This window comes from Colius striatus, chromosome 4, assembly GCF_028858725.1.
Source record: "Colius striatus isolate bColStr4 chromosome 4, bColStr4.1.hap1, whole genome shotgun sequence".
Lineage (NCBI taxonomy): Eukaryota > Metazoa > Chordata > Aves > Coliiformes > Coliidae > Colius > Colius striatus.
In genome coordinates, this window is record NC_084762.1 from 51,812,297 (window position 1) to 51,873,850 (window position 61,554).

The window sequence follows — 61,554 nt, forward strand, 5'->3', positions numbered from 1 at the left end:
CATTTTAAAAGCCAGGATAATGGGTTCAAATATATGTAACGATCCATGTGTATCATAAACTGGAGTGAACTTAGTCTGTTATGGCTGCAATTGCTCAGTTCAAAGAAGCTGAAGAACAGTTTAGGATCTGTATCTGGAGACTCTCATATTTAATTTTAAAAGCATATTAAGAATATCTCAGCTTTTTGTTCAATCTGAAGTCCTCTAGCAAAAGCTGTCTGATATCTAAAGGCAGAATCAAAAACCAAAAATTTGCAATATAGTCAGAATTGTGACAATCTTTTTTTTTGTTTACAGTCAGATGTTTTGTCCTTAGTGTATCAGTTTCATTAGCCTTCTGTTGAAAGATTTCCTGAATTGAAAATCTTATCATTGTCTACAAAGGAAAAAAAAAGAGAAAGGGTAAATTGGAGTATTTGGTGCATCATGCCAGCAGTTTGGTTTGAGATTTTTTTTTTCTCTTTCTGCATAAATATTGCTTTTCAAGAAGAAAGTGCCGGTGAGGAACAACTGAGTCCCAGCTATACTGCTTTTTGGTTTTTAAAACATCAATGATGTTGTCCTTTGAAATCCACTTCCAGATATTTGAAATCCAGGTTTGTGTAATAATTTATGAAATAGCAATTTATAAATTTTACAATTTTATAGACAAATATAGTCAATTCAGTTATTTTGGCAGTGGACAACTTGGATCTGAAGAGAAAAATATTGATCTTTACTTTTTTGGCATTCTCTTGCACTACACTAAAACAATTTGCTCACTGCAAGATGAACTCTTATGTTACTGATAAATAAAAACAAAATTTCTGGTTAACTTATTGAAGAATACCTTTAGTGGAAATGCAGAGTAACAAATTTTTATATTATAATATACATATATATTATATATATATGTATAAAACATTAGTAGTCATCTCTCTATTCATCATCAACAAAGAAGAAATCTTATAGGGCACATATAATATCCAAGTGCCTCATCATGGAATTGAAAAGCAAAAATTGACTCATACAGAGTCGTTCATTGAATGACTTTCATTCTTGCTCCTCTGGTTTCTTTTGTTGAATTATTTTGTTGTTTCATTTGATGATGATCTCTTTTTCAGAGGTGGAGGCTGTTGCCTCTTTTAGCTACCCCTAACAGCCTTAAATTGTGATGCTATCAGGACTATTTCCAGTAATTAAAAAAGAAAACTTGGAAGAAAAATCAACACCTTCACTATAAGCACCTAGCTAATAAAAAGTCTCATCGATAGGGCATTAGCAAGCTAACTGTCAAAAGATATTGGCGTGCATCTTACAGTTTCTCAGCTTTAAACAGCAGATTGGAGTAGTCCATTAAAATACATGGTTTCTGTCTTCAAAAGAAGAATGAGAACCTTCTGGTCATGCAAGGCATACAAAGGTAGCAGAAGGCCTCAAATTAACCCCCTGAAAGAATGGCTATGAAAGAAAATTTGGAGAATGAATAAAACCTTAGGAGAAAAGTACTGCACATTTGTAATACCTTACAATACCTTCTTAGATTACTAGACTCTCTGTTAATTCCTATCAATTAATTCCATTCAAAGAAGCTGTAAGATATTAAAAAGCATAAATAAAGATAAAATAAAATGTATAAATCATAAAATATCAGGTGCATCCTCTTTCTTGTTGCTGATGTCTTCTTCAATCAACTCTCAATTTGCATAAACTTCAGTCTCAAGGACATCTATATTTTTTTTTAATATATATTTTACTTTTTAAGTGAACTGTTTGGACTGCTGGTTGTAAAGAGGAGACAATGTTGCTACGGGATGTAGAGTTTCTCACCTGAGGAAGTCCAGTACTTTTGTTTCTACTGCACAGGTTTCTCAGAAGCGTCATCTACCCAGGCAACCTGCTTCCTAGATGTATGAGTGATAATTTATACCAGGCTCAACTCCAAACGTCAAAAGTCTGTAGAAACTCAGAAATGCTTTTTCCTCCTTAGAGAAAGATTTGGACTTCCAAAATTGTTCACTACAGGAACGTTTTTCAGATTCTCAGAGCACACAGCAGACGTGCTTTTCTGCTTATCCCTATTACAACTAAAATGCGTCACAGCAACCAGAGCCTCTATTGATAGTTATACAATTCAGTAGTATGCAAAGACCAATGGTGAAAACAGAATGAAAATTTTGCTCATCTTTTGCAGCAAGAATGGCTTTTGACATTTTTCTTTGAAGAAACAGATAGGCCAAATTTCAAATGAAGAAATTTATTATCTAAACTGTGCTTTTCTAAGTAAAAAATAAGTAGCACATTCTTTTCAGTAGGATAATTATGTATGATGAATGTCACCAAAACCACAGATTTAAGGACAGCATTCTGATTGCTATTCAATATGTCAATCACATAATCACAGAATCTCAAAGGCTAGAAGGGACCTCAAAAGATCATGCAGTGTAATCCCCCTGCCAGAGTAGGACCACCTAGGGTAAGTCACATAGGAACTTGTCCAGGTGGATTTTGAATGTCTCCAGAGGAGACTCCACAACCCATCTGGGCAGCCTGTTGCAGTGCTTTATCACCCTTACAGTGAAACACCCTTTTGTTTCTTTGGAAACTCTTACGTTCCAGCTTATACCCATTGTCCCTTGTCCTATCATTGGCCATCAATCCTTCAGTTTTCTTTTTTTAAGTTCATATTCTGAATCTTATCCCTTTCTGTATGATTTGGGTGTTCATTATATAAGCAAAAAGTCCAACCATTAAAGTCATCTGTTATCAGAATAGTTGATTGAGCGTAAGGCTCAAATACTGAATTTTAATATAGAGGAAAATAAAACATACCAGCAGGTACTGATATAAATACAAGTTTAGCTTTGGTCACCACTGAGAAATGTTTTTAATAAACAAATATATTATTTGCCTGCAAGAAATTTTACTGTCACTGTTTAGAATGTGGCAAGTGTTCTTAAGCAAGAGAGTTTATTTTTATTCCAGAGCCTTGTGTTTGGTTTATTAGATAGTTTATTATTTCATTCTTTATCTTGTAACCTGCTAAAAGTAAGCGTATGATAGGTTCAAGAAAAGGATCAACATTTCACTTCCTATTCAACCACAGTATCACTGCCTGTATAGAGACCCTCAAGAGGGATTGTTCCACGGTTTCCTTGTTTCCAATTAACTTGTGGTTGTGCATCACATTAGTTTAATCAGTATATGTGCCAGTAAGCCAAACAACTGTAACGGGTAATTATGCAATTATACATAATTACTTCACTGAGATGAGTTACAATACAAGCATTCTTATTAAGCTTGAAAGTCAGAAGGAAAGCAGTGTGTATAAGCATTGGCCTGGTACTAGCCAGCCACGTCTCCATATCGATCCTTGATTCATCAATAGGTTGCAGCTCTACAGGGAGATTGAGTCAATGTCATTATTAATGTCATGATCTCAGATACTCAAAGGCTCTCTGGAATTTTTAGAGTCATGATAGTCATTTCAGTCTGTTAGAGCAGGCATTCAACTCAGTGCTTAGGGTAACTAAGAACTGCACTTCTGGGATAAAACGATATGTGCAAGGATCTTTTCCACATGTGTTTTTTCCTACTGACATGGAAGTTGAAAAAAAAAAAGTGAAATTATTTCTCCACTGTTTCACCTGGAAGATGTTCATGCTTGAGATAGACAGAGACAAAATGAAAACAGAAAGAATCCCCAGTTTGGTGCCTATTTTGATGAAAGAATGGACAGTGTAAAGAACTGATATCACCTTCTGTCAACAGAAAGCAAATTAAGATCGCACACTGCTGAATTCAAGTATTTCTCATGTGCATAAGTAATCTGGGACTGGCATAATAATTGTTCTACTTATCCCAGAAACCATGGTGGACCTATGAGAGACAGTGATAATCTCAGCATGTGTTGAGAGATTGTATTAAGTTATATAAAACTCTGCCATGGAACTAGTGATACAAAAGAGTCCTAAAAAATGTCTGGTTTTGTCATTTTAATAGGAAAATTAAGGTTTACTTTCCTAGATAAGTCTAATGACTCATTTAGGAAAATGAAAATCTCTCTCTGCATAGGAGACAGTTATGAAATACTCTCTACACAGAAGATGTTTTTGCAAGCAAGTTAATTTTTTGAAACATGAGTTTACCGCAGAAGCTCATTTTATTGGGTAATGGATTGAAAACAACCAGCCAGAAATTATTTTTACCTGTAGGTTTCTTTACCATAGGATGTTGCTTCTGGTGATGCAGTGTCCCAGAGAGACTTGAACAAATTCATGGAAAAAGAATTTATCAAGAGCTGTGAAACTCTATGTTATAAATCTGGCTTACGAAGTGCCTTAGAGATAGCCCACTGAAAAGAGACAAGGAAAAGCAGGAGTATATATTTGCCTTGCCTTGTCTTGCAGGCTGTTTTTTTCAGTTAGCTAATTGCTCAGGACTCAGAAAGTAGCTTTCCACAATGAGTTTGATCAATGCAGCCCCATCTGAAATATTACACTGAGAAGTTAGTTGACTTTTAAATGTGTAAATTAACAAGATGAACCACAAACCTCTGCAGTCTGCTCCACTGTGGAATCCCAATGGCTGCAGGGGCACAGCCTGTCTCACCATGGTCTTCAACACAGATCACAGGAGAATGTGTCTTTCAATGCCTAAGCACCTTCTCCCCCTCATTCTCCACTGACCTTGGTGTCTGCAGAGATGTTTTTCTCACATTCTCACTCCCTGCTGTTGCTGCAGTTTAGCAACTGCACATCAACTTCTTCCCTTCTCAAATCCATTAATCACAGAGGAGTTACCTCAGTCATTATTTGGCTGGGCCTTGGTCAGTGGTGAGTCCATCTTAGAACTGACTGGCATTAGCTCTATCAGCTACAGGGGAAGCTGCTGGTAGCTCCTTGTTTAAAGCAACTACCTCTGTAGCCACCAATACCAAAATCCTGCCCAGACAAAACCACTACAAGGGTCTGTGCTACAACAGCAGTTTGAGGTTGAGAAACCAGGGCACTGGACATGTTCCATTCTGTCAGCTCAGGTTGCAGGTGACAACCAAAGAGTGAGTTGAGAGTAGGGAATGGTGACTTCAGTTGTCTTAAGGCATTCTGGGAAAAATCATTTATTACTTGCAAGTAGTAGCTTGTATCTGACTGTGGATTTCAGAAGGCAGAAAAATGATGGATTTTTTCTTCACCTTTCACACCAAATTACAGTTCAATACAACATAATGCCTGTAAAATGCAGTCTCTTAAGGTCCTTTAGAAATATTATTGTGAGATTATTTTAGCTTAACCTATTTTACATCCACACAGGCCTAGTGTGCTTAGTTGTAAGCTTGTCATATCGAAAAGTACATGTAAAAGTCAGAAAAGTCCACTAAAGTATGCAGATTTCAAAATTAATCTCTTGGTTACTGTAACCTGTCATGCAATAACATAGCACAACTACTGAGTAGAGACATAAGCCACTCAGAAACAGAGGCAAGACCTTTGCTTAGAATAAGATCTAAGACAACTCCAAGAGCCTTGGATAGGAAAGCAAATAAGTCTTTCACAAGAGCTGTAAAAAATTTAGTATAAGTCTTGGGTACTTCTCTGGGAATTTCAACTTAGCATTACAGACTGTGATTCATGGTTTCTGGAGTAAATGGAAGCCATACATATCCAAATTTTATTAGCACTGGGGTCTGCTTCTTTCTCTCTTCACTTCCCTTTTATAACTACTTCCCTCCACCCTGTCCTTATGTAAATGAATGATATTTCTTGCCAGAAAGGCAAAAAGTATTTAATGCAATTTATAAAATATACATTGTATGTTTATCTTAAAATAAAATTTTTAAAAAAGCATGAAAAGATATGGGAAAAAGAGATTCCTTAGCTAGAAATTAATGCAGCTGTACTCGAATTGGCTTCACTGTGGCCAGTGTCTGACATTTTACTGAGAGTAATCATGGCAAGAAAAAGAAGCCTACTTTAGATGAGGAAGACACATAAAAATATTAGATAATTATTTCTCAGATGACTTTGTGTGTAGTCTACTGAAATCCGTTTAAATATTCATACTGACCTTTGGATAAGGTCCATTTGAGATGGTTCATTTTAGTATAACAGATGCATCAAGAAGAGTGTGGCCAGCAGGTCAAGGGAGGTTCTTCTCCCTCTCTACTCTGCCCTGGTGAGGACTCATCTGGAGTCCTGTGTCCAGTTCTGGGCTCCTCAGCTCAAGAGGGACAGGGAATGGCTGGAGAGAGTCCAGCGCAGGGCCACCAAGATAATCAGGGGACTGGAACATCTTTCACATGAGGAAAGGCTGCGGGAACTGGGGCTGTTTAGTCTGGAGAAGAGGAGACTGAGGGATGATCTTATTAACATTTATAAATATCTAAAGGGTGGGTGTCAGGAGGTTGGGGCATCCCTTTTTTCTATAGTAGATAGTAACAGGACAAGGGGTAATGGGATGAAGCTGGAACACAAAAAGTTCCACTTAAATATAAGAAAAAACTATTTCACTGTGAGGGTGACGGAGCCCTGGCACAGGCTGCCATGGGGGGTTGTGGAGTCTCCTTCCTTGGAAGTCTTCAAGACCCACCTGGACATGTTCCTATGTGACCTGATCTAGGTGAACCTGCTTCTGCAGGGGGGGGTTGGACTAGATGATCTCTAAAGTTCCCTTCCAACCCCTGCCATTCTATGATTCTATGATTCTATGAACAGAGTTCTGGATAAAAGAGCTCTATATCTTGTTGGTAACTAAACAGCAGAATCAAATTAATCCTTGTCTTTGGATGAAACTGAAAGTCATATTGATTTGTGGTTTGATCTCTATTCTCATTATGTACTTTGCTATTGAACTAAGACAAGCATAGCTGAACAATTTTCACTGGTGATCCTTTGAATGAGATACAACTTCTTGATGGAGTTTGCTTTCCACCTGTGTATGTGCAGAGTGTGTGAAGAATATGTGCATATCATAGCACAAGGCAAAGGTCACCAGGCAAGCTATGGCTAAAGCTGGAGACACGTTTTGCAGCACAGGTGGTAAAATCATGAGCCAAGTAGCCTAAATATACCACTTGTAGGATCAGTGATATTATCTCCATATGACATTTCACAGTGTGGTCATTTCCAGCAGACTCAGGCTCTTGGAGCTAGTTGTACAAATTTGCACTGTGCAAAGCACATCAGTGTTTAAAAATGATTAAAGTGATTAAAAGATTTCCTGGAAGATTAAATAGAAAGGGCAGAATTTCCAACTCTTTTTTTTTTTTCCTTCTAAACAGCTTCTACTGGAGTCTCCAGTTCTTTTCCATGTGTTACTTTCCAATGTAAGCTGTAGTTTCTGTACTAAAATACCAATACATTTGCATGTAGCAATGGCAAGTACAAAAGGGCAGTGAAAGAAAAGAATATTTACTAGTCTACATCATTAATGTTTGGAGAAAACAAGCAAGACAGTGGAAACATATCTGAAAAGAAAAGTGATTGCAAGAAGCTCTGTATGACTGATGGTTAAAAGTTGTTCCACTAGAACAGAGAAGCAGGATGATTACATTTCTAAAACATGTTGCCATTGAAATATACATCCTTAGGACTCCAGAAGACTCATTTTCTGAAACCTAATCTTTGACGTCAGTGACAAAGAATAGATATGTATGCTAAAGAAGTGTTAGTGAAAACTGAGACTTACTTCCAGGTACATTACCAATTACCCCCCATAAAGCCACAGTGGAATTGCAACTTAGACAAATCTTGTCTGAAAAGAGACATAGAAGCAGAAACAAGTAATTCTAAAAAGTAATATGGGTGAGAGAAGGACAGGGAGTAAAATAAACCTAAAACATTAGATATTGGCATCTAGTAAATGAAACTGAAGGGGGAAAAAAAACCTGGAATGAAAAAACCAAAAAAAACCTTAAAAAACCCAACAAACCACAAAAAAAAAAGCAAAACAAAAAACCCCAAGCCGGGAAATGCTAACCTGTGAATCTATTTGGGTCTTAAGTCAGGTAATGTAACAATAATTTAAGACTCTAAAAAAATAATTTAAACCTAAAAATATCATGTCTGCCAGTCAATAGGGTTTCCAGGAAACAAGATTTTGTGAACAATCACAGAATCTGCTTGCAAGCAGAAGGGCCCTCAGATTGGCCTTTTGACCTGGCACAATATCATACAACAATTAGCAACGTAGATGTGAACAGAAAATTTCTGCCAATGGCAATTTTCAGAAGATGCAGGCCAAAAGGGTCATAAAGGGGATGCTTCTGAAAGAAAACTTGATCTGGTGAAATGGCTACTGTCTAAATATATTTTTGTGTGTGTGCACCTATTTTTGTATATATATTTGTGTATATCAGAGAATTACAGAATGTTAGGGATTGGAAGGGACCTCTAGAGCTCATCTAGCCCAAACCCTTCCTAAAGGAGGTTCACCTCAATCAGATTGCTCAGGAACTCATCCAGGCAGCTTTGTAAAATGTTTGGAGAAGGAGACTCCACAGCCCTCCTGGGCAGCCTATTCCACACCAATCTACAGATATATTAGTCCGTTTATATGAAATCTAAAACATGCAGAACAAGAGCTACATTGTCAATGTATGGGACTGCCATACAAAGAGAGAGGAGAAAATACTAGAAAAAGTTTGGAGAAAATCCACAGAAATACGTAAGAGCTCTCAGAAGTCTGATCAGGTGAAGAAACTATTTTGATCCTCAAACAGAGAACATTTATTTATGCAGTAACTGCAATCACATAAATTACTATATGTAAAGCAAAACATTGACAGTAAATATCTATTCTGTAGCTATCAAAACAAAATTTGTTTCGATTTGTCACTCATGTTAGCAGTACTTGTCTTTGGTTATCATCTGCCTATGTAGCTTAGAAGGAAATAAATTTTGGTGCTTTTTCTTGAAAGGAGAGGTTATTAAATATAAGAAAAAAAACCCCAAAACTTTAAATTAACAAATCATCTTGAATCAGCCAGCTAATTAACTGCCAAAAACCTTATTAAGAGTCAACACGTATGTAAATAATGAGCACAATGTTAAGGAGTGAGATGTTTTATTTTGACTGAAAGTTAATCATAGATGGTGATATATTTAGAAGAATATATAACAACGGATTATAATCTGAAACCTTTACTAACATGAGTCTAGGATAAGAAAGTGTTGCAGGTAATTTCAGGCAAGTTTAACATGCTAGAGAAAGGTAATTTTAGTTTAAATGTTGAACATTCAGGTCAAACACAGAGAAAGTACCAGTCCTGTCACACATGAAGGTATTGCTACAAACACTCTAGCAAGGACTTTCAATCGTAAGGATTTTCTACACATATACAAAATCCATCAGGTAGTGGAGTGAGAGTGGTTGTTAAATACTCTTTCAGGAATGGTGGCTTCTGTATAGGATAAGAACTTTCTTACATTCTTAATCTGCCCAGGGAAGTGGTAGAGTCACCATCCCTGGAGATATTTAAAAGACATATAAATGAGGTTCTGAGAGAGATGGTTTAGTGGTGGGCTTGGCAATGTTAGGTTAGTGGTTTAACTCAATGATCTTAAAGGTCTTCCCAACCAAATTGATTCTATGATGCTAATGTGTGCTCATTGACCTTTGTTCTTTCATTGTACACTGCCAAGAAGAGCCTGTCTTCACTATAAGCCCTCCTTGGATCACTGAAGACTGTGCTTAAATCCAGCTCTCCCTAGTCTTCTTTACGATGAACAAACCTGTGGTGATAGTACAGCACCCATCTTGAGATTATAAACCTTGCATGGATTTAGCAGCTCAGACTCAATACCAGGGTATCATAGCCAATTGCATTACAGATTAGAGCGGGTTTGTGTCTTTGTGGTGCAGTCTGCAGGCAGAGTAGGCTTATTCCAGCCTCCAGTCTCTCAGGTCAGCAACGCTGTAAACATACTTCCGAGTTTCTAACAAATATTTAATCCGGTGGCATTGACTAGAACAGAGCACAGTAATAACTAGTTTTACCAGTTGAGCAGCATTAGCGGGGAGTTAGACCCTAAGCTGCTGGAACTGAGCCCAGACACTCAGCTCCGGTAACACTGCTTCAGTTTAAAAGGATCTGCCACGAATCTTGCTAACATTGGAGAAAATAAAGAACCCATTCTTATGGAGCTATATTCCTGTAGCAGTTAGATCCCTGCATCATTTTAGGTGAAGATCAAACATGCAAAGAACAAAAAAAATTGGTCCCCAGTTAAGACTCTTGCAAGTACTATATATCCAAAAAATGTTGCAATAAATTATATACAAAAATATGATTTAATCTTCCATGAAGAGGAAGATCAATACATAATAAAATACTGAAACTGATATGCCAAGAGTACCTTGACAACATTAGAAAACAAGTTACTGATTACCAAAGACACTAGTTAGTTTTTGTTATTGCTTAAGAAAAAGGTTATCCTTGCTACAGGAGAAAGCAGATAACATCCCTCCTGACTTGTAATTGTTTCTAATACAAGCTATTAAGCAGAATATGTGATTCATCACCTTTCATTCAATGAAGAACTAATTAGAGTCCATCAAATTTTAAAACTTCAGTAGCAACAAATTCTGTCACTTGAATTTACTGTCACCTCTTTAATCATATCACTGTTGTAGGCTTTTCTTGAGGTTATCATAGACTTGATTCTAATGATGCATCTTATTTCTAATTAATTTAGTTCAGTGGAAATACTCTGCTCATTCTTGATAGAGTTTCCATCACTCCAAGATTTTTTATGTCGAGACGTGCTAGTTTCCTAGAACTTTTTGTAGTGTTCAAGGTGGAACCAAAATGTAAGGAATGTAGAAAGGGAAAAGTACCAGACTGTTGGCTTTTGTAAGCACCATTTTCCATGAAGCTGTGGAAGTGAGCATGGAGTAGTGTGGAAACAACTCACTTTATTCAGACCTGAGTCTCATGTAGTAAAATGAAATGAGACATCATCGTTTCTACACATGCCCTCCTTCCTGAATCAGTCACTATAGCATTTGCCAAATGTGCCAGATAGGTTTGATGCTTAAGATAGCATGGTATCTCCAAGAGAAGGATCTCCCAAGATTTTCTGTGAGTCAAGTACAGGTCACTCGTAGCTCTGTGTATTTATAGACACTGTACAGTAGTAACATCGGTACATTCTGGCTAGACTAACTTGACTTGCTTGAAGTGTGCTTTTGCACAGACTTACATTTTTTATTAGCAGCAAGGCATTACAGACCATTCTGTCACCTTTAACTGAAACTAGGACTGCATTAGTGTCTCTGCAAGTTTGAAGAGCATACCTCAGGTTATCATCTCTGCCGGTTTCCAATTGAATGATTGTTGGATAGATTCTTTGTTTCAGGATGACTGACATTGTAGGAAGTCATTACATGCATGGAGGCTTGCTCTAGGAGTCTGTTTGGAGGCTTAGTCACAGTATGTTGGTTCTGGCAGGCATGGTTATTAATATCAACACATCATAAAAACCGGCCTACTACAATGACATAGTGACAAAATCAAGAAACAACTACGTCACACATATCTAAAACATGTTATCCACTCTTCAGCTACAGAGTATCAAACTCAGCATCAAATGAGAGGTATTTCACATTAATACATGAAGATATGGACCAAGTAATAAATGCTTCCTGTGCATCTTATCTCCCACATCTGTTTTTTCCTTCTCCTCACTGTTGTTCTAAATCAAGACAATAATTTCAGTTTCAAATACCAGAATTAAAATATTGTGATTTGATATTTCAAATGTACGTGCACAGAAACAGTAGTGGATACAAGTCTAAGAGCCAGGAAAGCATTTCCAGCATGCTTTCAGGTTTCTGGACAGCCATATGAATCTTCATTTTCATAAATAAACATTTGCTCACATATACAAAAGTTTATGTCTGTCCCAGTTAAAGTTCCTATATTATTTTCGTATTTATTGTATTATTACATTATTGCACCTGTGTGTTAAAATGACTAAAATTCTTATAAAGAAAGGCTAGAGCCAAGACCTCACTGTTCATATTTCTTTGAGAAAATATCCTTTTGTAAAGAGCTGGCATGCAGATTTCCATCCTCAGAGGACCAGTGTGTGCATTGGGCAGCTGAAGTCCATTGCTCATCCACTCAAGCTTCAGGCCTACAGAGATGCCATTTGTTTCCTGTCCTAAAACAGCAATCAGAAGTGCCATTCTTAAATGGTGTTCTTCCCTTCCTACCAATGTTATCTACAAAAGCAGTAGAATTTGAAATTAAAACTAGCAGGAAAGAAACACTGGAGAATACCACTACAGTTGCCTAAATATTCTCCAGTCTAGGTGGACCAACTTTTTACTAACTACTAAGAGATGCAGCTATAAAAGGACCTTAGGTATTTCTTTTGCTAATGCTGAAAGAATGCTTACCATAATCACAGACTTCAGACAGTTTGTACAAGTCTCCCTGCTGTAACAGATTTCCATGCATCATTTCCACATCTTTGCCAGAAGTTCCCACCAGGTAGGGAGAATAATGTCTCAGAGCAGCACAGTGAAACTTGACTGCTCATTACACCAGAGCACTTAAGCTGCTGCAAGTATTGTCGGGAAAATACCTTATTGCCACGCTTCTTGTGATGTATTAAACATCAAAAAAACTGACTGAAGGGCTGGATTCCTGTTTTGTGAAAGGACACCCCCATCGCATCTCAGACACCAACACCTCACTTGTCTGTGCCACCAGCCCTTCCTCTCACTGTTCACTTCCCTCAGCCTAAAGAAGCCTCCAAGGCCCTCAGGGGGATTGCTATTATGATAGCTAATGCCGTTACCTCCAGAAGCAACTCTCAGGATTAAATCTTTATGAACTTTACCATTCAAAATGTGTTGCTGTGTTCATAGGCTATAGGGCACTGGAGAAATCAGCCCTAATTACTCCATTTTGCAAATACAAACATGTTCTTTTCTATTGCTATGAAGTCATATTCCAGAGGTTCTGTGAAGCCTTGTACTTGATTAGAGACTAATGTTTCCCAAGTGATTCCTCAGTGGACTGTGCCCCACAAATTCTTTTTAACGTTTTTTAATTATTTCAAATTTTTTCAAGCTCCTGTAGAGTCTCTCTGCCTCCCAAAGTCATCAGCTGGCAAGGTGGGTAAAATTCACCTGGAAAATCCATTCAGAGCAGACATTGCAATGTCTTTGCTTCAAGAAAACTGGAAAAACAAAAACAAAAACAAAAACATGACAAAATTGTCATGCACTTTTGCTACCACAGATATCCTGACTTGGGACTGTGGCTTCTGTAAGAAAAAAGGAAGTGAGAAAATAATAAAATATTTTGGGAGGAGAAATCACCTACATCAAGCTGTGCAGACTGCTTCCTGATTCCTTGAGCGTGGACCAAACTTTCCATGCAAAAATGTTTAAATGAGGCTTTTTTTGTCTTTCAACTTGCTGGCTCTGACACTCTACTGGAGGTGCAGACAGGGCATATTGAAGGAATTCTTTCACCAGATATTTAGATGTAGAAAGATGCTTAAAATCCAACTGTGGTGAATTGCAGTAGGGGAACCATGAACGGCATACTGAATGAAGAGCAAAGCATTTTTAAGCTGTGGATTTAACCAGTATTTTAAAAGTATAGTCAGTTCTGTTGTACACTTCTGTACATCAAAGAGTATGCTGACTGCAGCCACAGGTCATAGAGAAGCTGTCTGTGTTCATGCATGTAGAACTGGAAAAATTGCTTGTAGAAAAAGTGACATTTTCCCTGAACAGCAGGTAATCAGCATTCAGCAACAGCCTTGTCTCAGTATGAAGCCTGGTAGGAAACAGAGTGTCATAGCAGAAAAATAAGATAATTGAAAAGGAAAATGTTTTAGCACTCAGGACAACTTCTGCCAGTCTCTCTGAACTAAATCTCAACAATTGACTGGCAGACAGTGTCTGCCAGTGTCTCCCTGTCAATGGAATAGGTTGGCCCTGACCCTCTTCAGAAAGTGAGACACATCAAACAAAAGACAACAAGACTCATCATCATTTCAGCTCACAGCTATTAATTTTACGGTGTGACTCCTCCAAATAACAGATGCATAGGCAGAGCTGTGCCTGTATTCCAAGTGATGGGAGACCAATTTCCAGCACCTTGACTCCTCTAATTACACTGACAAGTCTCCTGAAATTTCTGCTGTGGTTCTTCATCTGAAACAAAAATGCAGAGGATTCTCAATGGCGTCTGTTGAGCTGAGAGGAATGAGAGGATTAATTAGTTGCAGTTCATAAAACAATAAGATTAAAATCCTTGAGTAACTGCAAAGTGTAATTGGCAATAACGATGCAATCACCATAGTGTAAGAACAGGATTGGTCCCAGATATTTTACATCTGGAACAAAATATATGGATAGCACTAAGACCATGGACCAGAGAGAAGCCCAGATCACCAGCTGGTTCTTCAGCTCTGCTGCTCTGGGCAGCTGCTTGCTTCTTCCTGAGGCTGGCATGGCAGCAGAGGAGCATCACTTCTCTATCTCCAGGAGTCCAACAGTCTCCTCATAGGGAAGGTTATTGTTAGCTCTCGTCTTGGGGCCTGTAAGGTGTCCTGTGGAAGAGGAGGCATGCAGGAGGAAGTGCAGTCTTCACTCTTTCCCATGGGCAGTGGATGGTGGGGCCACTGTGCGGCTGCCCCTGCCACCCTCTCAGGTACCCTTGGCCAATAGGCATCACCCAACGACAAGGTTGTTCTGGTTTGACACCTTCTGAATGGTACCAAAACACCCATGTGATTTCAGATCAATAAAATCAAAGCCTTAAGCTTCAGAATAACTGTATTGAACAGTTCTGCCCTTCCTAGCAATGTTGCCCCACCATCACTCCCAAAAACTATTCAGTGCTCTCACTTATCTCACATTGTGCGATTCACTGAAAAACTTATCTCACACATTATGGTCTCTTTTTCTAATGGGTGAAGTGCCCTTCTGTAGTCCCCTTCAGTGATGTAAGAGATGTAATGCTTTGATTTTTTGGTCTCATTGGTGCACTGCTTACACTACCTGGGCACACAGAACTTGTCCAAAATACAGATCCTTCTTGCTTATGCAGATGATTGCATGTAAAGCCTTTTTCTAGCCTTTTTAGGGGCACTAAAGATGTAGCATGCCATCCATATCTTTCCTATCCAAAGAGCCTCTCATATTTTTTTTCAAGGTGTCCTTTACTCATGATGTGATAGGAAGGAACATTTCTGAGTTCTTTGTTAAAAGCCTATCTGTAGGAAAAGGCATATTTTTCTTACAGAGGTATGAGAATTGTGTACTGCAGTAATGCCTCTACCGCTTCTCTCTACAGATACTGTTTTTTCTAAAGGGGAAAAAATAATGGGGATATGCCAGTGTCCTTTCCAACTTCAATTCTGATTCAAAGCAAAAAACATTGGTCACAAAGGTTTGACACTATACACAGAAACTGTGCAGTTCACAGCTTTATACTGCACCATTGGGTATAATGAGACTTCCAGATGCCTACTGCATAGTGCAGAGTGGGAAGCAGTGAAAGAAGGATTGGGAAGACTGATAGATGAACAAAGCCAGAAAGTAGAAAGGAATGGGAGAGCACAACAAGAAAGGATACAACATAAGGGAGAAAAAGTGCCACAGGAGGTGAAAGAAGGTGGCAAGGAAGTTATAAAGAGCTATTTCCAACTCTTTTTGCTGCCATGGGATGTAGCCAGCTAGTTCATCTGCTTTCTATAACCTCTGACAGACACTCTTTCAAGAGCATCACTGTCCAGTACATGAAATGACTTCAACTGCAAACATAATGCTCCCAAAAATATGTTATATGAACTGCCTACAGCACACAAGGCCTGTCCACAGCAGATACACAACAAACTCAAAAGCAGCAAGAGTCTCTCCACACTGGCTCCAGGCAAGATCCTCAGCCCTTCTGTGACAATAAGAAAATACCCGTCATCTCCCACCTGGTTTGAAATCCCTGTGTGCACAGGCAAAAGCATTTCCCACCCTGAAACCTACCATCCTTTGTAAGACAATGCCATAAATGAATGCAAGAGGGTGAGTGAAGGTCCCGTGATCATGGAGTGTACACACTTTTCCAGTTCCTGTGATTTCTGACCTAAAGGTCAGAAAGCTAACTATCAGGACCTAAAGGTCAGGACCTAACTGTCCCCAGCCGAGAGGCACCAGCTCTGTTGTGGTCTCCTCACCTTACCGACCTGAACCCCTGCAGCCCAAGCAAAGAGGGATTTTTTTTGCATACTTTCAGTACTAGGTCTCTTCTAAGCTGCATGTGTGCAATGAAATCAAGTTATCTGTTAGGATGCGGGCTGTGCCTGTCTGCATCATCAACCCTCCCACCAGATGGGAATGACTTTCAGTCCTCTCTGGTCAGGAGCAGGCTTAGATCAGTGATCTTTATGAGCAACTGAGTTTTAGAAAAATACTGTTTTCCATTCAAAAAGCATAGCAGGCAGGCAGGGCCCACTACATCTTCCATGTCATGCTACACTAGCAACCTTGTCTTACCATTTCTGCCATTGACACCATAAATGTATTCCGTATACTCAAGTATCTTGTTAGCAATAAAAGTTCATTTGTCAAGTGAGAATAACAGTTATTGTTTTATCTTTAAAAACAATTATTTTCTTTAAATCTTTTTCTTTAATTTCAATAATCCTTTTAACCTTTCATCTGACCTTAATGCATAATAATAAAGAGCCTTTGGAATCAATGGCAATTGATTTAAACATACACTTGCTAGTAGTAACTTATGCCTAATCCTGATGAACAACAGATGGGGAAAATCCGAAAACTGGCAAGTTTGAAAAGTTTTTTGGAGACTGTTGTTGCTACAGAAACAAAGGTACCTGTGCAAGAGGGAAAACTTTCACGCCCACATAGTAGGTACATAGTCTGAGTGTACTGTCATTCTTAACGTCTATATATGGATAACTCTCTCCAAAGGCACAATGTTGCTCTCATTAACTTAGAAAAGGATCTGGCATGAATTCTACTGTCATTTTTAAAACATTACACGTTCTACTCAAAGTTGAATGTCACCTTCTACGTAAATGTTTTACTCTATACTCAGAGCTCACAGATAGGTTCAGACAATCCAATGGCAATTTGAAGGAACATAAAAAAAATCAGTACGTTTTTTTCTTCACATTCCCAAAAGGACATTAAGTAAATGTATGTTCACTTATTTTCCACTGAAAAAAAAAAAAAGTAGCATCTAGTGCAAGTCAGTCTTGGCTTCCATGTAGTTAATAATCTGAGCATAGTTAGCACAATGAACTTAAGTTCACATGGAGAGAGTCATGCAGCATTTATAGCATGTCCATGCCGTAGAATGTGTCCCATCAAAGAGTACAAGAAAAAACAGGAAATGGTCTAAAAATTGAGGTAGTAAAAGGATTCTTTAGAAAAAAGTTACATTCATAAATCCCATATAACAACTTTACTGTGAGAAGGATTCATACAAGCAGCTCTAGAAATCCGTTGACGTATTATGCCCAGGTACTGCTTCTCCAGTGACTTCAAAGGTATCAGTTTCATTACTTTTTTCTCCCTACTCAGACACCTTTATTGACTTCTTACTGCCCTGTCTCACTTTTACTTGGAGATTGCTCTCCAAGAATACAGTTTCTTGAAAGCATTCCATAGTGCTTAGCTTCTCCTGGCAGCATTTTGGACAGCTTTGAAAGCATTCAAAAGTATCACTGCACTTTTCTTGAAGGAAATAAGAACATTCTTCCACAACTGGCAGAGAATTACAGCTGGATTACTTTTTACCCAAATGTTCTCAGGCTGTTATTCAAAGTTGATGTGTAGTTCTGCAGGGCCATGACAAAAAAACTCCTAATTCATAACTTCTGAAGAACTGTGAAATCTTTGGTGATAGCATTCCAGAAACTGGGCTTCAGGAGGAGATTGATAACTGGATTGTACAGTGTAGATGACTTTGCAAAAACAGCTGGCACAGCAAAGGCTAATGGAGGAATCTTATCTATCAGTCCAAAAGCTGCCCACATGGCAGTGATGGCATAAGGCATCCAGGCAGCAAAAAATCCAATGCACACAGCAACATTCAGCTTGCAGAGAAAAAGTGAGTTAAAAAAAAAATCGTGTATGAGAAAAATAGTGACCAAAATAGTATATGCATAAGAATACCACCTGATTGAAGCCCCTCATTAAAAGCGTCCCCAAGTCTTCCATCATACCCCAGCTGCTCTCCAAACGCATACTTGTTTAGCAGCTTCATTCTGTCTGAAACTTAGTTCTGCCTGAAACTTCAGAGTTGGAATGTCATCTTCTACATTTCTCTTCCTCTTCACTGAAGTGCTACAAAAATTCTTTTTAGACCTAAAACAAAGTTAACGTAAAGAAAAAAGATGCTGTTCTGAGTAAAGGCTTGTCAGGGTTGCAAAGCCATTCCTATTTACTGTTCAATTCATAAGCAGTACTGATTTTCCTGGTTAAAGAATATTTTCCATAATTTTACTGTTGGTGTTCAACTGCAGTTACTCACAGGCATATGACAGCAGAAAACTAGATTAATCTTGAAGGTGAATCAAGTGCATTAACTCCCACCACACAATTGTTTGTCCTGATAAACTCTGTCAAGGCCTTTGAAAGGCCTTTAAAAAAAAAAAAAAAAAGGAAATAAAATTTATTGGTTAAGAGTTTTTTTAATAAATTATCACAGAGATACACAAAATGCAATAATAAATATCAGATCTTCAATAAACATAAACCTCAAGAAATCTAAAGCAAACTGTAAGCGTCAGTTTGTATAGGAAAATCAACCTGCTGGGCATCATTCAAAGCACTGCTTATAGCTGAAGTTCATATATGAAGAAAGAAAAAAGACTATTCATGATCTTGAAGGAGTTTCCAAAGTCCTTTTTTTTTTTTTTTTACAAAAGTGTATATTTCCAAGTAAGGAAAACAGTAAAGAATTAATTCAATTTAGAGCAGTATTGGATCCGAGGGAACAGAAGAAAATAGATAAGCTAAGTACTTGGGTTCTCTGCTGCTAATCATACCACCTGCCTGAGCTGCCCTCTTCAAGTAGGAGTACAGAGCTGCTAAAAATCCACCACTTCTCTCAGTGAGGCTCTGAGTATAGATTCAAGGTTGTAAAAACCATGTCAATTTTTTATTAAGAGAGTTTACAGTTTTGTGTTCAGACTGAAAATTAAAGCAGTAACACCAGAGGAACACACATTAGACTCTTTTAAGATATAGAGTCCAAGGCATCTTCCAAATGCTATTATTGTCTTCCTGAGTTTAATTGCTTCACAAATCTTATTTTGTAAGGAGAAATGCATGGTGATTGCCACCATGAGGCAATGACTTTTATGAGGAATGTCTGTGGCATTTAACTGGGTGTTTTATCAAATCTAAACTCTAGTTATGAATTTGCATATCTCTAGAAAGCCATCTATAATAATAGTGGCACGGGACAAATTTCCCGTTTATGGGTGATAAACAGTTAGAGCTCTAACCTGTTAGAGCTCACATGAAGTCCAAAGTTAAAGTGATTTAACAGAATTTGACCATCACAGGATACATGGCATCTCCTGTGTACCCAGCACCTCTTCTGAGTAGGATGTTTGACAGAAATTGTGTAGTTTGCCAAGTAAAAATCATTTCATAAAATGAAAAAAACTCATATAAAGGCAGGCATATAGCAATGTAATAATTTCCCAAGGAAAGGCAATAAATGATTCAACCCTGCTCTGCCTCTTAACCAAGAGAGGATTCTATCAGAGCTTGTGAACAATATGATTTAGTATGGAAGAGTTTTCAAAAATCTTTCTAAACTTTGACCTTGCATTTAGGCAAATTGTATATACAAAAACCTTCTCAGAAATACCTCCTGGAGAAGCAACTAAACACATTTACAAAAGAAGAAATATCTTTGTGTCTGCAAATAAAGCACAAAGATACTTTTCATGTTCTAAATATAGCAGTAGGTGTCACTGCTCAGAAATTTCACAGGCATAAATTTCTCTTGGGAAATTACAATAGAGCTGGAACAAAGGGAACACTTTATGATTTCTAAGAACTTTACAACAAAGAACACAAGTTACAGAGAATATTTTTACATTACAGAAAAGCAGAAAAAGAAAATATGTGTGCTACACTTGCAGCATTAATTCCTCTTTGTAGTTAGATTTTCAGTTGGTGTGTGTCAACTCACTCACATGGACTAAAACAAGCCCTGGCTGCTGGCACAAGCTAAAAATCCAATTTGACTATTTCAAACTAGTTTATTGGAGTATGTGTTGAATAAGATGAAATTAATTCAGCTTGTGGACACATTTAAGTTAGTGATGCTTTACAGGACTGAACCACTGGTGAGAATATCCCTGATGCAATGAGACTCGGCCAGTCACCCAGGCACAAAGCAGTAGCAGTACCCTGCTGTCAGCCTACCAGAACAAAGTTATATTACTTGTTCCCATGAAATACGCAGAAACTATACATGTGTACAAATCTTTCACAGCTTCTCTTTTAGGATTACCATAAATTTCTTTAGTAAGAAGGCACAATGCTTGGAAAAGATATGGCTTAAAGTAAGTGAAAAATAGATTTTATCAAATCATGCATTTTGAAAACTAATTGAAGAAGACAAACCACTTGATCACTATTATTTTGATTTAAAAAATCATTACAACAGAACAATCTTATTTGAATTCTTGTTGCCTAACTTCTGTTTCTGATTTCTAGGTGTCTAACTTGTGGAGCTATTTTGCCCCATGTTTTCAACAGAAAACTACTCATTTCTACATGCAAAAGCATATATGCACTTGTGTACATGCATACTAAAATTATGCATACATATCCTGTAATTGTATACACAAAATCATGTGGAGTGTCTCAACTCGTTAAAAAAAAAACAAAATGCCTTTTTCTCATGCACTTCTAGTCATGCTTGCCTGTTGTGTATTTTTTCATGTCCAGTCCCAATTTCTTAATCTGTCCATCAAGTTAGATTAGAACTAGAAACACAATACACTAATCACACCTAATACATTCAACAAGTCAAATTCTGAAACTACCCATGTTCTTCCATCCCCTATCAGGGAAAGTATTTGTCACTTCTAATCTGCTTCCAAAAACAATGGCTCCTGGCCTATGGAGAACTACCAACATCTAGAAACAGATTTCCAGATTTGCACTTCTACTGTACAGGAATAAGCACATAATGCACCAGCCATTCTCGTAATTTTTTTGCTCTCATTTTTCCCTTAATAGATGCATCACGGTAATTTCCATAAAACTACCTATATAGTAAAGCATTACTCATTATAAATAAGAGAAAGTAGAGAAAGAATAAGAAGACACGCATTATAAAAAGTCTGTTTGGTTATACATTTGATTACTGGTGTGAAGTCTTATTTCAAAGTTATGTTCCAGGCAGGTTTTTAGTAACTCTTTTTGGCTGAAGGGATTTTAAAAGCCTTGTAGGCAGTTGCAGTATAAATTGATCAACCATGTTCAAAGATCCCAAACATATCATATGCATCAACAGCACTTTCTAAATCTGGTCCTCACTGCTGCAAGTCTGAATCATTGATCACCTTTCCTATATGTTGGGTCTGGTTTTTTTCTGGCCAATATAAACAGATGTAAAGCATACTTACTGTAAACGTGGTAAGTATCACCCCAAGCTTCGCATATTTTCATATCCTGAGGAATTATCTTGGCAGACTGGATTTCTTGCATTAGGTAACATGTACTTGGCTTGCATGGACAGGTTTTGGAAGTGTAGGAAACTATAAGGGTGGCTTCTGTGAGAAGCTGCTGGAATCTTCCCCACGTCCAACAGAGCTAATGCCAGATGACACTAAGATAGACCCGCTGCTAGTCAAGGCCAAACCCAACAGTGAGGGTGGTAGCGCCTTTGCAGGGGAAAAGTTGTTGTGCAATGCTAATTACAGCTGGAGACAGGAGTGAGAATATGTGAGAGGAATAACTCCACAGCAACCAAGAGTGAAGAAGGATGGGGAGAAGATGCTTCAGACACTGGAGCAGAGATTCCCCTGCAGCCCATGGTGAGGCAGACCCTGTCACTGCAGCCATGGAGGCCAAGGGGGAGCAGAGATTCACATGCAGTCCAAGGAGGACCCTGTGCCAGAGCAGGTGGATGCCTGAAGGAGGCTGTGACCCCTTGAGAAGACCACACTGAAGCAGGCTCCTGGCAGGACCTGTGGACTCATGGAGACAGAAGTCCATGCTGGAGTAGGTTTGCTGTCAGGACTTGTGACCCCATGGGGGACCCACACTGGAGCTGTCTGTTCCTGAAAGACCCATGCTGGAGCAGTTTCTGAAGAACTGCCCATGGGAAGGGCACACCTTGGAGAAGTTCATGGAGAACTCTCTCCTGTGGGAGGACTCTGAAGCTGGAGTAGGGGAAGAGTGAAAAGTCCCTCCCAGCTAAGGAGGGAGAGGTGGCAGAGACAACATGTGATAAAACGACTGTAACCCCCTCTTGCCCATTCCCTGTACTACTGATGAGGAGGAGGCAGAGATGCAGGAAGAAAGGAGGGGTGGGAAGGTGTTTTAGGATTTAAGTTTTATTTCTAATTAACTTTGTTTGTTGTGATTGAAAATAAACCAAATTCATTTCAATTAGTTTTTCCTGAGTTGCTGGGTGATCTCCCTGTTCCTATCTCGACCCATGAGCCTTTCATTATATTTTCTCTCCACTGTCTAGCGGAGGAGGTGGAGTGATAAAGCTGCTTTGGTGGGCATCTGGTATCCAGCCAGGGTCAACTCACCACAAAAATAATTTTCATATACCTAAAATTCAAGGAAGCAAGCATGTAACTTACACCTGTGATATTGGGGCTGCCCTAGTAAACCTAGACTGCTTTACATTGAACAGTATTTCAAGTAATAAGTGTAAATTTCAATAAAGCAAAAAATTCTGTATGTAGTATGCTTTACTCTCGCTATAATGAACTCCATTGCCACTCATATGTTTGCTGTATCAACATGTTCACTACAGCAAACAAGCTGTAGCAAATTCTTCTATCTAAATAATAAACTTACTAAAAATATCTACTTTCAATTGGTCATTATATACCTTTATGGAGACTGCAAAATTATTGCTTAAGATTGCTTAAGAATATCAGAAAGAAGGAGCAATGTACAGAAGGCACAGAAGTGAGTTTCTGGCCAAGTTCAAGAAAAATACCTTTGAGTTAGGCAATAGACTAATAAAATCATGTGTCTCTATGGATTTTTATGATGAGCAGAATCATTATAGCCTGTAGGCAAAGTAAACCTGCATGCTCTCAGGGCTAGTCCATTCAACACACTTGAGATCAATGCTAGGGAAGCAGAGTTTCATTATATTCAGCATCTTACATGTATTGACTTGAAATATTTCTTTATACAACAGAGGACCTTGATGACATAAAGGTATTCCTGTCACAAAATTGTTCATAAAGGACACTTCACTGTAATAATAAAGTGAGTTTAGAACAGAAAGTTAGAAGTGTTCTGCTTTTTAAGAAATATATTGCAAAAAGTTTTTTAATAAGAAGTCTTGAGCATTAATGAATTTCAAGAATCAAGCCTGAGATTGTCATTTAAATTGAGAAGACTACACGTGGTCCTTCCTGTGAATCACATATGGTCTGTCATTTGTCTCTTACATAGAACTTTTTACTTACTTTGGCAGCTAAATTCATTCTTTTCTGTAGAACAGCAAGGAATATTTACAGTAAGTTCTTAACTTTTCTCAATTTATTTATGCAATATGCTTATTGCAGCAGAGTCTCAGTTTCTCAGTTCCCAGAGGCTGCAAAGAAGAAGAAATGGGCTCTCAGAAGGTAATTAGATAAGGGCATGACAGAGCCAATAAAATGATACTTTCTTCTTTCCTTTCACTTTAAAGGAATTGCTATGGCTGAGACTATTCTGTTGAGAATATAAAGTTTTTCCTACAAATGGTTTCTGACAGGGTAAATGTAGCTACTTACAAAATCTGTGATACTTAGTCCAAATGCATACTTATAAAAGCAGCAAATTAATTCCACTTATTTTTTGTGCCTCAAGGGACTATTAAAACTTCTACTTTGTTTTTCTGCAAAATAATAAGCCAGTGCACCAATGCATTGCTAAAACAGAAGAAGAAGAAATTAGAAAACCCTAGGCTAAACTTTGAAAATTTGTATCATGAATTTTACTCCTCCATTCAACAAAACATAAAAGAGTAAAAAAAGTAAAACCAGGAAACTACCGTTCCCATACTGTGGTTCAGAAACAAAACGACCTCATTCATATTGGTGTCTGCTCTAAAACAAGTCAATGTGTCTCTTTCTAAAGATTACTCTGCTCTCAAGACCTTGGAACAGACTTCTGGCAGCATTTTTTTAAGTAACCCAGCATTATTTTGTTCACTTAGTCTTTTGTACATACTTAGAGACAACATGTCACTGCATCTGCTCAGCATAACAGTGCTGTTGTGCAAGATAAAGGTAATTCTTCTTCAACTGTCTTGCTAAAATATGGCAAATATATTTTTAATACTACCTAATTGCTATTGCTCAAAAAATTTGGTAGTTATTTATTTCAAGGTGAGTCCTATGATTCTATGATTAGCGCACAGAAACCGTTACATAAACCATACATAATCATAAGATCATTGCAGCTGGAAAAGATCTTTAAGATCATCAAGTCCAACCACTAACCTAACACTGCCAAGTCCACCACTAAACCATGTCCCTCACCACCTCATCTACGTGTCTTTTAAATATCTCCAGGGATGGTGACTCCACCATGCCCCTGGGCAGCCTGTTCCAGTGTCTAACAACCTTTTCAGTAAAGAAGTTTCTCCTAATATACAATTTAATCTCTACACTACTACACTCATTTAATCTCTGCACTGCTACATATTGCGTGTAGCTCTAAGGAGAAATAATGCTGTAATGTAGCATAAACAATTACACATTATTAAAAACGTATACTTCAGCTATAAATATGGACTACCTTGGCTGTCAAATCAGTAGATCATCATATCCAACCCAATGGATTAAATACTTCAAAAATTAAACACAGTCTCCAACTGCCCTGCCCTAGGGCCATCGCAAGCACACAAGACAGAAACATGCAACTGACATAGGCTAAAGGGCTAAGCACCAGTTAAAACAAGAGCAGTTCCTGAATTTGAGTCTTAGAGCTATTTATGACTACACCATTGGCCTTAGTTTGGTATGTCAACCTTGTTCCAGTTCTCATTGATAAGGGAAATATTCCATGTAACTTCCCATCTTGGAGTGTTTTACTGTACATGGAAATCATGAAACTAGACAGATAAACGCTTTGCAGAATGGTAGTTTACTGATCGGTAAAGCCAAGGCATTTGCACTTCTATCTTGCAAAATGTTGCAAAGCAACAATGGCAAAGATTGAAAAGAAACAGATAAGAACAGCTATGCTATTATTCCTACTCCAGGAGGAAAGGAATTAAAATTATATACATAAGGTTGTATCAGAAGTCTGATGAACTTGGGATGACTACAGGCTACCTCACACCTTTGATTTGTCCTCATTTTTCCTCCATAAGCCTTTTCCAGGTGAAAAAAAAGAACCATAAAATGTACATTTGTCCAAGATGTCTAACAATTTCGTAGGATCTGCACATCTGGAAAGCCTAGTATGTAACAGCAATCACTATAAATGAAGTAGTCAAATGAGACCACAGAAAAAAGATAACAACTTTACCAAAAGATCTAAAGCATTATGGAAGAGTTTTTCTGAGCCATGACCACATAGAAATCTAAAAGCATTTCTTCTGCTTTTCACTGTTATCTTTATGTGGCACAAAACTAAAAGTCAACCATAAATGTGATCATTTATATTAAAATAACAGAATCATAGTTTCACATTCTCCCCAAAATAAATGTCTCTTTTCTGACATAATAAGCCTTGACAGTAAGACATGTTCAACATGCTCTTGATTGGTTAACCAGATTCTCTCATGTTTACCCAAAACCCGCTTGCCTCCACTTCAAATTAATAAATGTCAGTAGTGTAAGTAATGCAACTGGAAGTTTGGCATTAGGACTGTATCTTCATGCATATTCTCTCACTTCACATGTATTTAGAAACAGCAAATTGACCACTAATCCCCAAATGGCTTTGAAATTACTATAGCAGATTGCAATGTTGCTGTGCCTTACAACAAAAGTATCTCTTTAAAGTGGACAAAATCAAGAAAGGCATTGAACAGCTCTAATTCTCCTTTTACTTCAGGAGCAGGTCTACCCATTAAGAAGAATGATACAGATTTAATATATTGTCTTCTAAACCGTAGGTGTTCTTTGAAGAGTAACCTTTATCCAGTTTGGTTTCCATTACATTTCCTATTATGATCATAGACCTTACCATGTGTAACTAGACAAAGCTTTCAAAATTGCTTGTAGATAAGTAACACTAAGCAGTTTCAGGGCAGTGCAGCATCCTCCATTAAAGTCAGTGTGGTTTTGGTCCTGCAACATCTAGGGGGAACTAGGATATGTTTCTGAAATGGCTTAATCTCGAGGAACTCTTGGAGATTTGGCAATTTTCTTTATATCTGTATTCATACTATTTATTTGTCTTTTCTATATCTTGAAAGTAAGTTTTCTCCAGAAGCTGGCAAACCCATGTGCTTGTGAAGAGATCTCTTGAGAACAATAGTGTCTTCTGTAAATATTATAATTGATTTTTATGGCATTATATGGTAATAAAAGCAATATCAGTAGTTAGCCAACCTTGCAAATCCACAAGCACAAAAGCACTAATAGCATCATACAACTCCCATTACATTTTAAGTCTTATTATTGTCATTCTAAAATAGCACCCAAAAAACACTATAGATAGGTCCTTTAACATGGGAAATAGTGAATGTTACCTGTATTTTCGTGTTCTTTTTTAAATGAAAATATTAAGTTACTAATAAACAAACAGACTAAACTGTGCCTAAACTGAACACTATGACCTGATTATGTTAATATGGTTTAGCAAAGATATAGCCAGTGTGCAGGGCAGGACAGATTAAAGCAAACTGCAGGAACCTGGGAAACCTTTGTGCTTACTGAAGAACCTGTAGCTTCTTCTTATAGCCTCAAGGCATAGGCAGCTGCCAAGTCAGAGCTTCCATAACTCAATTTCTGAGTGTAGCCAGACTCTTAAGTGTCTAAATACCATTTTAAGTGCCCAAGTAATTTTCTGGATTTTTGCTTTTAAAGACTGAAGCAATGTCCAAGCACTTCAGCTGAAGCTGGATCAGACCATGTAGGGACAGATTAAATGTGACTGGGACTCCTAAGCTAAAGTGATCTGATGTCAAAGGCAGGATGAAAGAGTTTGGAGGAAGAATGGGCTACAAATTTTCTCTAAATTGTCATTACAAGATAGCCTACATTGTGGCTTAAATCCAGCAGGAAGAGCTACAATTCAACAAATAATCATTCATCAAACTGACATATTTGGAGGGGATAGATTTAGCAATTTCTTAAGAAAAGAAATCCTCATAAGTGTCTCTTCTCTCTGCTTTTATGAGTTTGACTTAACCCATTCTTTTAGCAAATGTCTCCAAGAGTTTATCATGTATAAGTAATTGTTATTCATATTATTATATTATTCCAGGGTAAGATTCTCTCAAATAAGCAGTCTCAGAGCAACTCAAAGAGTTTACAATCTAATGCTGAAGATGAGAGCAATTTTGAGGGGAAAAACAATAGAATAAAACCAAGAAATATTTATCAGTAGATGATAACCAGTTCTGCCAGTGTTCCAGCTGCCCAGCTAATATCAACCTCTATACCAGCCTGACTTTTTGTATTAATGTCACAAAGGATGCTTTGAAGGAGATAGTGTTCCCATTTTGCTATTGCTTATTACAAGGGACCCCTAAGAATGAAAAGTAGCATTGAACATGCATGCACACTTCTGAGTGTTGTGAGCACATAGTATAACGATCATCTTGGTCTCACTGGAGTATAGTGGTATGAAGAGTCTTAAAAAGTTAACTAAAGAGTTAAAAGACAATATCTTGTTCTCAAATGAAAGACTTAAGTAAACAATTGTCTACTGGATATCCATAACGGGGCAGGAATATACTTAAGAACTTTAGTTGGGATACTTTCCATCTCAGAATTATTTAACAAAGAAGGAGTACATAAACCAGACAGAACTCTTTAATTCTTAAACTGCTTGGATTGAGGAAGATATTTAGGTTACAAAACTATGCAGTAGACAGTAGACGTTGTCTACTGCAGCTACACTGCACTCGGTAATCTGAAGAGATGTCAGAGAGAGAACAAGTTTGTTATTATGAAAAACAGAAAGCAGATCATCTCTACAGAGGCAGATCTGTGAGATATCCAACTGTATATGAAACTATCCATATTTCTGAACAGAGAAAGACCAAAGATAACTCCAAGAAGAAAGCTGAAGGATGGTGAGGAAGATAATTTGAAGGTTATGCCAAACAAACAACTAGAGAAATAAGAGAAAGATTCACTGAAATAAGCAAAGGTTTTCTCCTGGACAGTCTTCGAGGGGGCACCTTAACTAAGAGTGAAGCACACCTAATATCAGCTGCAAAGTTCCTCTTCATATTCTTGGTATATTAAAAATAAGATGCTGGTCTTCACCTGAAAAGTGTCAGTTTTGCAGCAGGAAATTTTTTCCACAATGACTCCTGTAACCACAGGTTTGATTTTACTGTACAAGCTAGTGAAACTCAAACCTTTGGAGGTTTCAGTTCAAAAAGTATTTAGAGATACAGTTTTCTGTGGCTTTTATCCTTTGTTCAGTTACACACAAGAAAATTTGATCTGCATACTACTATTTAAAATCTTTAATGATGTAAAGCTTAAGTCTGGATCTCCTCAGATATTTGTGGCTGAGCAAACAGAATTCACTCACTCAAAATCAGATCAGCTTTCATAAGCAATGGTTCCTGAGCATGAGACTCAAATTCACTTCTACTTAGCACTCCAATTTTTAACCTTCCTGTTGATCAAATTCTGAAATCTTAATTTTCACAAGTAGTGAAGCTCTGTGACCTCAATTATCACCCTCCAGAAATAACACAGCTACTACTTGTGTGGTTAGCAATTCATTGCCATGGAGCAAATCTGCACAAGACACGAAAGAAAAACGCAATAAGGATCAATTTTCTCTTCCATCTTTACTCTCTTCACGGGAACTTTCTTGGTCCTTAAATGGTGCTGACCACCTGTGCCAAAACAGTTTGCAGAAGACTAACTTTCAAATACCTTGACAGCAATGGTTTGAGCATTGCTCATCCTGACAGGGCCAGAGACATGCTGCTCCAGTGCTTTCCTGGATTCTTTCATAGTTATCAGAATATAAGAGTAGGAAGTGACAACTACTGTGCAAGGGAGAATACAACAGAAAACAAAGAGGACTACAGTGTTAAGATATGGCCACAGTATTTACATTGGTGGAATGCCATTTAATGCAGCAGGCCATGCCCTAGGGCTTCATTCTGTACTGTCCCCAGTGAGGCAGGGGAGAAGAGGCAAACATTGCTGCACAAGTCCAAGCACAGGCTATCAAGTTTCATCTGTGTTCTCTCCTGAACCTGTTCCCTATAAGATACAAAGCAATCAGTGAATATCAGCATGGTTGCCATGTCTGCATGGAGTTTCCCACATGCAGGCAGCTGAACAAGGTAATTAAGAGGGATAATTTTAATAGGTATTCAAAATACTGCAGTATATTGAAGGTTTGTAAGAATAAGGCATGATTCACAACAACCTGCAAAAAAAGTTAGGTAGCTGAATTCTCTTGTACATGTAGGATACTTAGCACAATAGAAATCTGTGTGAATAAATCTCTATCAAAATTCAGCAATAAAACCTGGAAAAAAACCAGTTTATGCAAGCCAGCCTTGCTTTCAGATTGGAACTCCTGTTCCATGTTTCCAAATTATCACCCTGACTTAAAAGAGCTTAATAGTAAGCAATTGCACATCTCTGGCCCTATAGTTAATTATCAATGATGCCAGAAGGAAGAATTATTTGACTGGATGTAAAACATCTATAAAAATACTCTCTAAGATATGAAACCCAGAAATGGTGGGCTATGTTCATATGAAAAAATGAGTAATTAAAGAAAGAAATATTGGCTTACCATAACGTGGAAAACAAATTTGGAGGCAGCACACAGCACTCAATAATGTCAGTGTTGGGAGACTGCAGATCTCAAATAGCACTCTACAAAATGCATAGAACAAGCAAATGTGTTTCCCATACAGCCACCTGGCAAATAACCAAGACATTTGATTCTTAGATATTATCCTTTTGCTTCAATGGAGTACTAAATGGTAGAAATATACTTACAGTCACAGACTTTAAAATTCAATAAAGCTTCATGATGAAATTATTTGTTGATCAACCACAAAAGATATTCTCATTTGAAAAACTTACAGTCAGTAATCATGTCCTGCTTTATTTTTATGATTCCCACTTAAGCTTTTTATTTTTATAAAATGAAGCAGTATATCTCAATTATAATAATTCTGAAAAGAAAAATCTTTATGCTTGTTACTAGTAGGCCTAGGTCATAAAATAATACAGCTTATTATTATTTCTGATACCTTTATGTATGTTTTCAAACTAGTTTTCATCAAAATCAATATTCTCTTGGGAAATTTCTCCAGGAGAACAAAAATTTTATCTGAATCATTATACCTCCTCTCTTTCTATTCAGATACCATCACTATTTTTAGTAGCATTGCTATTTCAGATGTCTTGGTTGCCTTTCATGGCTCATGATTAGACCGATTGGCACATTTAGGATTGGATCTGGATTTTCTCCTCAGTCAGAGCAGGCCTATGGAGGATAAATTTGCCTTCTCTCTAACAGCATAGTCCTGTCCCCAGTAATCTCACTTTCTAAGGTAATGACTGGACATTGGCATTAACCTGACCTTTCCATCAGCTTTCCAGACATGTTGCAATTATGGTTTTTGGTATTTTATCACAGGCTTTCTGAGGAATCGGGATATGTTGTTCTGTGGTTTGCAATGATGTATGGAAGATGTGTTCTCTTGTCTAGACTTAACAATGATCACAGAACTGTCATGGACTCAAAAAGCAATGATCCTGTCCACCTTTACATTCTTAGTACTGAATAAAGTTTTGTACCTAACATAAATCAGAGATTAAACATCTTTTAATGATTTTACTTTATGTATGTGTATGTATGCACTTAATTCTAAAAACTCATTTACATCAATTTAACTTTACATAGCAGTGAGCCAAATAAAGCCTCTCTTTCTTTCTGCCTTTAACAATCATTCCACATTTATCCCACTCCTGTCTTTCATCTTTTTGAACGTGTCTCATTGACGGTATTTGTAAACCTGTCTACAGAAACTTTTTATTCTTCAGCCCATAAATTAGCAAAGTATGTGACAGAGTAAAAGGCTGATAAACCAACAGCCATTCCCTTAGTCTATAGCTCCTGCTAGCTACCTTAAACTACAACAGATTGAACTCTCTCAAATTTCAGGAAGTGGGTAATTAAATTTAAGAGAGTCTGTATCTCAGGTGTGCTAAGTGTCAACTCTGAATATAACTACAGGTATCAGTATAAAGTCTTCAGTAAGGAGACATTCACTGTGACAAGTGGAATATCGCTCAGCTTTTCCTAGCAAAATGCTTTGTGAAGAGACTTACATTAATGAAAAAAAGCCTCTGTCAACGGTCTTCGTGTTGGTCTGAAATACATACTGGTCTTACTCAGAAAAATGCCAGTTATCACTTACTTTCCTCTGCCATTCTTGTATTCAAAGAGCCTTCTACGGGATCAGCCCTGTGATGCAGTCCAGGCATTATTGCCCATGTGAATGAGTGCAGGAGCAAAGTGAGGACAGTAACGTGTGATAAAATCGCAATACACCTTCTATAGCCAAACCCAGACACTTTCATACACAGTGTTTAACACATCATACAATTTTAGGGCAAGGTCCTAGAGCCATCTTCTAGCACAGTCAGAAATAAAGAAATCTAGCAGAAGCTAATCTGATTGCTTGGGTTTTTTTCCTCCTCTCACAAATGTTGTTGCATTGTCTTAATCAGTATGAGAGAGATTATCTGGTGCTGTTCTTGGCAACTTGAATTTAACAGAAAAATACAATGACAAAAGCTCAGCAAAATCCTCCAAATAAATTCACAGGTCTTTGCCTCAAATAATGGTAAACACAGTTCCACCACTGCTGATTTCTCACTTTCTCTTTGCTTCTGTTGCGTTTCTCAAAGTTCCCGTCTCGTTCCTCATTCCTGTGGACTGCAGCAGGCTTTCCCATCCCCAACATGAGAGCAGTTCACAATGAGGCAGCAGCACAGCCTTACATATTGTACAGGGAGGAAACATGGGAAATGTCAAAGAAAAAGCACTTGGAGGAAGGAAGTCCCCTTAGCAAACAGCTACAGCTCCCAGCTCACATAGTACTTAAAGCCACTACCTTCTAGTTAACTGGTGTACATTCACATTAAGTAATGATCTTGTGGTTGCATTTCTTTCTTTCAGTGTAATAAGGCAGATTTATCTGTATTTGCCTTCTCCATCTTTCCTGAAACTTCTTTTAAGCTACTCATTCTCCCAGTGATCCACCAGTTGTTTCTACACAAAATCCTCCTTCCTCAGTTGCTGTAACTCTGGACACTTTCATTGAAATCAAAGGGGCTACGTTTTTGTTCATCAGGTGTCAGGAGGAATTTTAAGTTATGTGTTACCAGTATTTGTTTCATTCATTAAGCTGAAGCAGTAACAGTGAGATTTCATATCAGAAGCCTCAGCTCAAGCATTTTCCTAGTGGCCAGTGCTGCAGCTTGTGACCGCCCTCAAGAGACCACAACAAAAATAGTGACAGGACATTCATCTGCTTTTTTCCTGTGGTAATCTATTCAAAAATAATGGCTGAGCTCATTTCAGATGTTAGTGCTTCATTTTCAATACTCTCTCTTATAAAAAGTAAATTTCATATTTGCTAAAAGAAAGACAGTCTACCTTGGACATTCTCCGTGTTCTTCAGTGGGTCATGAGTTCTGGAAAGCTACTTGAGTTCCTGGACTCCAGAGTAATCACCTCACTTGTCAGAAGTAGCCTTTCTTGGGTTTTATCTGTGTTTTTTATGGAATTAATTTCAGAGAATGAAATCCCATGTTGAGAAAAGGAGAGTTTTATTCCAAGTGCCAGGCGCTGGATGAACTCAGGCAGAGGAACATTTAAGACACAATTTCCATCCTTCAAAAGAGTCCATCAGATATGACAAAACAGGGCTGATATTCCCAGTATATCCAGTGTTCCTCATCCAGAAAGCATGTAACCCTACTCCTAATTTGTCTTTGATAAGAGTAGCTCCCACTTTTCTGAGCAAATAAAAAAATTCTCACTCAGAAATGTCAAAGTCTTTTTAAGTCACTTCAAAATTGTAGCCTATTTCACTCTTTCTGCTATGGAAATGGGAGTCCCTAGAATCTACTTTATGCAGCTCCTCTCTAATGCATCTCCAGCACTGGAGCTTGTATAAAGCCAGTGTACCAGCTCTGTGCTCTAACAAGAATTGTAAGAATGACTGTTTCAGCCTTCTGCATGCTATCAAAATAAGAAAATAAAAACAGATAAGGAAAATGTAACGATCAAGTAAAAATAACCCCATGTAAAAAATAAATGCCTCCATTAAACAAGGTTACGGCAATCATCTAGTTGGTTACAATAGTTCTTTTTTATAGTTTTTGGAAATCTACGTTCTTCTGTGAATATTTATTTCTATTCTTTTACAGCAGCTTTTGGATTAAATTGAGCATTCTCAGGGCCAGTGAAGTGATTTTTAAATGTGAATTCCCAAGCTGCTAGGTCTCCAGAAATGTGCCACCTAAGTAGTTCCTCAGCATCTATCTTTTTGCAGACATTTGTAATGATTTTAGAGTTAAGTACAGCAATTAATTTTGAACAACAGTAATCAACAGCTCTGAGTGGGTTACAGAAAAAAGAGCTTTAAAAACAAACAATATTTAACCATTTATAATCTAAAAGCAAAAGTATCACTTTTAGAAAAGCTGGGTAAAGTCCTCTTCTAAGAGGAAGTGAAATAGAAAAGAATTGCATACTGATGTTTTGAAAACTCCTCAACACTGTCTATCACACTGTGCTGGCAAACAGCAACAAGTTTCACTGGTGCTCTTTTTTTTTGTTTGTCTGGGTTGATGAACTACATAATGATAGTTTTCAAAATATTTGTATTTACCTGCAAAATATTTTATCTGAAAAATAACTGTATTTTTCTCCCTCCTTCATCAGCTAGATCAGCTTGCCAACACACAAGAAATGCATCTGCATATTAAAAATAAATTCTATAAATCAGCTTAAAACATTTAAACTTTTGATAGTATGTTAATTACCATAAAACAGGTAACAACTAAGGTCTGGACATATACATTCAAGGCATCAGTTTCAATAAATTGGTCTAAAAGTCACTTTTTTAGTTAAACTGCTGTGATTGTGAATCTATGTCATAAGTCTCTCATTTTCCTCCTTCTCCTCTTTTATGGACTTCAGTTCTTCCATCTCCACAAATAATATTTTCCCTAAATATTCATAGCTTAAAAGGCAAGTAGAAAATAAACTAGCAGGAAGAGTATGCAGATAATGGAGCAGCAGGGCAGGAGAAGGTAAAACCAGTAAATTAATACAGTCTAATAATTCCACATTAAGTTTGAAGTATTTATGATAACTTGTAAATACTATTTCACTTCAAATCAGGTTAGTGACAACATATGACTAAGGAGGAATTAGAAATAGAAAAATTTCCGAATGCACTTTCAATAATAATTACACTTTTACACTAAAGAAACATTATATTTAGTCCTACACAAAGCTTTTTGGAAATGGGTTCTGTACTCTTTTTAATCACTTGTATCCATAATAAAGAAAAACTGCTATGTCCTAGGTTTAAAATATTCCCTTTAAAAAAAAAAAACAAACCTGTTTACTCCTTAGTAACTCTGACAAAAAGAAGAAAGCAAACAGAACATACACACAGAGACTTTGATAATCTCATAGTGCATGAAAGATTCCTGAAATAATGAGCACATAGATGTCTCTACTAAGAAACATGAGAAGTTTTTGTATCATGACCATGCTTGTGAAGACTTTGGAAGTCATAATACTAACTACTGTAAAAATGTATTATGCCACAATCTCTCTTCTCTCTTTTGTTCACTCCCATTGTTATTTCAGCATGCAATGTATTTCAGCATGTAAAGTAAGCTGTCTCTGCATGAATGCATGGATGCACTAAGGTCCTATCATTGTTCAATCTTATGGAAAATTCTCTTGGAAACTAATTCGGTTTTCACTCTGATTATAGAAAGCCATATTTTTGGAGCCCAGGAGTGAAATCATGCTCAACTCCAAAATCATGTCACATCACCTTCTACAAATAGCAATTGCAGGAAGGATTACTTAGAAGTCAAAGAGCATTGTGTCTTGTTTGCAGAAGCTTATCCATGAACATACAAAAGCTAGTTGTGCAAGAAGAAACAAGACACATTTTAAAAGTTCTAATATTACAAATCAATACACTACCTTGAATTACTCTATCTTCTTAAAATGTAGAACATCAGATAATATGTTTCTATTTGTCTGACAACTAGATTGAATGGATCCCCATTAGTCAAATATATAACGATGGAAAAGTTGTACAAAGAGAATGACAAGCTATGCTCTTCTGAATTGTGACAGGAGAAATCCCTAAGCCCTAGTGCAGCAGTACTGCTACTTTTGCACTACACCAGAGAAAGGAAAAGTAGTGTGCAAAAGGGGGCAATTTTTAAGTAGATCTCTTGAATTTAATAAATAAGAACAGAATAAAAGGCGGAGTGGGGGGGGGAGAACAACACATAAACAAACCACAAACTGTTGTGTACACTGCTATGATCAGACAATGTTCCCACAAACTTCTCCATACTAAGAAGTTATCTCAGATTCAGAGCTAGAAGAGACCATCCAGGCTTAAGAAGTCACTCATAGGGTTGAGGAACGTGGAGATGACGTTTTGTGTTTGCCATTTGTCTAGTCTCAGCTTCCAATTATACTAACTCCCACATCAGCACAAAAAGACCAGAACCTTTCCTTGGTAATTTAAATTGAAAGAATCCCAGAGGTTTAGAATAGAGGCTGTCTCTGCTCCAGCAAATTGACTTCACTGACCTCAGCAGAATATCTGGTACTCCAGGATTTTGCATTTCAGCTTCTACAATAAATCAATCCAATATCTAAAATTTCTCAAGATTAGCTCCATCTCTTATTAGTTTTGTGGCTTACAGCCTTTTTTTCAATATCCTGTAAGTCTGCCGTATTTTTAACTCTACACTCTGGATTTTCTTCATGATGGGGAATTTAATCAAAATCTTGCAAATTCAGCAAACTACAGAATCTTTCAGCCTTTACCTCTGGCAGGATTATTAATAGATGTGAAGTATATTTTAAAAACTGGTCTTCTAGAAATGCAGCACTATCTGCAGACCACTTAGGAACTGAACCCGTCATGTTAGAACATTCTGCCATCACTTTTCAAACTCAAAATGCTTTCTGCCCTTAATTTTCTTCAGGTATAAACTGCAACCAAACTTGTAAAGCTATTGGGCATTCAGTATCTGCTTCACATCTTCAACCTTCTGCAGCTAACTGATCAGGATAGTGAGAGGAAGGGGTATACTGTATTGACTGCTTTTCAGTGGTGGACCTGGGTATCAAGGAATTCTTCCACCAACATCCCTGGTTGAAGCACCACTGTGTAGTGAATGACTTTTACTCTTCATTCAAATTGAGAAAAAGAGTCTCCAGGGAAGAATTAAGCAGATCTTACAACTTTATTATGTTGAAGTGGCATCAGGTCATTAGAACCAGGAATCACAAAATCACAGAATGTTAAGGGTTGGAAGGCATCTCAAAAGATCATCTAGTTCAACTCCCCTACCAGAGCAGGACCACCTAGAGTAGGTCACACGGGAACTCAACCAGGTGGGTTTTGGATGTCTCCAGAGAAGGAGACTCAACAACTCATCTGGGCAGCCTGTTCCAGTGCCCCATCACCCTCACAGGGAATAAATTCTTTCTTGTGTTTCTTTGGAACCTCTTATGTTCCAGCTTGTCCCTTGTCCTATCACTGGACATCACTGAGAAGAGCCTGGCTCCATCTTCCTGACACCTGCCCTTTACATATTTGTAAACATGAATGAGGTCACTCCTCACTCTCCTCTTATCCAGGCTAAAGAACCTCAGCTCCCTCAGCCTTTCATCATAAGGGAGATGCTCCACTCCATCATCTTGGTGGCCCTGTGCTGAACTCTCTCCAGTAGCTCCCTGTCCTTGAACTGAGGGGCCCAGATCTGCACACACTGTTCCAAATCATGAGTCTCATGAGGGCGGAGAAGACGGGAAGGAGAAGCTTTCTCAACCTACTAACCACCTCCCTTTTAACATACCCCAGGATGTCATTGGCCTCCATGCATGACTCTGGGGCATCAGTCTAGCTGGGCTCACTCAGTTAAGCTAGATAGTCCACATACTCTCCCTTAACACTGTTTAGCCTGCACAGCCTGATCACTCATTTCTACTTCACTTACATGCATTCAGGCTAAAAATCTGCTATTTGAGAGGAGTGATGACCAACCTTTCTGCCTAAACAGGGCATAGAATTTCTATAGGCAAGGTGAGTTGCCTGACATTATATTACTGAATTCATATTACATCTGATGCTTCCGAAGGGGTCAAATTTAAATGGACCTACAAAATGTGTTCCCCTACTTTCCAGAAACAGAGGTCTTCTTCATATGGGAAATGCAGCATGTAGTCTCATTTCCTAGCACTGAGAAGTTACAGCAGTAACTTGCTAATTTTGTTTCTCAAGAGGTCATAAAGAAGACTGTTAACTATACTGCCATATCTGCTACACTGCATCACCTTTCCGAAATTTTAACAGTGAGTTATCAGGATATACAGCAGGACTGTTACTATGCAGTAGAACAAAAACTGACTAATTATAAAGAATTGAAGGAGTGAAACAGTATTGATTGAGGTTCGCAGGACAAAAAGTCTCATTGATCTTTATTAGGTCACAGGTATCCAGTGAACAACTGGGTCCAATAGAACTTCTTTCTTCCCTACCTAGAGAAATTGCTATAATTTACACAAACATATGCTGCTCCTGTTACCAACTATGTTTAGACCTAGCAAACTAGGCTACATTGGAAGAGAAATAAGAAGCAGAAGGTGATGAGAAAAGTTATGTCATTAAATGGGCACAAAATCCTGTCCTCAAACCCATTAACTAGAGTTTTGTGAAATGTTTTTTATAACATTTTATTAAATTAATTGTTGACGTCAACACACTAATATTTTTTTAAAACACACATGGTTTTTCTATTGTCCTGGTTAATAAACAAACAAAAGTCAGGTAATAGTTTAATAAATATGTTGAATTTAATAGTGCTTGACATGTTGTTTCAAGATTTGTTTAAATTATTTTTTGTAAAGATTTGAAAGCTGAATGCTTTATTTTCTTGAAATTATTGAACAATTCAAAATTTTAAGGATTTTTTTCTCCATCACTGCAAAACTAACTGAAAAAAACACTTACTAGCAAAGTTCTTACATCAGTGCCTGTGATTCACACAAGTTACTCATTATACTCCATATAGTATTGTACTCAATGGAGGATTAGATATTTGCAATTACTTGATTACTTGAAAAGCTTCTTCCCTCCCTGCAACAAGGGCTTGCAGTAGCAATGGACTGCTTTTCATCACTGCCATTGCTCTACAGCAGATGTGTTTTGTGGAAGTGGTCTGTGACTCTCAAATCCATTTCTCTTTCAGTCTGATGACATCTCATCTGATTAGCTTCTTCACAAGATTTGGGGACTTAGAGATGCATTTTGATTGCTCTCCTTTTCCTCCAGACATTTATAGATTAGACAGGTTAAACAAGATGAGCTGCTTCTCATCAAAATAGCTAATACGATCATATGCCACTAAGATAAATTAAATTAAGTTACAGATATTTCCAAAATATTGTATAGCCATAAGGATAGAAAAATATCAAGAATTATTGATGGGCACTTTAAAAGCAAAACACAAAATAAACTTTAATTTGCTCATTTAATGAAGTTATTAAGGCCTGTTACGATAACTCAACTAATGAATTGGTCTGAAAATTTATTATGTAAAGTCTGAAGAAATTACTTGTTCCTGTTCTGGCAGCTATCAGTTTCTAAATTGCTTTATAAACCTTGCCTTTATATGCAGACAGACCAGAATGGGAGAAGTTCGGAAACAGAAGCTTTATTTGTGTATTGCTTCTTTATTTATCTGAAGATAAAGCACTCTCAGACAAAAGAAATCTTAGGGCAACACTACGGGAGAAAAAAACTATTAATCTATGGCAAGAATGTGCCATGCTCAGTGTGAGAATATCTTTTAGAATCAGCTTGTATATAGACACTAATTCCTCAACTGATTTAAATTCGTTTAACTGAAATACTGTAAGCAGTGAAGAGACCACCATACTCCAGACTAATCTCCCATATTACAAATTATAAGCACGTTATCATTTCTGTTTGCACAAACTTAGTGATTAATATCCATTATCAACATTTTCTAAAGGTTAATTACTTTCAACACAGAAATTTTCAGATGTTTCTTTTCCCATTTTTAATCGAAATTTGTCTAGCGTCTACCACCAAACACTAACTCACGTTGTACCTTTTTCCACTGAAAATCTCTCCTGTACCAGGAATCTATTCCCCAAATACATAGCTGCAAAGCATGGTTAAGTCATATTCATCACTTGAGTAAAACAAATTGAGTTTCTTAATTATCTTATGATGAAACTCTTATTTTTTGTAATCACTGTTGAAGCTTTCCCTCACTCTTTCCCAATTGTTCAGCCTGCATTTCGCTTTCTGTGGCACAAAGCCCTGTAACCCTAAAATAACTTAGTGAATGAAGTATCTAAATTCTTCCACTTCATATACTCCAATTTAGATACGTATAGTTGGTATTTCTTCTCAGTCACAGCACAGCATTGCATTGGGTCAAGATTAAGTTACTGATGGTGCTAAGCCTTTTTTTTTAATATTCTGGGATGGTTTATGGTATGTGTATGCCTTTGTATTTGAGTGACCCAGCTCTTTCTTTATAACAAAACAAAGACTTCCTCTAAATATTTTATAATATAATGTAAATGTAATATGCTCAGCCAGGAGCAGACCTAAGGATAGATTCTGCTTACAATGCTTTCCTCTTTTTCCCTATATTACTTTTCAGGTACTTCCAGATAACCATTTTAGAAACCTAATCCATTCTACTATTGGTTGGGAGTTTTTTTAATCAAGCAAGGATTCCTTCTAGTAAAGTCACTACACATATGCCCCTAGTACCTATTGCTATAAATGAAAGGGTATACTGAGCAAGAAATTAATTAACCCTTCCAAAATTCTGAATACCTTCAACAAGTATTTCTCTTGGAGTGTTTTCTTTTCCTTCCCACAAACATTAAAGCACTACAGTGTCTTAAACAAATTCTTAGGAGAAGCATATGAGCTGCTTCCACAAATTATTATTTCTAGAGCTACAGTAGATTACTTTGGTATAGTAATTTACCTGCTTGTAGTAGATTATTGGCAGACCTGGCCAATCCACGAGTTTTGCAAAGTCAATTTAAATTGTCAGTTTAATTGCTAAATTTCCACTTTGTGTTATAAAATAGTTATAACAAATTAAGAATAGGAACAATGTAGCATGGATTATATATATTACCAGCACAATATGGACTGCATTTGCACTGCACCTTGACCAAGAATAATCAGCTGAAGAATTCTCTAAACTAATTTCAAGTTGGGATTTTGTTCTAACATCTAACACTCTCCTATCAAATGGGAGGAAAAAAAAAAAAAAGTCATTTTCCTTCCTAATTATTTGTACTCTGCTGTTTCACAAAATGCCAAAACTTAAGGCTAAAAATCATACGTCGTATTCCACTGTTACCTCTTTGGAATGGCATCAAATTATGATTTTAGTTGTTCATCTGAGCATTGTAATTAATGACAGAAGCCATTTGTTTGATACTGAGGCCTAAAAAAATTGATTTCTCTTGTGGGAATTAAATCCTCATGTTGGTCTACAGGGAAAAGATGAATAACACCTAAACTGACAAATAAACAATGACAGAATTTACTCAATAAGCACATGGATTTGTAAAATCACTTTCTGTTCCAATCAGCAAGTGATAGTCCATTAATGGCTGAATATTTAGTACCATTTACAGGAGGTCATCAGCTCTTAGAAAGATATATAAACACAATAATGAAAGGAATTCTGCTTGAGGAAGAGTACTTTGACATTTTGTACATACAGTGCTTTATATCAATGTCTAATATATATGCATTAATGTGTAAAGATGAATGAATATACAGGAACAAAGCAACAAGCACTTTAATAAAAGCATTCCCTCAGAGGTCTGATAGAGATGGAAGAAGAAAAAGTTATGTTTTAACTAAAAGAATAGTATATGTAAAAGTTATAACTGAAGCTAAGTCATCTGTCATTTTTTTGAAATGAGATGAAACAATAGGAAAGCATATAAAATTTCAGGATTGTCTGGGAGTTGGTTCATTGCTATGGCAGAGACATCTGGTGACTGATACCAAATTTATTTAGCAGATAAAGGAAAAAAAAGTAATTATAATAGTAACACAATGTAAAACATCAGAAAAAAAAAATCACCAGAATTTCATAACTAATTTTTCAATTCAGAAATATTGTAGTAATATTCTGCTCAATGCTAAATGCAGCTATGGCTCCAGTTCTAGTAAAAGTTATCAGACACAAACAGCCTTTTTGCTGTTGATACAAAAGGATGCTTAAGCAACTTTTTATAAAAAGTGATGCACAGATATAATAGAAGCTACTTTTGCACAACCAAGCAGGAAGGCTTCTCTAGAGAATGATTGCATATAAAAGGACATCAGTTTGACAGCCTACATATATATGAAAGGAATGGATAGGTGAAGGCAGCTGGAAAGCAGACAGGTTTTACATCATGTCTTGAACAGAGTACAAGTTGAAAAGGCAGGGTTGGACTTTGGAAAGGGGAGGTCTGTCCTTGAACTGTGCACAGTGCTCTACATGCACACTTCACAAACATGCAGGGTCATACGCACAACAAATCCCCAGCCCTTGTCTCCACCTCCTTCCTCACAAGGGAAATAGTCTGGCCAGATGTCCAAATCCATCCAACTATGCAGCTTCAAGTCAAGAAAAGGTTGGAAGTTAGTACACCTGATTTGGGTGAACCTGCTTTAGCAGAGGGTTAGACTAGATGATCTCTAGAGGTCCCTTCCAACTCCTACTATTCTACACTTCTGTGACACAAGAGTGAAACCTGATAGGAAAAGTCAGTGAGGGATCACAAGGCAGCTCCCTGGTGTTCTGCAGTGTCTGCCATGTCTCAGGGACCATCCACCAAAATTCATAGGCACAACATAGGTGCAGCCCTGAAATTTGTCACAAATTCTGTCCTGCAGTCTGTTCACTGTTATATTGTGTGTCGTGTGTGAACTCTGCAGTCTTAAAGGTAAACTAATGGGATTGATTTGGTTTTAATTATCAACTTTTATCACACATAAATTGATGAGTTTATTAAAGTGATTTGAGCTCAAAGACATTTTAAGTTCAGGAGTGTTAAAAATGTTGTCAGCTCTTCCCTGCCTGGCATCTGTCTGGATTGGAATGGTAAATTAATAGATTGATATAGATTTGTCTGGCCATCTACACAGGTTGCTCCTGTCATAAAAAAGGACAAACCTGTTTAGCAACACAATAATTCCTTTTACATGTGTATGACTCAGAATGTGAATTTCACTTATTTAACAACCTTTGCTCCACTATCAGGTCATTGCCATCGCGTGTATATTTTTGCCTAACAACAATACGCTTTCAAAAGCTTGGGACATCTGCCACACTACAGTTGAACTAGCAAGTCTAACATCTCTTCTGCTGTTGCTGAGATATTGTGCAATCCCATTCTGTTTCGTGGCAATTCAGTTCTGAAAGATGAGGGCAGCAGAGTCCTTTAGACTCGTGATGCTTAACTATTTTTCTCAGCATATGAAGACAACATTAAGTAAGTCTGGGAAATCTACACCAAGCTTGGATTCAAATATTTTTTTGTTCATTTGTATAGGTCAAAGCAGAGCCTTTGTTCTGACAAACCAGAAAAAACACACACCAAGAAAAACACAAAAGAATCAGAGCAAGGATTGGTCATAACTGCAGTATTGATGAGCCTTTGAATCTCCTAAAGTCTCAAAGAGCATGTTCAGACTCATAGGGTGAGAGTCAGCCCTTTTTATATCTTAGCAGAGTAACTCCTCTTACCAGGACCTGTTTAGGAGTAAAACCTGAAGAGCTGGTGTTTCAGCTCCCATTACACTCAGTGGAGATCTAGTGAATACAGTCAGCAGAGCCTTGAAAGTTCTTCATTTCATGCTAAACCAGATGGATCAGTAGAATAATTTCCTAGACGCCACTGACTTCAATCATTAGATCTCCTCTGTCTCCCAGAGGAGCTTATGTACCTAGCATGCACGTAGGCATTATATTTGTTTCATTTTGAGCTGTGTCCCAAATTTGAGCATGAGTGTTCCACTTATGCTAGATTTGGAGAAGGTTTCATGCTTGTCAGAACTGGCAGAGATGATGTGCTTTCAACTTCACCTGAACACAAAGTCAGATCTGCCACAAAGCAGATCTACAAAGAAGCAAATCTACAGAAGAATGCTAATCTCTATCAGGAAGCAACAACAGGAATTGTCTCTTCTTTCTCACAGGTCAATAACAAAGTGCACCAAGTGCAACAAGCTGGGAGATTCCACAAGCCCACAAGTTTACAACTTCCTGTAAAGGAATTTGGGCATTCCAATCACTTTTTAAACAGAAGAACTGAATAGGGCTCAGATAACTTGTGCCCTAGTTAAAAAGATGAAGCTGGTAGCCTAGTAACAGCATACTCAAATAATTCTGTACAAGGCTTCTGGAGGAATTAAGAGTTCACTTAGATTTTCCACACTATTAATCTTTAAAATTATTATTGTAGAAATTCTATTGACAAGTTAAAATACCTAGATATACTTAAATACGTAAAACACTAGGAATCTCTGGAGCTAGAAGCATAGTCCCAGTTTAAACAAGTGTGCTGTCAGATTCAGAAGTATACCAGACACACGGCTTCTGTGACAATTCTGTGTAAGTACAATGAAAGGTGGATTACACTGCCACACCTATAAAATGATTGCTTATGAATTCCAGCTACAATAAGAATGTGCAAATAAGCAGTATTGATTTTAGGCAAGATACATATCTATTACTTGTTGAAAACAGTCTCTGCTACAGCTGAATATTGTACGCAGCACTAGTCAAAGCACACTAACTTTTCTGTGATCTGGCTACTTTGAGCAGGTTCAGACTCAAAGCTAAAAAAGCAGATAACATCAGGATAAATACTGAAACCTCTGCACTGTCTGTGTTACCAGAGAATCCCCTTGCTCAGAAGCAACCTTTCCAGGCCAGAGATATAGGGGAAAGTCTTAGTCCCACAGCAGTGAGAATTACACTGACATTGGCAATTCCAGAACCTTCACCACCAACTTAGCTGATGGAAAACTGCATAAGGGGATTTTTCATCCTATGACAGTTGAGGTAACAACACAGAGCTGCATGGCAAATCTCAAGCAATTATCTAAAGCTTCAAAGCCTGACAGAAAGCTGGATTTTTTGAAGAAAAATAGCATGTTTTAGACATGAAATGTCTTGGTAAGAATTTGGAGTTTGGAGGATACCAAAAAGCATATATGCCATGCATGAATCCTGATCACTACCAACAAGAACTGTTCCTGACAGCCCTAGTACTTCTTTACTGAATTCATAAATTCAAATCTCATAGGCAAAAGACAAAGCCTGACTCTTTGGCTTCAGATAACATAGAAACTGCCAGCATCATTCAGCTGTGAGCAGTCACAGGTAAGAAAAATACTGTCAAGCTTGGTTTTATTGTTACCCATTTCCAAGAGATGCTGCACATACATGATCATGACAGAATGATACCTATCGATGATCTCCCCGCATTCATTCCAACATTCATTCCAAATATTTCCTTTGACTTCAGTCTTTTCTTCTCATTGACTACAAACATTGTAAGCCACTTTTAATATTAATATTCGTTGTCTTTGCTTCATCACGTATCTTCCCTGCAAGCTTTTGAACCTGTTGTCCAAACAGAACACGGGGAGATTGCAATGCATTTCACTGAAAAACATAAATCTTTGTTACTTTTACCACCAGTTGAATGTTAGTTAAAATGAACATACAAGTAGAAGTGGTGATTATTTCTTTTGAAATCAATTCAGTTTTCATAGACAGAATCATTGCACTTCATGCAGCATAAGCAGCTTCATCAGATCATTTCTAAAACAAAGACCATAATAGGAAGAGATGATGGAACAGTGTAGTTCATTCAATCTGAGTTTCTGGTACATGTCCTCAAAGCAAAGACTGGGGACTTCCCTGTGCATTTGGACTTATCCTAATTCATACATAGTACTAGGAAAGGCAGTGGTGAAACTAACTGCAAATGGTATCCCTAGCACAAAGTAGGACTTCATGTGAAGTTCTTGCCATTAAGTCGAGCTCCACTCTCATTACAGAAACAGGAAACTCAAACTGCTTTTCCACTTCTTTTTTTCATTTATTTTTAATGTGTTTTAAAATAAATCCATTATTTCTCAAGAGAGAATATAACTTTATCATGTGTTTATATAGAAATATTCTGATGTAAATATCCCATTTGTGCACACATATATGTAACCGAGTCAGGATACATTCACCTGGTAAGTATTTTTAAGCACTCATTGTTTTCCCTTACTTCTGTGTAAGAAAGTCTTTCAAAAGAGCAAGATGGGCTTGATCACATATTCTAAGACTACTTGGACCATGTGACTGACAAGAAACAAAGATAAGGAGCTTTCAAATTTTTGCAGAAACAGTCCTAATCTGTTTGTTCAGTGTGGATCTCACCCACGTGATGTAATGATGTAAGTATAATCAGCTCTAGATTGCCCTTCCTGGTAGATGCTTTTGTGGCCCATTTTTTAAAGTGCCAGGCAATTGAGACTCCCATGGCAGTGTTAGTGTTCTACCTGGCTCATAAAATGTTACTGTTGGAAGGCTTTCCTAACGTCTGCCTGCGTAGTCCAAGATGGCTCCTCAAAATGAATTACCCCCTTCCTCTTTGCAACAGGCTTGAAGTAATAGATAAAATGATGTTATATATCCCTGTTCCACTTCTACTTCTGAGAGAAACATTGCCTTTTTCAGTATTTTTCACTCTTTCCTTTTAGGTGGTCTTTTCTCTAGGCTCCCAGTCCTTTGTTTTTGTGCACCCTGGATTTTGCCCTTCAGTCAGCCTTCTCAAAGTTGTGGCCATGACCTCTGCAGCCAATAGGCACAAATCTGTGATTTCTCCCTCTCTGCTTATTCAATTGACCTCGTCAAGTAACCAGGACAGCGTACAGGATCCTGACCTCAACAAGGAACCTTCTGGGGCACAAGTACACAAATCAGTGATATCAGTCAGCTATGGTCACGTCACAAGATACAGAATGAAGTTTCTATCAGTTTTTAGTATTTCTCTAATCCACCTATCATTTCAATGTGGCAGCTTGAAGACTCTCATTCGTTTCTAAATTTATTGCACTTCTATTACTCACCAGAATGACTGGAGTTTCAAGAGATGTACACACATTGCTCTGCAGGTAATAGGCTATAATTCACCTTTGAGTCATCACAATATTGCACAAAGAGATGGTGTACTAGACTGCAGTCATCCTTCATGAACTACTCTCCCAGAGTGGAAGGGACCTTTAGAGATCATCTAGTCCAACCCCCCTGCAGAAGCAGGTACACCTAGATCAGGTCACATAGGAACATGTCCAGGTGGGTCTTGAAGACCTCCAAGGAAGGAGCCTCCACAATCCCCCATGGCAGTCTGTGCCAGGGCTCCCTCACCCTCACAGTGAAATAGTTTTTTCTTATATTTCAGTGGAACATTTTGTGTTCCAGCTTCATCCCATTACCCCTTGTCCTGTTGCTAGCTACTATAGAAAAAAGGGATGTCCCAGCCTCCTGACACTCACCCTTTAGATATTTATAAATGTTAGTAAGATCTCCCCTCAATCTCCTCTTCTCCAGACTAAACAGCCCCAGTTCCCGCAGCCTTTCCTCGTATGAAAGATGTTCCAGTCCCCTGATCATCTTGGTGGCCCTGCGCTGGACTCTCTCCAGCAGTTCCCTGTCCCTGTTAAGCTGAGGAGCCCAAAACTGAACACAGGACTCCAGATGAGGCCTCACCAGGGCAGAGCAGAGGGGGAGAAGAACCTCCCTTGACCTGCTGGCCACACTCTTGATGCATGCCAGGATGCCATTGGCCTTCTTGGCCACGAGGGCACACTGCCAGCTCATGGTTAGTTTATCAAACAGGGCTCCCAGGTCTCTCTCGACAGAGCTGCTCTTCAGCAGTTCAACCCCCAGTCGAGTTTTGTGTGATCTCTCTCATTTGACGCATTTACATTTTTCAAATATAAAAATTGAGCTATAAAATTAAAAAAAAAATACCAAAAAAAGAGAAAAAAACAGAAACAGAAGTCAAAAGAATGTGAATTGTCTACATTGTTTCTACTGTTAAAATGTATTAATGTAACCATCATTTTAGTCTTATCATCTATGCCTGTTGCATGCCTTGATGTTCCATGAGGACATTATTGGGACAGTTTTTCATTTATCTGAATGATTTTACTGTAATTTTCACCAGCTGAGGCTATATCTCTGCCAAACACAGCAAAGGAGGAGACATTTGGCATCTGAAGTGATGATTTTTACATGTGAATTAAGTACAATAAATGACCATCCATTACTCAAGATAAAGCACAAAGTATACTATTCTTATTCTCTTTGAGTCGTCTCAGTGATCCTAAAGTCAGGGATTGGAATGATCCCTTCTAGACTTTCCTTCCATACTCCAACCACATACATAAAATGAAAGACAGCAATATCAGGCAAGGATTGGCAGATTTTCCTGCAAATATATGCTAAATATATTGCTAAATGTTTTAACAATTGCGTGGGCAAATATTTGGAATTATTTAAGTGGTTGATTAAGGATAGATGAGATGCAATCAAAGAAAAGAGAAACAGAGAAAGAGTGGCCTACAAGAAAGCTGGAGAGGGATGTTTTACGAGGATATGTAGTCACAGGACAAGGGGTAAGGGCTTCAAACTGAAAGAAGGTACACTTAAATTAGGAATTAGGAAGAAGTTCTTCCCAGGACTGAGAATGACAGTTTTCTCTTATAAACTTACTGGTTTTGAAAGCTCTATGTCATCAAATTCAAGGTACCATTCCTTCCCAGGAGACACTTCTGGGGTTACAGAAGTAAAAAGAATTTTATAGTGGTACTAGAAAGAGTACACATAGAGTATTATAAAGCTCTTAACATTATTCAACTAAAGATTTTATTGGACTTGTACATATAAATACAATATGAAATGAGAGCTACTGGTTCCTTGGACTTCAGGGATTCCATACCTCCATATGCATATACAGGTTCTCAACAAGAACCCAGAAAGATGGTTGGTATCATCATCGATGGCATTAATTCAAAATGTGTTAATTCTAAGCACAACATTTATTTTTATATAGAGATTCTATTGATTAAAGACTGTAATACAACATTATTTAAAGTGGAATGAAAGGACCTATAGATACTTATTCATCCACTCTGAGTAATAAAATTTTTTCAGTGGAAAAAAAAAATGCCCTTCTTACCATAGAAGAGGGTTGTGTACTAGAACAAATTGATTGGAGTAACATGAAAAGTTGCCGAAACATGCAGTTAAGAAAATGAAGATTTTGGGGTACTATGCGAAAATTCAGAAAGCTAGACTTTCAAAGCACCATTTAGGCCTCTAAAGACCAAGAGAACGACCTGATAGATCAAGGAAGGGAACCAAAAACCAACCAACTGAAAAGATAAAACTTTGGAAATACATTGGAAGAAACAGAATATGTGTGTCTACAAAATGCGGTTTTAAAAACTGTTCTGTGTCAGTATGTATCAGCTTAGTTTGGAAATATGACCACATTCAGCAATAACTTTTAAATAGCATCATCTAGAAGGGTATTAGTCAGAAAATGGATTATGACCTCAAAAGCATTTTCTGCAGTGGTTCATAAGGCTAAATATTTTGCTGACATAAAAAATTGCAATACCTTATTGGGCACTTCATCTAAAGTTGCCCTGTTTGTTCCTGAAGATATTTCTCAAAATCTTCCAATTAAAGTGTTGTATTTGTGGGGGGTAGCACTAGCATCATAAAAGGTATCACTTTTGTTACTATATAGTTAAATAAAATACAAGAAATAAGACATAGCTGGCATTTTCAGTCAAATGTTGCTGTTTGTCATGACTGTGGTGATAGCCCTGAAAATGGCTCAACAATCCAGATGAATATAGTTAGTCTTCTAAAAATATAATCAAGACAATGTCGTTTAAATCGCTGACAGCTGTCACCTGCAGCATGCATCTCTTGGCTAGGCTAATCACATCATTCTTCTTAATTGCAACTTCTGACATCTCCACACAATATAGGGTAGATTTTTTTCTTCTGCTGTAGTACTGAAGCAAAAATTTATTTCTTCACATATCCTTTGTGTGGTTGCTCACAGACCAGAGTTTATTGCTTCTAGCTTTCATAGTGCTTCCAAGCATGTGTGTATATACATGTGCAATTCCATAACGACTTCTTGGTCATACTGGCTGTGCCCTGCTGATTTGGATTCTTTCTGCTCAAACCCACACATCTGCCTTGTATATGTGAATATTATCATTTTGAGCCAGTATCCAAACATCAACAGCCCATCATTTGGAAATACTTCTCCCATGACAGATCTGTTGCTTTCAATGGCTTCTTATCTAGGAACCCACAGGCAATGCTGTCTTTAGTGTGGACTATCGTGTCCATCTTTGCACATGGCTATCAGATCTCAGACTTTTTTTGTGTGGGGGGAGTGGGGGTTGTAATTTGATTCTCATTCTGCATCCGTAGCACAAACCAAAGCCCAGCATTCAACCTTTACACCAGCATCTAGATGTCGATTCTGGCAACAATATTTAATTCCTCAAAAGTTTCTCTCTCTTCTAATAAACATTAACTTTGCTTTTCTTATCTTTACCTTCTGTAGACAACTCTGTTCACACAAGATAAGTTTGTACTTGCACCCTTGTGCAATCTCCTAGAGATTCAGAATGCATTCTTCATACATGTCTGTTCTTCTTATGTACACTTTTGCCTATTACCACACTCTTCCTATTGGGTAGGTATCCTATCAGCGTAAGTGCTGCATTGTGTTTCATTTACTGAATATTCTGGGTCATAAGTGAAAGGATACTGCAAAACAATATCAGCTTGTTATTAAAAGAATAATTCCATTTCATCTGCTTCTGATGCAGATTAACACATAGTGTCTTCTCCTTTCATGTCCTTCCAGGACTTTGGCAATCCTGTTCTTTCCTGGTATTTTCATGGGAATTTGTGGGAGAGGGAGTCCAAGGCTTTTATACTCATCTCCTTTTCCCATCCAAGTTGAGGAATGATTTTTATATCTTTGTTGTATATTTGTTTCTTCCATTCTGATAACAAAATGGACTTAGGTGATTTCCAATGGTGGAGTCACCATCCCTGGAAATATTTGAAAGACTCATAGATGTGGTGCTGAGGAATATGGTTTAGTTTAGTGGTGGGCTGGACAATGTTAGGTTAGAGGTTGGACTTGATTTTAAAGTTCTTTTCCAACTGTTATGATTCTATGAAATAGTAAATCTATACTACTTTGTGGATACCATTTTCCATTCTTTCTCTTTTTAGGACCCCAGATGTGACCAGTAGTCAGAGTCTCATTTACCTCACCCCTTTCCCTTAGACTAGAATTAATGTTTAAAAAAAAAGAAATTTAGTTTGGATTAAGTATTTATTTGTTTCATCCCTTCGACTCTTTTTAGTTGCCTAGTGACAACTTGCCTTATCTCAAGAACACACTAAAATGAGAATTTCAGGACTAGTTTGAAGAGGTTTATAATCATTGAATTACATATACTATATAAGAAAAAAAGAAAAACTACTTTGAATTGAAAATATACCATATTTTATCCAACACATACCACAGTACTCTGCCTTTTCAAAAATTAACACCAAAAACAAACAACTATAATCAAATATGAAATAAGAATTTATAAAAAGCCAGATCTTGTACATCTTTATGTTCTTAGTAGTATCACATTTAATAAATTCAATAGAAAGCAAAAAATGTAGTTTCTTCTAAAAAAGGAAAAAGGCAATTAGGGATAAAATTAGTTTAGTTTAACAATAGATTCGTCTGTTTTTTCATTTATGCTCAGAATATGTTCTTTTTTATGCCTCCTTATGCTCCTGCACAGTCAAGAATTTTCCTAGGAAAATTCTTGGTTGCAACAACAAACCACTGTTCCTCAAAAATACTAAAAATGCCACGGCTGATTTTTTCAGCCTCTTTTGTTTACAAAGTCGCTTCCCCATATGACATGAGAAAAGCAGCATCAGCTAATGAAAGATTTAAAATACTTGCCTATAATTAAGCTGTTTTAAATTTCAGTTTCCTTTCTGTACATTGACTAAAAGAAATGTTGTTAGTATTCTTTTACCACTTAAGTATAGATTGGAGCCATTTAAGAAAATTATACCAAAAATGAATAATTATAAGCACGCAAAAAAAAAGAGTTATGATATTAGGAAAAAGAAAATTGCTGGAGGGAGGGAAATTATACCTGCTTATTAGTCCAAAACCCTAAAGATTTTATTCCATTTTTGTTCAGAAAAATCTCCCCTTGACTTCAACAAAATTTGAACCAAAAAACTTTGCTGCTTAAAGAAATATGATAAACTTTATTTCACAGACACAGAGACTCTATTAATCAGCTATATGAAACGTCATTCCATAGTATTGTGTCAAACAGCTGGTTTTGTACTCTTGTGCATAAAAGCAGCCTTTTGAAATGAAGATACCGACATTTTTCTCCTCAGTCAGGAGCCGATGCCCACTGTGGTGTGTCAATGTTGGATGTATTTGTCATTTCAGTGTCTTTCATAGAATCATAGAATGATAGGTGTTGGAAGGGACCTCTAGAGATCATCTAGTCCAATTCCCTGCTAAAGCAGGTTCACCTAGATCTGGTCACACAGGAACATATCCAGGCGGGTCTTGAAGACCTCCAGAGAAGGAGACTCCACATCTTCCCTGGGAAACACTACATTGATCAATGCATTAATCATACAGCTACAGTATAGGTAACACTGTGCTGAAATTGTATTATCATTCCTAAGTAGCTCTACCTGACTAAACACACCGACAGGAATAATTACCTGTTTAATAAGCCTAACTGTCTATAGTAGCATATAAATTTTTCACTAAGACAGTTGATGCAAGGCATTTATAACGAGCAGGAACAAATACACTTGCAGGAGACAATTCTATTTGGTAAACTGCCTTAACTAAGAATACGGAGAGTACAGTCTCCTTTTCACTTACCACCATTCAGCATATGAACATAGCTCTTTGAGCAAGCAGGAGTTTCTGGACTGCTATCCCATCTGCTCCTGGGGATGCTAGAGCTGCATGTTGATCCCACAGATGGCTCTGGGATCATTTTATGTGGTCAGTGAAAGAGCAGGTGCCTGAGTTCTTGTTACCATGCTTTTCTTCCAGAGCTTCCAGGGTACTGCATGGTGTTCACAAGGCTGGCACCTCCCTGTCACTTGGTGTCCTCACTTACACAGAGACCAGAGCACTGATAGCTCAAGCAGAGCACCCTCTCACATAAGGGCTGCTAGTTTCGAAACTCTACATTTAAATCTACACATTTGCACTGTAAAGATTCTGTTCAAGACAAAAAAGTCCACCCATCAAACCAAACAAATATGCAATGAAGCTGCTTTTTCACAACTGCCCCTCCTGTCCACCCATACCTAGCAGTCAAAGTGAGGAAGATGGCAGCACACAGAAGGTTTCCATTACAGGCCTGCCCTTCCACTGTCATCCTAACACATACATTCTTGTTTGTCTTGGGTAACAGAAGCATATCAGTGTGCAAAAGGGTTTAAATTTCCATTTATAATGGGGATTTTTCAATGATAAGAAAAGTAACGTATTTTCATGGACAATCTTTATTAATGTCAAGTTTCACATCCTCAGAAAGGATATTGTAAAATGCTAAAAATACCTACTAAGGCTGAGAAAAATTCTAGCCAGTAGCTAGTTGCAAAACATACTGAATAAAACCATAATATTGCCTTGGACAGAAGAAAAGTTTTCTGAGGAGTATGTTTGAACACTCATTCGTGCTTTCTAAACTGTCACTTTCAAAAAAAACGTAGTGCCAAGTAACATTAAAATACTCTCTATCTCTTTGTCATCTTTTATGGCTTTTATGTTATTAAAAAAGTACTACATGTTACTCTAAAAATAAATACATTTCTAAATGGCAAATCAATATGGTAAAAGCATTCTGTTCTAATTTCATCTGTAAAAATGTAATTAAATTTAACAGTGTTTTTAGTGTAGCTGAGGATATAATTCATCTACAATGCTACAGGTTTATTTGACCTACAGGTGAAGGGAGTCGATTTGAAAAGCAGCCAGAAACAGAACACGAGTCTCTAAGGCAGGGACATCTTCCCTCTGTAATCTGGAGAATAAAAAATGTGATCCTTAAGGACAGATGTTAAGATGAAAGATTATATTAGCTGTGATTCCTGAGCCTTGTCCCCTGAACAGGACTGATGCATTGAGTTGGTTCTGTAACAGCTGGAAAACATCCTGGGGCAGTCTTCCCTCACCACCTCTCACTATTCCCAAACAGAGCCAGAAGTGCTCTGAGCTGCCACTGCCCTTTCTCCAGTAACTCCAAGCATTTGCTCACAGCATTTCAATGGGAAGGGATTTTTATTACACAAACAAACACAACAAAAAAACCCCAATCAGAACAAAATAAACCACAAAAAGCTTGTCTTATGGCTGCAGAGTTTTTCATACACTCAGATCACATTTTCAAGTATTACTCTGACATCATGAGAGCTAGTAGTACATACTACAAAAAGCTGAGAGACTCAAAGCATCATCCAAGTCCAAGAGCTCAGGCTTCAGCTGCAACAGCAAGTCATTAATATCACCCCAGGTGTCAGCAGCTACAAGAAGTGGAGCCCATATCCCAAACACATTCCTGTGTCTCCATGTTGCATGTCCCTGACAGTAGCACTTGCAGTGACAGAGGGGAAAGCTGGGTGTATCATCTGATGATTTCTTCACACGGATTAGAAGAAAGAAATAATTTGCATGCGAATTTCAAGAAGTAACTTATTTTCTTTGTTAGAAGTGGCAGTTAATTTTTCTACAACCTCTTCAACATATAGAAATACTTCCTGCATTCTAGAGCTTCAAAATACCTAGGGATCACGAGTCACTTGTTCAAAGACTATCACAAAGTTATTTCCTTCAGTAAGTAAAAATCTACAGTTACAGTCTTTTTTCTTTTTTAAATAGAATTTTCGTCATCCTATAGGAAACAGGGTAAAGCCTCAATTTTAAGGAGAACACCACATCTATTCTAACTTAAGAACAGGAAAATCTGAAGGAATAACATTTGCAAGTATCAGTTCAATTGATTTAAACACTGCTATAGTCTATAAGCAACATTTTTTAAACCATGTTAATGTTTTACTTTTTGAGCTATCACTAGAGCAATTAGCAGAACTCATTATACAAGTGACATTTTACAGATTACTTATTTACTCCTGTAAACTGATAGAAATGCACAGTAAATAAATCTTGGTTTAAATAGGATCAGAAAATTACTCAGTCCTGGAATACATTTAATCAGCATTCATGGTTTTAAAAACAGAAGTGTTGAGAAAATTATTATCTTCCATTCCGGTATAGTTTTTACTCTAGAGAAGTAATTTTGTCCATGAAATTATTCAAGGGTAATTTTGAAAAGTCAACAAATATTAAGATTTCAAGTGACTGAAATAATGGCAATGTGCATAAAGTACCCTCAGTAGATTTCTATTACCGTAGACATCTTCATATTTTAATATATTCAGAAATAATCCCTTATCTCACTGGAGTTAAGAGTAGAATCAGCTGAAAACACTCAGGAGTCTCTACTGTATCCATTGCAATTCAGAGATCTGACTATTGACACCTGGGTTCGATTACACTTTAGCATAGACAGCACTGTATCACAGTAGATGCTGCATTAGAAAATAAGCTTTAAAGCTACATTTATTGAGTAAAGTTGGAAGCCTGGCTTTATGTTTCATAGCTACCTTTGGGAACAAACTTGAAGAGAAATTCTGTCCCCATTAATCTGAACATGGTCATGACTGTAGCACATATGATTCCACCCTCCTCCAAGCAGTCTCGCTGGCAGGGTGACTGCTTTCAGTAAAGCACCCATACTTGTATTTTACAACTGAAGAATAACAGAAATGATGATTTTGTGGTTTAGGCAGTGGAAGAAAAGCTTACTGTAGATCAATAAGAAAGCTTTCGTTTATTACTGAGCATCTTTGCATTCTGTAGCTGTTGTGACCGCAGGTTTAAATAAAGAAAATCATCAAAAAGTGTTTTTCCATTTTCATCATACTATTTGTATGCTATCCTCCTCCCCAAGGCATAGGCATTTTTCATTCACTCTAGAACTTTGACAGAATATTTCTCACAACCTAAAATAATCCATTCTATTTATCTCTTTATCTTAACAGACATACTATACATAAGTGGACATGAAGAATAATAACCACTACTTGGCTTTCTGTGCAAGGATATAGATCTCCCAACACTTCTATTGATAAATTTCTAACTATAAAACTGAGCTCTCCCTGCATTATTTTTCTCCATTCTTTTACCTGAAGTTTTGGATGATACTGAAATGATGTTAGGAGTTGCAGAATCTGTCCTGGTAGAGGCAAGGCTGCTGCAGCTCCATGCTCTTGGCTTCAGGCAGCAGTGGGAGAGTATGTTTTCCCAAAAGGCACACACATGAAAACGTGCATGTCATACACCTCACACAGGGCCAGCCCCACAGATCAAAACACAGCAATCAATCACAAACAGCTGATCAAGATAAAGGTGTACTAGTGGGAAACACATCCAGAGTGGATCCCTCCAGCAGCTGGCCTTGCACACTCAGGCTGCCCAGGAGCTGGGCCTGGCATCTCTGAATTCCCCAGTTCCTGACAAATTAACAATTACAAGCCCCAAGGTTCATATCCCCACTCCACTCGCTGATGCAGATCCTCTCATTCCCAGCTACACACATCCCCTCAGAAAGATGCTATGGATACTGCAGTAAATGCCTTTAAATACCTGGTTTACCCAGTAGATAGCTCTGGATCCTTAGTCTCCTCCCAGCTGCATGCATCTAGATGAGTGAGCATGTGATGCCTGCAGTTCTACCCTAGTTGCTGAGGAGCCCTCTTGCTCACAGCAACACACCTACAGACATGCACTCTGTGGACCTCTCCAGTAACTGGCCTTAAACATCCCCTCTATCCAGCAGCTGACCTTTAGATCTTCTCATCTCCAGTTGCTTTGTGTACAGACACAGACACATGTGAACAGATCTCTTGGTTGACTTCCAGAATCCATGATCTCCACAGTAGCAGGGCCTCCTGGTCCTTCCAGTAGCCAACTCCTCTAGTTGTCTCACACACAGCAGTTGACTGAGAGACTGCTAGATCCCACAGTCTTGCCTGCAGCTGGCTTGGACCTTCTGACACCTCCAGTATCTGTCTCTGAGAAGAAAAAAACGATGTTCTCTTACTGAGACAGAAGAGACATTTAGAAGCAGAAAGCACTAGATGGCAGCAGTGCTCGACTCGTTTAACTTGGATACAAAAGTAGAGCAGTTACCTATATACAGCAATGAGATTTCTAGTTATTTCCCATGGCAAAACAGACAGAAATTCAATACTAAAGATAATGTAGATGAACCTGTTGATAAAATGTTCAGTGAATACAGTGGAAAACAGCAGAATCAAGCCATTTTCCAATATCCTACTCCAATAAGAAAAGACCTGAGGGTAGGAACATGACAGAACCACTAACTATATTTCTGAGAAAAATGCTCCATACTTGGAGAAGCTCCCAGCTCATCTCCCACCTCCCACTTCCACAGGATTGGGCAATGCTTTTCCCCTGTGCCTGCTGCACCACTGGAGAGAAACACCCCACACTGTCAAGAACTGTCAGTATCTTTTGTGCAATCAATCACGATAGCTAACCATTTATTCAGACAAGGCTCAGATGTCTGAAGAAGAGCTAGCAACTAAAATCCAGGAAAAAAAAGTGTGGCTGTGGGCCATTCCCCTCCCCGCAGTAATTCAGATAAAATCACCATCTGAACATGCAGGTCTCTAATCTGCATCAGTCCCTTTGTGCTACCTGTGGAATAATTACTAGAAGTGACTTATTGACACTAAAGTTATATCACCTTTTTCAATAGAAGGTATAACATTAAGGAAACTTTAAGGGTGGCCAATAGGCACAGTATCTGTTCTGTTCCATGATAATTTCCTAGCCAATAAACATAACGTACAACCTTGGATGTTAACTACACCAGGGGAGCTTGGTATGTTGACTCTAAGAGAAACAGCACAGAGGGTAGAACAGAGTGAAGACGCCACAGGCAGGCTCTAGGATATCACTGATCATCTTAGTGGCCCTGCGCTGGACTCTCTCCACAAGTTCTTTGTTCCTCTTGAGCTGGGCAGCCCAGAACTGGACACAGATGAGGCCTCACCAGGGCAGAGCAGAGGGGGAGAAGAACCTCCCTCAACCTCCTACTGGCCACACTCTTCTTGATGCATCCCAGGATGCCATTGGCCTTCTTGGCCACGAGGGCACATTGCTGGCTCATATTTAGCTTATTATCAATCAGGACTCCCAGGTGTCTCTCTGCAGAGCTGCTCTCCAGCAAGTCAATCCCCAGCATGGAGTTGTTCCTTCCCATATACAGGACTCTGCGCTTGTCCTTGTTGAACCTCATGAGGTTCCTCTCTGCCCAACTCTCAAGCTGGTCAAGATCCCGCAGAATAGCAGCACGGCCTTCTGGGGAATCAGCCAGTCCTCCTAGTATGATGTCATCAGCCAACTTGCTGAGGGTACCCTCTGTCCCCTCATCTGGGTCACTGATGAAGATGTTGAACAAGATTGGCCCCAGAATCGATCCCTGTGGAACTCCATTGGCCACAGGCCTCCAATTTGATTCTGTGCCATTGATCACCACCCTCTGGGCTCTGTCATTCAGCCAGCTCTCGATCCACCTCACTGTCCACTCATCCAAGCCACACTGCCTGAACTTTCTGATGAGGATATTGTGGGAGATGGTGTCAAGAACCTTGCTGAAGTGAAGAAAAACAACATCCACTGCTCTCCCTTCATCTAGCCAGCCAGTTATGCCATTGTAGAAGGCTATCAGGTTGGTCAGAACGGTTTTCTCCCCTGATAACCATCTTATCCTTCATATGTTTAGTGACAACATTCAGGATGAGTTGTTCCATCACTTTTCCAGGGATGGAGGTGAGGCTGAGTGGCCTGTATTCATCCTTCCTGCCCTTTTTGAAGACTGAAGTGACATTGGCCTTTCTCCAGTCCTCAGGTACCTCACCTGTCCTCCATGATCATTCAAAAATTATGGAGAGTGGCTTAGCAATTATTTCAGCAGCTTCCTCAGCACTCATGGGTGCATCTCATCAGGTCCCATAGATTTATGGTGTCCAGCTTGCCCAATAGGTCTCTAACCCCATCCTCAGCTACTGAGGGAAAGTTCTATTCTCCAGACTATTCTACTGGCCTCCAGGGACTGGGCTTCCTGAGGACCAGCCTTTGCAGTGAAGACTGAGGCATTCAGTTCAGCCTTATCTGCATGCTCTGTCATCAGGGCACCCTCTGTGTTCAGCAGTGGACCCACATTACATTCTAATTTTTTCACTGACCCCGTGTGGCTAGTCCTACTTGTTTAAAATTCATTTCAGGACAAGTGTACCTTTTCAGAAACATAGCAGCTTTAATTGAATTTTAGGAAACAGCTTTCAAATTGAGTGGACTTTGGAGGATTTCTTACTAATCAGTATCAATCCAGGCTGTGTGACACAGACCAATTATCTCCAAACTTGAAGTTGTAACCAATTCCTACAGAGACCATAGCTTTCCACTCATGCTGAGCATCAGGAGGATACTGTCTTAATAACTGTACTGCAAAAGATCAGCATCCCGTAAAATTTCTAAATCCATTGTACAGATGGGCTTTTTATGTGTTGAAAGCAATTTAGTAGACATTTTTCTAATAACATAGTAATAGTCAATTTAAATTAAATCAACCACAATAGTGAGGAAATGGCCGTTTTGTCTACAAGCTAAATAATTATAACTGCTTTTGCCATCAACCATTTCAGGCAACTATTTTAGAATCCTGTGAATCTGCAATATACATGACTTTTAGCTATTTATTGCTAGTTAAAGCCTTATTCCATTACATAGAATGTTTAAACAAGACTTAAATAATGCAGTTGAAGATAGAGGTGTTAAAGATGATTTTCCATTATAAGTAATTTGGAGTTTTAATTTAAACTTATTTTTCCTGTTTCAATGCATACAAGAGTTTAGCTTAGAAGCTGAGATGACAAGCTCTGGAAACTCCACAACTGTGTCAGCATAATCAGCTCTTGAATAAAGTTTGAGGGGTTTTTTTTGAGGAGTACACAATTCATGGAGAATGCTATATTTAGTATGAATTCTACCATTTTGAGAAAGTAGGTAGGCATTGATGCTTGAGACCAGAAAGAGAAAAGACCTTGCTACAACATGAGTCATCTCCTACTACAATAAGGGGAATAAAAGAAATGTCTCTTCAGGTAAATATTATAACTGAAGCACAAAATACAGTCTCATTGTAAAGCTTATATATGAGTTTCTGAACATTCCTTCTGCCATAACAGCAGTCAGTCTAATTGTATAAGAGTCATTAAATCAGTTGTTGCCTGGAAAATAACTGAAGGTATAATCTCTTTCAATAACTACTCAGTTACTCCAGAATTTGAGATTGAGAGCCTTAACAACAAATTAAATGGAGCTTCAAGACAGATGCAAACTTTCAAACTTTTTTTGCAAATGGGTACTGCCTGTAGCCTCCCAGAGCTTCCCCTTGTGCTGCTCTGCTCAGTTTCTTCCTTCTTGTTTGGTTTCAAACTGTGGGATCCCATCCCTCTCCTTCCCACAGTTTCTCTAAAGCTGCCCGCTCCTTTTCAATCCTTCTGCCAAGCTTGCATGCTTTCACTATTTTTGCCTTAACAACAGCAATCATCATTCTTAAAAACCAAATTTTGGTCCTCCTGGTTCAAAAAAGCAGCAGCTGAGTTCACTCCCTTGGTAATCACTCTACGTGATGGTAATCAGTTACCATCCAGACATCAACCTTATTTTTCATTACAGTAAAGGCCTTTGCGGTTTCATTTGGGAAGTTCTGTCCAACTCTGCTCCTCTCTTCGTCCTTCCCCTCCAGTGGTAGAACTTCTGGAGAGAGTCCAGCGCAGGGCCACCAAGATGATCAGGGGATTGGAGCATCTTCCATATGAGGAAAGGCTGTGGGAACTGGGGCTGAGGAGACTAGAGAAGAGGAGATGCACGAGGACCTTATTAATATTTACAAATATCTGAATAGTGGGTGTCAAGAGGTTGGGACATGCTTTGTTTTCTATTGACAGGACAATGGGTAATAGGATGAAGCTGGAACACAGAAAGTTCCATTTACACATAAGGAAAAACTATTTTACTGTGAGGGTGATGGAGCCCTGGCACAGGCTGCCCAGGAAGGGTGTGGAGTCTCCTTCTCTGGAGGCGTTCCTGTGTGACCTGATCTAGGTGGTCTTGCTTTAGGAGGGCTGTTGGGATAGATGATCTTTAGAGGTCCCTTCCAACTCGTACCCTTCTGTGATTCGATGAATTACTGGAGAAAAGTGGAAGAGTAGCAATTTAGCTGTCATACTATGAATGTCATTTATTCACATACATGATGGATTCAAATATTGGAGTTCATTTAAGTGATGTAAAGTGTAGAAGTCATCAACTGCATAGATTGGTATTCTCTCCATTCATAAATGTTGCATGCTTTCTATAACATATTTATAGCCTACTGAAGGCACTACTAAACCTTATTACTCCAGGTTTGCATAATGAGCTAGAAATGCTGCACTAGCTACAAAGCAGCCTAGAAGCATCTGAATCCCACAGCACAGGGTGGAGGAGGGTGCACCCTAAGTATGAAATTGATGG

The 61,554-nt window shown here is 38.0% G+C and overlaps 1 pseudogene; it reads right to left on the reverse strand.

Moving 5' to 3' along the window:
- Nucleotides 1–17,461: 17,461 nt before the first annotated feature.
- On the reverse strand, nucleotides 17,462–32,292 carry LOC104561298 (opsin-5-like; annotated as a pseudogene).
- Between the last annotated feature and the right edge of the window lie 29,262 nt (nucleotides 32,293–61,554).